Source organism: Cricetulus griseus, chromosome 8 (assembly GCF_003668045.3).
Source record: "Cricetulus griseus strain 17A/GY chromosome 8, alternate assembly CriGri-PICRH-1.0, whole genome shotgun sequence".
Classification (NCBI taxonomy): Eukaryota; Metazoa; Chordata; class Mammalia; order Rodentia; family Cricetidae; genus Cricetulus; species Cricetulus griseus.
The window spans coordinates 92,358,104-92,430,192 of NC_048601.1; the positions used below are offsets into that span (position 1 = coordinate 92,358,104).

General features: G+C 41.7%; 2 protein-coding genes across 4 annotated transcripts; both read right to left on the minus strand.

Moving 5' to 3' along the window:
* Positions 1-8,899: 8,899 nt before the first annotated feature.
* On the minus strand, positions 8,900-20,974 carry Nup42 (nucleoporin 42). Of its 2 annotated transcripts, XM_027429576.2 has the most exons (7): positions 20,742-20,974; positions 19,373-19,598; positions 17,803-17,897; positions 13,865-13,941; positions 13,166-13,252; positions 10,629-10,716; positions 8,900-9,941 (listed from the first exon to the last, which is right to left on the minus strand). In XM_027429576.2, exons 1-7 carry the CDS (start codon positions 20,884-20,886, stop codon positions 9,376-9,378), a joined length of 1,284 nt encoding a protein of 427 aa, XP_027285377.1. In that variant the 5' UTR covers positions 20,887-20,974; the 3' UTR covers positions 8,900-9,375. The 2 variants fall into 2 exon arrangements, with proteins under 2 accessions (XP_027285377.1, XP_035304529.1); XM_035448638.1 differs by lacking the exons at positions 13,865-13,941; positions 20,742-20,974 and having other exon boundaries at positions 19,373-19,401.
* A 1,913-nt stretch (positions 20,975-22,887) lies between these two features.
* On the minus strand, positions 22,888-59,787 carry Klhl7 (kelch like family member 7). Of its 2 annotated transcripts, XM_027429574.2 has the most exons (12): positions 59,440-59,787; positions 50,308-50,410; positions 49,102-49,195; positions 48,763-48,887; positions 43,844-44,019; positions 40,714-40,888; positions 37,929-38,071; positions 31,416-31,490; positions 29,319-29,559; positions 27,716-27,917; positions 25,181-25,278; positions 22,888-24,508 (listed from the first exon to the last, which is right to left on the minus strand). In XM_027429574.2, the coding sequence occupies exons 1-12, from the start codon at positions 59,557-59,559 to the stop codon at positions 24,225-24,227; spliced, it is 1,836 nt and encodes a 611-aa protein (XP_027285375.1). In that variant the 5' UTR covers positions 59,560-59,787; the 3' UTR covers positions 22,888-24,224. The 2 variants fall into 2 exon arrangements, with proteins under 2 accessions (XP_027285375.1, XP_027285376.1); XM_027429575.2 differs by lacking the exon at positions 31,416-31,490 and having other exon boundaries at positions 24,225-24,508; positions 59,440-59,786.
* Between the last annotated feature and the right edge of the window lie 12,302 nt (positions 59,788-72,089).

Genomic DNA, 72,089 nt, shown 5'->3' on the forward strand with positions numbered 1-72,089 from the left:
TCTAGAGCTGATTGTTTTATTGTCTGGATCCCACAAAGTGGGATGGTTATTCCCTAAGAATGAGGGAGGGCCACTTTCAATGGGAACTCACCTTTCAGCCAACAAATTATTGTCCTCTCTGTGCCAGGCTTTATGGCAGGTTGTGGTCAGATGTAGTGATGCCCGGGAGGCTGACCAGAGTATTGAGAGGAGGGGATAGATCAGACATTATATAAATGCTCAAACATCAATGTCATGAGCGTAAAAGACACACATGCCACGTGTAGGGAAACTTGGACTGCCTCTCTTGGCGCCCGCGCCTGCCTGCTCCCGAGGAGGATGCTCTGTGGTTGCTCAGCCTTGGACTCTTGACCAGGTTGAGCTCTGAAGCAACTCCTAGCCACAGCCAAATCCTGGGACTGGCACCACCTTAGCAAATGTTCCAGTGGCATTTTCCAAAGTCAAATCCTATAAGGTTGCAAGACCGCTGGTCCTCAGCACCAGCATTAAGTTGCATGTCTACATGGGAGGCAGTCAAAGGGGGCCATAGTGAGGACAAGGGAGAGGAGTAAGCAGGAAAGGTGTCAGAAGCCAGCCTTGGCGACCCCCCATGCCTAGCTAGCCGCCAGCTAGCCTAGCATCCCACCCCTCAGGTTCCGGGACCTGGCCTGAGAAGCAACTAACACCTTCCCCCATTTCCTTAGTTAGTGCTTGAGATAAACATAGGAGATTCCGGATACCTGGCCTGAGAAGCAACTAACACCTATCCCTTCCCCCACTTCCTTAACACAGGAGATTCTGGATACCTGTCTGAGAGCAATTAACATTCATTCCTCCTTTTTCTATAAAAACCCCTTGTAATAATCAATAAATGGGCCTTGACAAGAAAACCTGCTTGGTCCCGTTCTTTCTTTGCCGCCTATTATTTTCAGGCTGATCCACCTTGGACTCACGAATTACTGGAGCCCCTCGGGTCAGGGCAGAAAGGCTTTGAAGGGACTGGGGAGAACGCAGGAGATGCTGTAAAGAGGAGGTTTCTTTCTCATTTTGTAAATTTGTAAAAAAGTCAGTGACCACACAGACTTCCACACTGATGTCTGTTTATTTAAAAATGCTGAAACTTGGGGGTGGGGAGATGGCATAAAGGCCACCAGCACTGTTTTCTCTCACAGAAGATGGGTTCCCAGCACTCACATGGTGGCTCACAACCATCTGCAACTCTAGTACCAAGGGATCTGATGCCCTCTTCTGACTTCCGAAGCCACGAGGCATGCACGTGGTGAATATTTATATATGCAGAATGAACTTACACATACAAGATAAAAAATAAAAATATGCCTAAACCTGGAAACAATCCACTGCCAATCCAAAAAATGAGTAGTTAAAACTGTAGTCAGTCCATAAAATGTTACTACCAACTACTGACAGAGGAGCACAGGTGATCTTTACTCCAGCTACTCCAGGGGCTGGAGAGATGACTCAGCAATTGAGAGCATTGCTGCTCTTCCTGAGGACCCAGGTCCAATCCCCAACAATCATATGGCAACTCAGAACCATCCACAACTCCAGTCCCAGAGGATCTGATGCTTTCTGGTCTCCAATGGTACTGTATGCACTTAGTGCACAACCATACATACAGGCAAAAACCCATACATACAAATATATAATAAAAAATAACTAAAATGGAGCTCCCATGATTGTGGTGATACATTATTTATGATTTATTAAAGCCACCAGAGATCAAAATAGCAAAGCAGGCATATTAGTTAGCCATAGAAGACAAGTAGTAGTGGCACACACCTTTAATCCCAGGACTCAGGAGACAAAGGTAGATGTATCTCTCTGAGTTTAAGTCCAACCAGGGTCAGTCTAAAGAGAAAAGAGAGCTCATGCCTTTAATTGCAGGACTCAGGAGAGGTATTTAAGACAGGTACAGGTTCTCAGAGCTGGCATTCATTTTTCAGCCACATTGAGGATAGGAAGCATTCATTCTCCAGCCACACGGAGGAAAGGAAGGTTGGTTTGGTGAGAGCGCTCAGACAGGGTCCCCTTCAGCCTAAGGTAGAGGTAAGAGCTAGTGACTTGGCTGCTTTGCTCTTCTGATCTTCAGCTCGAAGCTTGAACCCCATTGTCTCTGGGCTCTTATTTTTCATGCTACAAGTGATGGCATAGCAGTGAAGAACATTTGTTGGGGCTGGAGAGATGGCTCAGCAGTTAAGAGCACTGACTGTTCTTCCCGAGGTCCTGAGTTCAATCCCCCACATGGTGGCTCACAACTGCCTTGAATGAGATCTGGTGCCCTCTGCCTGCATGCAGGCAGGAGACTGTATACATAATAAATAAAATCTTAAAAAAAAAAGAACATTTGTTGTTTTTGTAGAGGGCCTAGGACCAATTCCCAATACTCAAATGGTGGCTCACAATCATCTAACTACAGTTCCTGGGGGGCCTGATGCTCTCTTCTGACCTCTACAGGCACCAAGCACACGTTACACAAAACACATGTGATACACATACATATGTGGTATACAGGCAGGCAATACATACATAAAATTTAATAAAAAAATTAGAGTGACTCCATGTGAAAGTTGTTTCCTTACACTGAGCAAAGCGGCCCTATCTCTAGTGTCAGCAGCCACCCAGGCTGCAGAGCTCCTGGGGACACAATGGAAATGGCTCTGGTGGTGGTTTCATGTGCATGTGTCTCACCGTGTTTAAGTGTGAGCCCTGAAAGAAGCAGAATAAGAGTAGCTGGGACCATGAGGTTTGCACTGGTCTCTTCCTGGAAGGAGATTCTGCATCCAGAGTGAACATTCTGTGGAAGGCTTGGAGAGAGGGACTGCTGCTGACAGGGATTAGCAGCACGAGCAGAGGACGAGCTTGGATGAGATGACAGACCTCAGAAGGGAGATGGTGAGGCTGGGGAGGCGTGGAGGAAGCAGAGTCAAAGTTTCAGGGGTGATAAAAGAGCACCTGTTGATGGCTGTGGTCTGTACCCCAGTCAAAGAAGTATGTGAGGCTAGAGAGCAGAATCATCCCGGGTAGCCTTTCCCCACTCCCGACTTTTCCTCTCCCTGTGGTCTCGGCTTTGGCTAGTCAGAAGCTCTGCGCCACTTGGAAAGCTGGAGTTCCAGAAGTCAAGGCCTGCCACTATTTTCCCTGCCACACAGCTGCCTCAGGTGGCATCTCTCCCTAGGGAGCTTTGCCTCCCTGGCCTGTCTCATGAAATGCATCTCTGGTCTGGTGCCAGGCTTGCAGATTCAGTCGCATCAAACACTTTTGTAAAACTGGTCTGCAGAGCACAGACACAACCTCGGGGGCACTGGCAATGCTGTTTGGCAGTGCTCTTCTCTAGTTCGGATGTGCCCAGAACAGCGCCCATGCAGTGGGGCCACAGCACTGCTTAGCAGAGCCTTGGTGAGATGTCAGGCTTCATCAGTGTAAAGAAAGACTGGCTCACAGCTTCAGTTCTCAGCAATCATGAGGTGAGAGAGTGGCAGGGCAGCTCACACCTTGGCAGCTAGCAGGGAGGAGAGAGGAAGGGAGGGGAAGAGAAGGGGGGAAGAGGGAGAGAGGAAGAGACACAGACAGAGTACAAGCACTCTTTCTCCCTTTCTCCTCAAACCCCCACCCCCACTTAGTAAACCCTCTCTGAACAAGCCCTTGGGCACACCCAGAGGGGGGTTTATCTATCTCGGTGTCTTTCTTTTCTTTTCTTCCTTCCTTCCTTTCTTTTCTTTTGGGACAGTATTTCTCTGTGTAGCCCTGGCTGTCCTGGAACTCTCTATGCAGACCAGGCTGGCCTTAAACTCACAGAGATCTGCTTGCCTCTGCCTCCTGAGTGCTGGGATTCAAGGCTTGAACTACCACTGCCAGGCATCTAGGCATCTTTAAGTAAAATTAACCATCATACTGGTTCTGGGGCTCCTTGAAAGAGTGTTAAAAGAAACATGGTGGCAAGCGGGCATAGGGGCATACTCCTTTAAATGCAATACACTTGGGAGGCAGAGGCAAACAGATTGAGTTTGAGGCTAGCCTCTACATAGTGAATTCAGGGCAGTCAGAGCTACACAGTGAGACTTTGTGTCAAAAATAATTAATGAAAAATAAACTTGGCAGAGCACACCCTATACTTTCAAAGAAACATGGCGGATCAACCCCTGCCCTAGCTGCTTCCACCATAGCTGACTGAGTACCCTAGAGAAACAACTTAAGGGCTGTTTGGAACCCTGGCTTCAGCTCATGGCAGGAAGGACACAGTAGAACAGAGCCGTTTACACATGGCAGTCAACAAGCACATGCCCACCCCTACTGACATACTTCCCCCAGCTAGGCCTCAAGTTCCCACAATCTGGAACACCACCACCACTAGCTGGGGACCTAGAATTCTACCGCAGGGGCGGTGGGGACATTTCAAGCCCTGAACCCATAAATAGCCCTCTACCCGTGTGGTTCTTTTTGCTAAATAAATTAATTACAGCAAAGCCATTGGCACCCGCTCTTCTCTAATAACAGCGGCTTGTTTTCAAGACCTATATTGTGGGGAAGCAGAGGGCATTTAATAACAAAATTAGTAATTCACAATTTTTACTCAGCATTTTCAGTTATACTCCCAATGGTGTAAAGAACTATGTTCTAGAATCTGCCACTTCCATATTGTCGACCCGTAACTGGGGGTATGGTTAAATCAGTCAGTAATGGACAACAGCCATATAAATCTGTATGCTACTAACATGGAAAGTTCTTCAAGATGTTTTGTACGTAATAAGATACAAAATAGTATACCATTGCTCATTATTATAGTCATTAGGCTGTGTATAAAGAAGTAACATTGGAGTGATGTGTAGGTGGTGGTCTGAATGAGAACGGTCCCCCAGTAGGCTCAGAATGTTTGACTACTGGGTTCCCAGTGAGTGGAACTCTGAGGATTAGAACCATTAGGTGTGGCCTTGTTGGAGGAAGTGTGTCATTGTAGGTTGAATGCTGAGGTTTCAAAAATCCGGGTCAAACTCAATGTCTCTCTCTGCCGATGGGTCAGGATGTATGTGGCTCTCAGCTACTTCTCTAGCAGTCCCCTGCCTGTCCCATGCTCTCTGCCTTGCTGATAATGGAACTGTAAGCCAGCCCCAGTTAAATGCTTTCTTACTGAGTTGCCATGGTCATGGTGTCTCTTCACAGCAAAAGAACAGTAACTAAGACTGCCTCAGACCACTTAGGCTGGCCGGGCATTGTAGCACATGCTTGAGCCTCAACACTTGGGAGGCCGAGGTACGAGGACTGCAGGTTGAAAGTCAGCATGAGAGACACAGTGAGATTCTACCTCAAAACAAAATGGAACATTGAAGACAATGTTAGCCAGGAGGGTAGGGGACATCACTTCCCTGCAAGTTTCTGCCTGTCAGCTTTTCTATAAAGACCCAGTGTTATTTTCCTTATTAATGAAATTTGGACCATAAGTTTTTGTGCTGAACACTTATACTGTTTCAAATTTAGCCTTCCCATAATCACGGACATGGATGCTATTGGCTCTGGATAAGACTTACAGTTAGCTTGCTCCATCTCACCCAGCTGGTATAAAGACAAGGTAAAGATGACTCACCTCAAACCCTTTCTTCTGTCTCTTTGCTTAGAAGCTTGCTGCTGAGATGTGGACTAGCTAAGTGGTCCAGTACTGGCACTGGCCTCCACCCAGCATCACAGTCAACACCCCCACACCTGGCTGTGTGAGCCCCCTGCCCCCGAGACTCCATGGAGTCTTTGGCACTCTCATGTTCTCTTTCAGTGCCTTTGCATCTGAGCAAATGGGGTGGCGCTTTGGGGGGGAGTGCAGAGCTCCGCGTCTCCCGAGAGACCTGCACTACTTTGCATCTTAGGGTACTGATCTTCACCAATGGCACTGTTCTGGTGCAGTGAATTCTGGTGAGAGGAAAGCTGACGGAGCACATCCCAAAGCAATGCGTGTCCAGCAAATACTGACAAAACAGAGGAAGGACTCAAACCCAGGAGCAACCCCCAGTGGTGTGACAAGGAATCCAATCCAGTCTCTTGTTAGCTGATTGACCTCAGGTGGGCATTTAACGTCTCCAGATCTTGGTATTTTCATTTAGAAAATGCAGATCATGGTTACAGCACCTAGATCATAGGCAAGATGAAATTAGCCCACATATATAAAATAGGACACTGCCTGTTACAATACATATATATGTATGTGTACATATATGCATACACATACATATATATATGATCACATCCTGCATAGTAGTTAATAGAACCCTTTTTAGGCTGTTTACAGAATCTTTTCCAGTTATTTTGTTCTTACAGGTCACTTAAAAAAAGGCTATATTCCAATATATAAATTATCACTGATGTTTTAAACAGAACTGTCATTCTTTGGTGTAGCTAAATCATGTGCCTTTTAAAGCCAAGAGTTTACTCTGAGGCCATGCTGCCCTGGAACTGTGACCTCAAACTCAAGACAATCTGTTGTTCTCCTGACTGCCGGGATTGTAGACCACATCTGGCTTATATGCCTTTTAAACCTGTACTTACTTTCTTTTTGGGGGCCAGATGTCTTGTGTGCCAAGAACTGCTGAGGTAGTTCTTATACAGTTCAGCAGATGCCCAGCTCACGTCTCCTAATCAGTTCTCAGGGCACGCTTGAGTGAGTGAAGAAGCTGCTGCTGTGAAGGGAGTGAGTTGTTTGGGAGACTCATTAGTTGCTCAGCTCCCCTACAACTGCTTCTTGCTGACAGATGAGCACAAATGTGACACAAGCCCTTGCTTGTGTCTCTCTAGGGGTTAGTTAGGTCAGCTTTCTCTAGTCTACTTGAGTCTAGGAATTGTTTTTTTTTATTATTTTATTTATTTATTATGTATACAACATTATTCTGCTTCCATGTATATCTCCACACCCGAAGAGGGCACCAGATCTCATTACGGATGGTTGTGAGCCACCATGTGGTTGCTGGGAATTGAACTCAGGACCTCTGGAAGAACAACTGGTGCTCTTAACCTCTGAGCCATCTCTCCAGCCCCCCGGAGTCTAGGAATTCTTAAGTTGGCTAGCTCCTGACACCAGTGTCAGTGCACATGAATACAGTTTGGTTTTACACTGTGGGATATGCTGCTTTTAGTTTTAGATTTTTAGCTAACTCGTAGCATTTTTTGACTTTACACTATTTGGTAATTTTTTTTTCAATTAGGTGCAGGACCACAGAAACAGAGTCGAAATTAAAACAAGCTTACAAGTCAAATATTTGAAGTAGCTAAAAATGCTTCTAGATAGGCTTGTTTCCCAAACTTGCCTAGGGGATCACCTGGAATACTCAGTTTATTCCCAAGCCCTGGCCAGTGGAAAGGCCCCATAGCCTGGATATATCCTCTGGGTATAACAGACCCAAGGTGACCCAGGGTTTTTCATGTACATGATAAGCATGTGTGTGCACGGACATGCACATGCTTGTGGAGGCCAGAGGGCCACCTCTGGTGTTGGTCCTCAGGTGCCATCTACCCTGTTTTCTAAATGGGTAGCTTACTGGCCTGGAGCTCACCAAGAAGACTAGGCTAGCCCTAGCCCTAGGATTACAAAGGACTATGCCTGGCAGGTATATTGTTATTATAATCTGACAAACTTGAGACTAATGAGGTCCTCTGTGTATATCCTTAGAGCCTTAAAGACTTGGAGTTAACTGGAACCTAAGGAGCCAGTGATCAATTGTTAGGCTCAGAATGCACCCTTCCCATTCCTATGCTGAGACGTAATCGCCAGTGTGACTGTACTCAGGTGGCCCTAAGAAGACCCTTATGGATGGCCTTGAGAGGACAGGTTCACTCTGTGTAAGGACACAGCCTGCATCACTTCTCGGTTTCTCCCTCTGCCACATGGAGGGTACAGCAAGCCTCCTCCGAAGGACAGCAGGTACCGGCAGATACTGCATTTATACTTTAGAGTTCCAGTATGCGGAGCTCACGAGGAAAACTGACTAAGCATTCACCTACAAGCAGGTCTCATTTGAGGCCCTAAGGTTCACGGGGCAGAATGCCTAGGTTCTATTTGTTGGAACACAAGACCAAAGGAGGAACGCTTTATATTCTACTTGCCAATTACAAGGAGAGTTGTAAATATCAAGCATAAAATCAGACCCTGAGTATGAGTTTGGTTGCACGCGCTGATGCCCCTGAACAGTTAGATGGGAGTCACGCTGGTTAAAATGGACTAAAATCTGGATCCTCTGGGAACTCAATTTTTTGCATGCATGCATGAATATTTGGAGTGCCCACCTTTCACTAGGTAAGGTCTGATACATGCACGTGTATGTTTGTGCACAGGTATGTGCGGTCATCAAAGGCTGGGGTTGGGTGTCTATCCTTGTCATGCTCCACCCTTAGTTTTCACAGGGTTTTTAGAAATCACTGATCCAGCTAGAATGGTTGGTCAGCAAGTTCTGGGCATCCACCTGTCTCTGCCCTTCCAGTGTTGGTGTGATAGACTGATGCACTGCCACACCTACCTAATGGCTGGGGACCCAAACTCAGGTCCTCGCATGCATGCAGCAATTGCTTTACCCGTTCAGCTATCTCCTCAGCACCTTCCATGTTTCTCCCCCCATGTTAAAATATCAGGACCAGAGAGATAACTCAGAGGTTAGGACTGGGGTTTTAATTCCCAGTACCTACATGGTGGCTCACAATCTGTAACTCCAGTTCCAAGGACTCTTGACAACCTCTTCTGACCTCCACAGGCATCAGGCATGCAAGTGGTACACAGACATACATGCAGGCAAAACACCCATACACTGAATTTTAAGAGATTAGCGGTTGGGGGATATAGCTCAGTGGCATGCATAAGACACTGTACCTGGGTTTGACCTCCAGCATCCACTCTCCACATCCCTAGTAAGGGATGGATAGTAAGTCAGTATAGAATGAAAAAACTACTTTATTCAGTACACTATACTTTTCAGTTCCACTCATAATAGCAGTACAAAAGGTTTCCCTTGCTTACTGAGATTTTTGGCTGTGCTTTATTTAGCTAGGTTTTCAAAAAAAATGTTAACCTTGAAAATCCATCAAATTACTAAAAGCTTACATTCCTCATATATGCATATCAATCACCCAAGACAATCTTAAAATTCATATTTAGGGTTGGAGTAAGGCTCAGTGAGAACTTGCATGTGTAAGGGCCTAGTGATGCCCAGCACTAGAAAAACATTCTTTAAAAACCATTCAGATCTTTTTCTTGGAGGGTCTCACACAGACCTGGGTGGTTTATTACTTACTCTGTGCAGTCCAAGCTGGCCCTGAGTTTGTGGCATTCCTTCTCTCAGCCTCCCAGACTACAGGCACGCACCACAAGCCTGGCTAAAGCCGTTCTTTTCTGTATTTGAAACTGCCCTTTTATACAGTCAGAAGCTCCACAGGTGGTGGCTTCAATGGGATTTTTCCCAGAGTAAATTTCTGGGACTGAAACTGCTCCAGCTCCTCTTTAGTCAGCTGATCCCTGGGTGTGAACAGTACATTATTTGTGGCAGAGACGGGGAGGGAGGCCGACATGCTACTACCTCCAAACATGTCATTAGAAGGTTTGGCAAACACAGTCTGAGACTGTGGGCCAGGACTACCAAAACCAGGCACAGAACTGCCACTTCCGAAGGCAGGGGCCATTGCATGGCCAAAAGGACTCACTGCCAAGGAAGCTGGAAACCCTGAAAACCCAGGTGATCCAAAACTGGAAGTGTCAGGGCTCTTGAACGAAAACGAAGCAGCAGATGTGGCTTCAGGTTTCCTAAATCCAAAGGCTGGAGCGGAGGAAGCGATGGCAGAGCCAGCAGAGGGCCCAGCACCAAAGGCTGGGTGACTCCCAAACGCAGACGTGCTTCCAGACGGGGCAGTGGAAAATCCAGAGCTTGTTTTAAAACTAAAGTTCTGAACATTATTGCTGCTGCTGTTATTCACTGGAAAACCTACAAAAATAGATTACAGTCATAAATGTAGCCATGTTACTCCTTTCTCTTATTTCAGACATGTGTAGACACAGATCCCTGAGGCAGAGTGCTGCTATGAGGGTCAGGCTGGCCCTCAACTTTGTTTTTTTTTTTTTGTTATTATTATTATTTGTTTTTTCGAGACAGGATTTCTCTGTGTTCAGGGACTAGGGACTAGAAGAGTATGCCCTGCCCCTACAGTCGTGAACTTTTGATCTTCACTTCAACCTCTGAATGCTAGAATTATATGTACAGCACGTGTTCCATTGCCTATGAAGCTGAGAAAAGATTCCTAAAACGTTCTTCTGGAGCTGGGCATGGAGGTTCATTCACATCTGTGATCCCAGTTTTCTGGGGACAGAGGCAGGTGGATCACAAGCCAGCCGGGTTTACATGGTGAGTTCCAGGCAGGGTTACACAGTGAGACCATGTCTCAAAAACAGAAGTGCTTCTATTAGCTGAGCCATAGCATCTTTGACAGGACACCCCACTACACCTTACTCTGACCTGCCTTTCCCAAGCATTTGTTGAAGTAAGTTCTTCAAGGCTCCATAATGGAGGAATTTGTGAGAACTATTTAAAGTGGTGATTCAGGCTTTGTAAAGTTGAAACCTATAGAATCCCACTTTTCTGAGTCAGCAAAAGATGCCACACTCTGTCTCTTACCTGATGACCCAAATGTCCCTGATTGCTTACTTCCAAATCCAAACGCAGGGGGCACTGCTTGACTGGCTCCATCCTTTATATCAGACAGCTTTAAAAAAAAAATACAAATAGTACAGTGCTTGATGAGAAATTCTCATGTACTGTTGGTATACACTATATTTTAAAAATGTATTACTTAAATATGCATTTAAATATCTAGCATACAAAATGCCCATGTGATCATGAAAAGGATATAATACACTATAAAATGTACAACCAACTAATATGAACTTTTATATAAAAATGTATAGAAGTGAAAGATGGTATCTCTGGCTGAGCAATTTTGCACTTGTTAAATTTCTAAAATCAACACATATTATAATCAGAAAAGCATTCTTAAAAAACAAGATACATTGCATCCATATGTAAAAATTTCAAGAATAAATACAATTACCTTTTTAAGAAAGTAAACTTCAGTGTTTATAAGGTTAAACCTACATTTGTGAAGCACTCCAGATACAGACGAAAAGGCTACCAGGGCATGCCCAGTAGACCCAAAGGCTTCAATTCAAGTGCGGTCCCATGTCACACAAAGCTTACTACTACAACCCAGTAGACTGTCCTACGCTGCTGACAGATGCCCTCCAAGGAACCTTTCATTGGCTCCTTCCCTCCAAGACTTTTTTTGAGACAGGGTCTCACTATGCATCCTTGGCTGTCCTGGAACTCACAGGCCTTGAGGTCTTAGGTATCCACCTGCCTCTACTTCCTAAGTGCTGGGACGAAAAAGCTGGGACGCCTGGCTCCAAGACCTTCTTAATCAAACCAAGTAAGCTGAGCTTCATTCCCTTGCAAGTATCTTATCATGCTCACAAGAGCAGTGGTTCTCAACCTTCCTAATGCTGCCACCCTTCAATACATACAGTTCCTCAGGTTATTTCTGTTGCTGCTTCATGACTGTAACTTTGCTGCTGGTATGAGTCATACTGTAAGTATCTGATATGCAGCCTCTGTGAGGGGTCACATGACTCCAAAGGGGTTGAGAACCACTGACATAACTGCTTTATTATGACTATTACAATGACCCTGTACACATAACCAGCCCAATCAAAATCCAGAACATCACTATTACCCTGAGGGGCTCCTTATACTCTTCCCGGACAGACAACAATCCTTTCTTGACTTCCTGTCCCGCACAGTTGCTCATCACTACAGACAACCTGTGTCCCTTCCACAGTTTCATACGACAGATTCACAGAGGTCTTTTATTGTTGTTCTTTCCTTGCTTCTCTTTCTTGAAGTAATAGTCACCAACAGGAAAATAAGTGGCTAAACAATTTTAAGTCTATCCATACTCATGATAAAAGAATGAACAGTGATGATATGTGCTAAAGCCAGTCCAGGGTGGGTTATATCTCAGGTCAGCAGCAGACAGACCCTTTCCACATAAGCAAAGAGCTAGAAACACTCATCCCAGAGGATGAGACAGTTCCTTAGACTCAGTTACTGTTCTATGAGCTCTCATCAATGGAGATGGAGTCACTTCTCAGCTGGGGCCAGAATAGGCCTAAACCCCACTAAATTCAAACAACATTATACAACTGCAAGGCAGCATAAACACATCTTTAAGTATTTGAATTTGTAATTTTTAAAGATAGTCTTACCCCAGTTAAAAACCTTAGGCTAAAAATAGTTTTTACTTTTATTTATTTACAAGGTCTCTCTAAGCAGCCCTGGCTCTCTTGGATTTCAGGGGCGTTCACAGAGATCTGCCTACCTCTGTCTCTCTAGTGCTGGAACTAAGGGAGTATGCTACCACGTCTACCTAAAAATTGTTTTTAAAAAGCATAATTGTCCTTACTTTCCCGAGAAACAAGTAAGTTTTAGGGCTTCAACTACAAATGACCATGTGCAGAGGTAATTCTCCACAGATATTTTACCCTTTAAAATGATGCATCCTCCACCAAGAAGGTGGGATGGCTCAGAGGCTAAGAACACTGCCTGCTCTTCCAGAGGACCTGGGTTTGATTCCCAGCACCCACATGGCAGCTCTCAATTGTCTGTAACTCCAGTTCCTGGAGATCTGATACCCTCTTCTGACTTCCACTGGACCAGGCACATTGTATACACATATACATTCAGACAAAACACTCATATATATAAAATATTAAAAATTAAAAAATAGAGCAATAGAACCAGTGCACACCTTTAATCCCAGCACTTGAGGTAGGGGCAGAAGGATCTCTGTAAGTTCAAGGCCAATCTGGTCTTCACATTGAGATCCAGGCCAGCCAGATGAGACCCCATTTCAAGAAACAAACAAAAAGCAATAAAAAACTAGGCATGGTGGAAAATGTCTATAATCCCAGCAAGAAGGAAGGAAGCTGAGACAGGTAGCTTTGAGTTCAAGATCAGCCTGGGCTACATAGCAAGTTGCAGGACATTCTGGTCTAATTAGTGAGCTCTTAGTCTCAAAAAAAAAAAAAAAAAAAAAAAAAAAACCAACAACACAAAATACACAATAGATACTTCTTTGAAGAAAATTCTTCAATACTCACCAGAGCTCCTTTGGTTGACATATTTAAATTTTTCAGTTCATTAATCCTATTCTTCCACTGACTTACTAGCTGTTGAACAGAATTTAGCTGAAGAGAGAAGACAAAAAATAACTCAATATTGAATGCTTAACCCTGCTCGTGTTTGCCAGAGACACTCCTGCTCTAGCAGCCCCTTTCTGCTCTCTAAGTCCCTGTATCTTCATGGTTGAACCCTGGCAGTGCAGAAACGGAGCTGTCTGGGAAGGACAGGAGTTGTGTGCACTAGCATAGTCCTGGCTACAGACAACAGAAGTTACACAGCGTATTCTACTCACCCACCCATTCAGACTTTTTTCTTTTGAATGTCTACTTTTCAAAGGTGTGAATCTATTTAGCAGAACTGCCATTTCTGTCACTTTGCTTTTCTAGTATTCATCATGGGATCTGCACCTAACAGAAGCAATAATATTTTTCAAAAGACAGATGGTTTGAGTTCTAGGACTGGGTAATTTATAATAAAAGTATCCCGAATCCCTATCAATTCAGACAACTAAACAATTTTAAAGAAAACAGTCTAGAAAAAATAAAAAAGGCAATGGTCTATAAAAAATTAACAGTTCTCACCAAATGTGCCCAAACACAAGCAAGCCACTACAAACACAGAAAACAGTAATTGACAGCCAATTGCTACTGAGGTAGAGGAACAGGAAATGAACTTACATAGCTCTGTAAGTTATTGCTGGTTAAGAAGTTATGGTATTCAAGCCTCAACTCTTCTGGTGAAATGTCTGTGAAACCTAAGTGGGGAATCAGTTGGGATTTAAACAGTGAGTATTGCCGACTCTGTAGTAGGGCTGGCGTACTAGACAAGAAAACGAGCTAATGCTGGTTATCAGAGAAGCTTCAGGTCACAGGAAAAATTCAAAGCCTACACACTAATGCTTAAATTATTAAATCAGAAGAAAATACAGCATTTCATCTTTGAGTGAAGAAGAATTCTGTAAAGATAAAGGATGAAAGGAAAATGAAAGATCTGATTATATACATTTTCAAACTCTAGTCTAAAAAATGCTGTTAGGGCTGGGCGTTGGTGGCGCAAGCCTTTAATCCCAGCACTCAGGAGGCAGAGGCAGGCAGATTTCTGTGAGTTTGAGGCTACCCTGGTCTACAGAGCGAATTCCAGGACAGGCTCCAAAGCAATACAGAGAAACCCTGTCTTGAAAAACCAAAAAACAAACAAACAAAGAAAAAAAACCCACCCCCCCAAACGAACGAACAAACAAAACAAAGCAAATAAAACAAAACAACAACAACAAAAAACCCCAAAAAACAAACCCCAAACTGTTAGGTCTATAATAAACAGATTTAAAAGGCAAATGATAAATCAGTGCCACAGACCACCCCAGTTGGGTATGGGGGTCCCTGGGACAAGGGTCCTTGAAGGCTACATGGGTAAGGATTCGGAGGTGATGAAGGGACCAGCTCCCCATTTCGGCAGCCATAACTGAACAAGCTGAACACGTGCTTGTCTGACCATGTCTTAGTCATTAAGGTCAGATGCCTGCCCCTTTCGGCAGCCATAAAAGCCTAGCACGTGCTTGTCTGACCTTGCCTTGGTCACTAGGAGGCCAGATTTGCCTGCCTCGTGGCAAGGAACCAATCAGAAGTTAGCTGGTGATGTTATGCTTTACAGCTCTGGGTGTGCTTTACAGACAAGTGCACAGCAATGACGTGCAGAGCATAGCAATTGCCCTGGGAGGGCCTATGGGCCATAACAACCAGTTGACCAATCAACACAGGGCAAACCCTCCAAGCCTGGAGGCACACCAATCCTGAGCCTGTGCGTACCCCTAGACGCTCCCATTACGCTGCCCTATAAGATCTCTATGCCGTAGCTTTGCTGCATCTTTCCTAGCCATCCGCCATGGTGGATGGATGAAAGACCCGAGCTAACATGGGGTGAGCTAGTTAAATAACTGCAATAAAACCTCATGCTGTTTGCATTAAGCGTTTGACCCCGCCTGGTGATTGGTGTCGTTGCGGTCCTGGACTGAGATCTTGGGGGCCTGAGCTTCCGGAGTCTTTCAGTGACAAACAGAAACAAACACAGAGGCAGTTTGAATCTGAGTGTATTATGCATCTCTCAAGCAAGGATTTTTATGCATAATGAAACAGGCATTAAAATTCTTAGAAGATATGTTTAGTGGAGCAATCACGGATAGGACAGATAACATCCTGTCATTTGGCACAGTAAAGAGCAAAATCATCCAAGGCTAACGGCATATTTCCAAGATCAGGTTAATACATTTTTATGGTCAGTTATTGTTTAACACCTAGTACCTAACTTTTGTGAATCTTCAAGGTGTAAACTGAACTGTTTTAAATCTTTTTATTTAAGGCTTTCTTTACCATACACCTAAGACCACTTCCAATGACACACATACAGCCATATGAAATTTTATTGTTAGGGAAGTTTTTATTATAATACTATTTGCAATTTTGTAAATGATTTACAAAATAAAGCACTGGTTTTCTTGGAGATAAGGTCATGGCTAGTAACCCTATCTCTAGGGATAGTTTCTTATCCATTTTTCTGGCTTAAAATCTCAGCCTAGGTTATCAGGAACATCTTGTAACTATACAAAGAGAATAGAAGATAAAAGAGATAAACTGCCATGAGAACTATGGCTCAATATTTTGTTCTAGCCAAGAGTTCCACAACCGGTTCCTTTCAAGTTTTCACCTAAGTCTATGGGACTTGTCACACAGATTCTACTGGGGTTGGTGTGGCAACAGTTAACATTTTTTTTTTTAAGATTTAATTATCTATTTATTTATACAGTGTTCTGTATGCACGTATCCCCGAAGGCCAAAGAGGGAATCAGATCTGGGATTTTTCTGTATTTAAAATATCAAAATCTGGTTCAAAACAGAACTCAAATTTGACCAATTCTGTCTCCACTGCCAACAGCTCTAACCTGTCACCAGCAATCACTTCCTAACTCATTTCCCTGCCTCTTGACTTGTTCCTGTTCCTCAATCTCCCTCCTGTGCACTGAGTGAGCTTTTTTCTAAGCAGCCCACCTCCTGCTTAAGCTCTTCAAAGGTGTACATCCAATGTAATTAGATCCCATACCATGTGGGCCTAGGCTACCGCCCTGCTTTATGCTATATTATTTCTGTTATTTCCTTTCCTCAGTGATTTGGGTTCATGGTTCTCACTCAAGGCCTTTGCACTAGCTATCATAATTTCTAGACATGGTTTTCCCAAATAACAGAAACCTTCTCTTCACTCAGGGCTTAGCTCTAACAGTGTTTCTTAAGCATGTGCAACTTTCCTGTCCACCTCAAGTACTCCATTGTCTCAAGCCGTGATCTGAATCACAGAACAAAGAAAATTACTTGGATAACTACTTTCTCAGGTTTGGGAAGGGTGGTATGTGATGCTAATCAACTTGACACTCTTGGGAAGAATCCTCAGTTAAGGACAGGCCTGTGGGTATGTCTGTAGGCATTTTCTTTTTTCTTTTCTTTTTGGTTTTTCCAGACAGGGTTTCTCTGTGTAGCTTTGGAGCCTATCCTGGAACTTGCTCTGTAGACCAGGCTGGCTTCGAACTCACAGAGATCCACCTGCTCCTGCCTCCAGGTGCTGGGATTAAGGCATGTGCCACCAACGCCCGGCTTAGAAACCATCATTATCTTAAGTGATCAAGTTCAGTTTCTCATTTTCTTTCCTCCAGAACAGAAGCTTCCTGAGAGGAACCCTGAGGTTCCCTCACATGCACATCAGGGAACCCCGCTCACAGACATCAGCGAGTAGGACGATTGAAACTCAGTAAATAATTTGTAAATGAATAGAAGTAATCAAGTCGAGAATGAGGTGAGGGTGAGGTACATGGCATTCCTAGAATTCTGGAACACTGACTTTAAGGGCTCCTGGTTGTGTCAAGCCTGTTGTTTCCTCAATACGATAAAGACTCAGGATCTCCCAGAGCAGGCTTGGGAAAACTCAGTACCCAAGTTTGAGAGAGGTCGTAGGGAACATGGAAAAAAAAAAAAGAAAATGGAAAGAAAGGAGTATTCTAAAGAAATACTACCCCTGTAGCTCCTCATCTTCATACTATCCAGGGGCGTCTCAGCAGGCTTTATGAAACACTCTTGGAAGGGAATAAGGACAAATGGAACCAGGCCCTGGAGGCTGTAATGGCGGGCGAGCGGCTTGTGAACCTCCTGGTTGCTGTGGTAGCTAGGAGGTTCTGAGGTTTCACAGAGGGAACCAATTCAGCAGAGCTTCTTCCTTGACTGCCGGAATTGGAACTGTGGTGGGTCCTGATTTTACTATTCTTTCTTGAGAATAATACAACAGAAAAGAACTACATTCTCCACTCTCAGTCTCTGAATTACGTTCAGTTGGAATACTTTAAACAAAGACCAAATTCTAGCTATTCCTAAGTTTGGAGTAAATTTATTTAGCATGGTCTTAGTTCTAGAAAGTAGTCCCTTTAGAATCTATTTTAAAAACACATACATGCACTGGGCGGGCTCTAGAGCCTAGTGGTAGAGCTTTTGACTTTCATGTATGAAGGCCTGGGTTTGATCCTCAGCACTCAACAAAAAACAACAAGCCAACAACCCAACCAAACATGCTTCCCAGTTACCTGAAATGTTAGGCTTCTTTTTCACTGGCGAAAAAACAGAAAACATCCATTGCCCCGATGATTCCCAAATCTCTACATCTTTAACAATTCCTTCCCTGAAAGAAAATGAAAATAAATAACAATGGAAGAGTAATGGATATTTTCTCTTGTTTGTTAAAATTTGTTATTTATGAAGCTGAATGACTAAACATTTAAATTCTAGTAAATAAATATATAAACTTATGTATTTTCTATACCAGAAGTTCACAGAAATCCAAATTATAACCTGAGTGTGGTGGAGCACAGCAATTCCAGCACCAGGATTGGCCGAGGAGGATTCTGAGGGCTTGCAGGGTATCACACAGAGTTTAAGGCCAATCAGCACATTGAGAGCTTGTTTCCTTTTTTTTCTTTTTAAAGATTTTATTTATTTATTATGTATACAACATTCTGCTTCCATGTATATCTGCACACCAGAAGAGGGCACAAGATTTTATAATCGATGGTTGTGAGCCACCATGTGGTTGCTGGGAATTGAACTCAGGACCTCTGGAAGAGCAGTCGGTGCTCTTAACCGCTGAGTCATCTCTCCAGCCCCGAGAACTTGCTTCTAAAACAACACCTTGTATTTTGTAGTTATAAATAATCTATAATAAGTAATAGTGTTGCTTTCTAATTCACAGAATGCCTAATAATAGTTAAGAATAATCTGAAATATAATATTTTTTAAAGAACTAAATACAACACAGTATCAGAAATACAATTTTAAAGTATTAAAATTTTTTTTTTATGTGCATTGGTGTTTTGCCTACACGTATGTCTGTGTGAAGGTGTCAGATCGTGGAGTTACAGACAGTTGTGAGCTGCCATGTGGGTGCTGGGAATTGAACCCAGGCCCTCTGGAGGAACAGTTAATTCTCTTAACCTGTGACCTCCCCCGCAACCTCACCAGCCCCCAGGTCCATGCACTGAACAGTTAATCTGAAACAAAGCTGTGGATGGAGTTGGCTCTAAATTAAAGTTTCTTTCCATCTAGAATATGACCATTAGTAAACTGATAGGTGTCACAAAGAATATGTTATTACAGTTAGAATCACAATAAACACAACTTTGCTTTCTTTACACACACACACTTGATGCTTGATCAATACACTTGAAAATTTAGGTTCGATATTCAGCAGCTGGGCGTTCTGGAGGCACAGATAATAAGATCTCTGTGAGTTCTGAGCCAGTCAGGGCTACACAAGGAGACCCTGTCTTAAAACAAAATATCCCCTTCTCCCCACCAAAAACCAAAATAAACAAACAAACAAAAACCAAAAACTGAAAATCCACTATTTATGGAACTTCAAATAGGGTAACTGAAATAAAGGATTTACAAAGAAAGTAAGTGCTATTATCAGTATCTACAGGATTACAGTTGTTCTGAGTTACCCAGCACTCTAAAGACTGCAGAGGACAATGACTAACCTTTGAAAAAATAGTTCTGCTTACTCTGATTTTCAAAATTAGTCTTTTTCAAAGAAAACACTAAGTGCTTCTGGAACAACCAAGCAACTGGGTAGTGACTTTCTACAAAACTTTAACTTACAGAAGTTTCTTTTCATCTTTCTGCTCATCAGAGACAGGTGAAGCAAAAGGATTTTGAGGCGGCGATCCAAAGCCTCTGCTCGTGGAAGGCCCAGAGTCAAAAGAGCCGAAAAATGGTTTGTCTTGATCTCTGCTGCCACCCCATGGTGTAGACTTGGAGAAGCTGGATGGCTGGATGACATTGGAGTATCTCTGGCTGTTGGCATTCCACCCACGCCTGTTACTTCCTAAATAATAAAGAAAATTAGAGTCCCAAAACTGGTAACTTTTTCAAATCTTGGAAATCCCCACTATATTTTATCTCATTATGTCCAGAAATTATACAAAGACTAATAAAGTGCTATTTTCTACCACTTTTAAATGACAATACCTTTATGATTTGTTTGTTACATGTTCTAACAAATCATGTAATATTCTAATTGCATTTAAAAAATGAGATTAAGGCCAGGTGTGTTAGTGTATGACTCTATTCACAGCACTGTGGAGGAGTGACAGGCAGATCTCTATGAGTTCTAGACCAGCCAGGGCTACATAGTGAGGCCCTATCTCAAACAAACAAACCAAACCAAAAACCCAAAACCAAACCAAACCAAACCGAACAACAAATAACAAAAATGAGACCAATAGGCTGGAGAGAGGCTCAGCAGTTAAGAGCACTGGCTTTCAGAGGACCTGTGTTCATTTCCCAGCACCCACATGGCAGCTCACAACTGTCTGTAATTCAGATTCCAGGGATCTGAGTTTGTTTGTTTGAGACAGGGCCTCACTATGTAGCCCTGGCTGGTCTAGAACTCAGAGACCTGCCTGTCACGCCTCCACAGTGCTGTGATTAGAGTCATACACTAACACACCTGGCCTCATAGAGATACACATGTAGGCAAAATACCAATGTACATAAAATAAAAAAAAATTTAAAAATAAGATCAAGAGGATTAGAAATCCATAGGAAAATAAAGATATATGCTGAGTTCAGCTTTCATAAATCTACTAAACAGGCTTTTAAAACCTTGTGTGGTGCGGCTGGTTTAATGCCTGGTTCCTTGAATACTCTTTCCTGTACGTTCTTAGCCCAGCGTCCCACCCTACCAACGAAAGCCCACATTTTAAGAGGATGCGATCAAGGACAAGGGAGGGGGAAGCAGGGCCAGAGGTCCGGACGGACCCACGCGAATTCTCCCAATCACTGCCCGGCGTCAACAAAGTGGTTTTGGTAAGATGTGCTCCTAATTGAAAGCGCAGTGTTGGCCCTGGCGCCCAGGTGCAAAGCCCGGGCTGTCTGGTGAGCCGAAAGGACTACCCGGGCGGGGCTGGGACGCGTCCTCATGCCCGGACCCTGGCCCGGACCCCGGCTCGCTCTCCGGGACGGTCACCTGAGGGCGCCGCCTGCGGCTGCTGCTGCTGCTGCTGCAGTGGCGGCTGCCGGGCTCCGCCCGCGCCCCGCGTGCCGGGATGCTCGTTCCAGCAGCGGTCTCCGAAGCGGCACCGGCCTTGAAGGAAAAACTGGCAAATGGTCATTGCAGCGCCGGCCCAGCTCCCGGTCGGTCTTCAGGTCGGTAGGGACAGCCCAGTTTCCAGCAGCCCAAGCCCCGTCGCCAATGTGACGTCATCCCCCCGCGTCCGGAGGTTCTGTGATCCGGCTCCGGTGCGGTGAGAGGCGTGGACTTCAGCCAATGGGATTTGAGAAGAGCAGACCCGTCCCGCCCAGGGGCGCTGAGCCTGGGAACAGGGCCCTCATCTGGAGGGGACCAGATGTCGCCGACAACCACCAAGGCTCTAGTTGTCTACAGTTTGCGAGGCCCAGTCGTTCTTAACATTTATTTAGACAAGAAAAGGTAAACAAGAGAGCGACTCAGAGAAAGTCAGCTGTCACTAGGAAACAGGGTGCACCCCAGGCGAAAAGCATTGTAATAAATAGCTCCTTAGCTGGTAATGTCTTCTTTCTGCACACTGAGAAATCTTGTTCGTAAAATTTCATGTAAATATTGCCTTTTGAAATTTTATCAAAAGAATTAAGGTTGTCTGGAAAACTGGCACAGAAGCAGCGCACTTTTTTCTCAGATACACAGCTTCAGATAGGGATTTTTGTAAACATTCCATTTCTTCCTCCTCCGACTCCCCCCCCCCCCTTTTTTTGAGATAGTCTTACTATGTAGCCCTGGCTGGCCTTGAAAACAGAGACCCACCTATTGGCTTCTAAGTGCTATAAACACACACACACACACACACACACACACACACACACACACACACACACACACACACACACACACACGGCACATTCCATGTATTCGCAGTTCTCAAACAGGATCCTGTATAAGTATACTATATAAGTGTGGTGATAGCTTGCTTGTACAAATAAAGCCTTTCTGAAGGTCAGAGACTGGAGCTTGTCACTAGCTAACCATAGAGGTCTGGAGGTCTGTACAGACAGACAGGAAATGAGATAGCTGGACAGAAACAAGATGTAGCAGGGAGAGAAGCTGAGATGCCGAGGTAAAGTGTGGTGGTAGCTTGCTCCTTCTTAAAGAAAAATGGAAGTGCTCTTGGAAATTAAAATTGGATAGTGGGGACAAACTGAGTTGGAGACAGCTCAGGGACTCCTAAGTACATCTTTAGTCTCATTTTACATCTTAGTTATGCCAGAGGATGGAAAGATGTCAAGCAAAATTCTAATCAGTAAGCGTAACACTTGTGATGGTTAATCTTGTCGAGTTGATTACATTTAGTATCACCATAGACACACATCTCTGGACTTCCAAGATGTTATATTTAAAATCCCCACAGATTTACCTCTGGGCATGTCTTTGAGGATGCTTCCAGTAACGTTTTACTGAGGAGAAGACACTGGGAGTGTGGGCTGCACCATTGATGGCATATATAAAAAGACATATTCAAGTTGAGCATCTATTGCTGCTTCCAGACTGCAAAAGCAAAGTGACCAGCTGCTTAATGTTCTTGCTGAAACCCTTTCCAGTGATGGCCTGTATCCTTAAACTGTGAGCTAGGGTCAACCCATTTCCTGAGGTTGCTTTTGTCAGGTTTTGTCACAGAAATAGGAAGAGTAGGAACACATTCTACACAGTTCTCCATGTAGGTGTAACCCAGGCTGGTCTCAAAGTCATCCTCCTGCCTTAACCTCCCAGGGTGTGAACTACCACCTGCTTCAAACTACTTTTAATCTCTGCCCCCCCCCAATTAGTTTATGTTTAAAAGGAGGGAGACTAGGAAGATCAAAGTGAAATCTTAAAAATCTTTAGAGGAAACTTAAGGTATTAAAAAGGATCAGTCAAGTGTTGTTAAATGCTGCAAACCATGAATTACCCTTTCATGTTACCAGTTTACTGAGGTTTTAGTGAGAACTGGTTTGGTGTCACATTGGATGGAGTAAATTGGATTTTCTTAAATCTTTGGTATAGGCTAAGATTATCAGTCTTAAAGTGCCCCCCCAAATATCTCCTTTCCCTTGGTAAATACAGTAAGCTTTTTCCCCTAATACACACAAGGCAAAAAAGAATATAGGCTCAGTTGAATAACTTTATTAAGTGGTACATTTTATTTTGATAAGGGCATATTAAAAGTTAATGACTCAAAAGTTTTCATGACATTGTCAGGTTTTAAAAACTAGACCACAAAGCCACAATTACTGTTTATAGTTATATAACAATTTTTGGCTACTAAACATTCATATTCAAATTGTAATTTTTGAAAACTTAATCATATATTATCAAAATAGGCCACTTCCAAAGACAGAACACCAATAAACCCAGGATCTACTGAAATAAAAGCAAAGTACTTTGCAGTAAAGTAATGAAATAAGACTTCTTATACAAAGTAATTTGTACATAAGTAATTTGAATCCGGTTTACTTTTACCCACCATCCTGGCTTTGGACATTGTGTACAATAGGCATGGGGAGGAGGCACATTCTTACTAGGATATGTGGCTAACCACTGTATTCTGATTGGCTTTCACAATAAGGACTGATCGTGCAGAGAACTTTTTACATTGCTGAGGAAAACTAAATAAATTAATGATGAGTGCTAAGAATATTCTACATGAAAATATGGACTATTTCATTTAATTGGACTGAATATATTCCATGAATAATTTGATATGGTGTTAAATCCCCAAATGTGTGAAAAAAAATGTACCCCTTGAGCTGTTCTTGTTTACTTTAGAATGGAATAGTTTGGCACTAAGTGAAATAAATGAAGACAAGCAAAATACGTAATACTACATACAGTTACTTTATCAGACTTTGCCATCTTGAAATATAATCCATACTACTACTTAGTGTTGACCAAACAGAAACAAACAGACTAACTACACAGCACTTACACAATATGAAAATAGAATCTAAAGCTAAGCTGGGCTACTTCTCTGATGAGCATGCCCCACTCTGTCAGAATCAGTTATACATTTGAAATCTTTTTTTTTCTTTTTTTTCTTTTTTTTTTTGGTTTTTCGAGACAGGGTTTCTCTGTATTGTTTTGGAGCCTGTCCTGGAACTCGCTCTGTAGACCAGGCTGGCCTGGAACTCACAGAGATCCATCCTGCCTCTGCCTCCCAAGTGCTGGGATTAAAGGCGTGCGCCACCAACGCCCGGCTACATTTGAAAATCTTATTTTCAAGAAATGCTTATAACTTTCAAGTTTTCTGGCTGATAGCTTCTTGGTTATATGGCCAGCTAAAATATGGTCTTTGAATTAAGTAATCAAATCCAGATGAAATAAACTTGTATTTTATTGGAATCTTACTTATCAAAATACCAGACCAGAACTTCACAACCAAACTAATGGAACAAACCATTGGTGGCCAGATTTTTGAGTCTCAGATGAGTCAGGTCCACTCAATCATGTTTCAAGGGTCTCTTCATTTGCTCCACAAGTATCAACAACACAAATTAGACAACTTGTGACTGGGAAAGCACGGACTTTGGAATTGGCAATCCATTTGTCCGTTTCTGTGTTATATTCAAGGATGTGCCCTAATCTACCTACACCTTGAAAACCTGCCAGCACATAGATGATAGAGCCAACTGCTGCACACTTCACCGTTACACCCCTCCACGGCATCGGGGACACCATCTTCCACTCATTTAATTTAATGTCGTAATATTCCACATTGTCCAGACCACCTTCAAAAGAACAAAGTATGAGAACTGAATCAATTGCTCTTGGATCTCTCCATAGTTAACTTTCATAATCATTTTTTTCCTACAAAGTTAAAAGTTAAAGGGTGAAAAGGAAAACAAAAAAAGAAGCATTTCCTACAAATGTTCTATCCTGGAAAAGAAAATGAAAAAGTACCAGAGATTTGCTTTCTCATTTGCTTTGATTATAAATTATTCCAAATATTCTTCTTTCTATTAACATTTTATGGAGAGTACCAGTGGGTAAGAGAAATTATTTCTTTGTTTTACTTAACATATAAGATAAGCTGATAAAATGAAATACTATCTCTAGATTCAGTTCACATTTCTAAATCATTATTGGCATTACTTAAGAAGATAGAAAGATCAAAGAGTAAAAAGATACTTTCATGTAGTGTTTAAAATGTTGAAAAGCTAGTAAGGATTTTTTTTAACATTCACATTTCTCAACTGTTGAGTACTCCTTAGGCAGATGGGAAAGCGGCCCTGAGCATATGGAAAGGACCAGCTTGTTTGAGATGGTACAATGACTGCTTGACATTTCATTAGCACATGTCAGAGCTAAGACTTAGTGCTCTGTATAGCAATGATTCAATTTTAGGAAATGCTCCAGTAATTCAAGAACTTGAAGTTGAAGAGTGAGTTAACATCATATACCTAAACCATTCTGGCCGCCCACAGCAAATATCTTGTCCTTTACAAACACCAGTCCATGATTCTTCCTGGGCTCAATCATTGAACACAGCTCAGTCCATCTGGGGAAAAAAAGTTTTTAGTGTGTTTATTTACAAGAAGTAAAACGATTCCAATGGGACAGGCCTGTTATCCTAAACAAATGTTCATTAACTACCGTGTCTCATACATAAGATGTCTGGAAGGCTAGAAAACAGTTTTGGATAATGTTTTTATAGGTAGGGTAAATTGGGGATTTAAACCTTTAATAAGATATATAAGAAATGCAAGGGAACAATGTCTTTTGAAAAAATCCATTTCCCAGTTTCCAGTAATTTTTGAAACAGCAACAAAGAATGAGGAAGAATATAAAGCTTCAATTATATCCCTGTCCCCTTATCTCTTTGAGATAGGGCCTCTCTATGTAGCCAGGGAACTAGAACTTGCCATGTAGGTGATCGTGGCTGTGAGTTTGTGATGACCCTCCTATCACCTCTGCCTCTCAAGTGCCAGGATTACAGACCCAAGCCACTATGCTCAGCTACATGTGGTTCTAAATATTTATGCATAAGTAAAAGAAAAACTCATAATAAACCTCATACAATGAATAAGTTAGTATTTTGAGGGGTTTGAGATAGTTTTGCTATCTAGACCTTGGTGACCTGAAGCTTGCACATGTAGCCCATGTGCAAGCCCATTAACTCTCAGTAATTTTTCTGCTCCAGTGCCCCCCAAATTCAGATTATAGGCTTGTACCATCATACTTGGTGTTTTTATTGTTTACATGTGTTTTTTGTTTTTGTTTTACTATTTTATTTTAGAGACAGGCTCACTGTGCAGCTCAGGCCTTCCTCAAACTGAGAACTTCCTAGTTTATGTTCCCAAACTGTTGGGGACTATAGGTGTGTGTTACCACCTCGCCATCACCTATAAATATACAGTAAGAACTTCAGTTAGTCTGGTACACACACACACACACACACACACACACACACACACACACACACACAGAGAGAGAGAGAGAGAGAGAGAGAGAGAGAGAGAGAGAGAACAAGCATGCATGAGTGCCATCTGTGGGTCTGAGTAACTTACTACCTTACAGCCACTACTCAGTGAAACTGACAATGCCAATATAGACACCGTGATTAAGTACACTAACATGGGTAGCATTATCATACACATAACTAACACAGACTACTGAGGTGGTTACTTCTTTCTGATAGCAGTTTCTTTTGTGTACACACACATAGCTAACACTTGTGACTCTTAGGGTGCTAATGGTGCACAGGTGATCTTTCAACAGGTAACACTACAAGGCTTCAAACAACAGGAAAACTTTTTAAGATGGTTTTTTAAACTTTAAAAAAAAAACTGGATAATTTTATGACATATTCAGCGCCTTATGATCAACTGGAATATTAGCAATTTTTCTGTTGTCTGGTATTGATGTTTATTGTTTGGCTTAAAAACGGCTTCATATCTACCAACCACTACAGAGGCCATAATGGCCTTGTTTTTTCAAGAAACACACGCACATTTTATAAATACTGTTTTTAAAATTGAAAGCAGTAGCACAAAGAGACCACAGTTCCCAGTGTTACATGTATTTTGAGCATAGGATTTCTAGGAGGTAAGGTAGAAGGCTGTAAAGGTTGCGCCCCTGACTGTGGTTTAGGACAAAGGGAAGGAGATGAACAAGCTCAGCTGGCAGATGAAAGGACAAGAACACGCAACTCCCACCATGGCCTGGGGCAAGCACAGGTTTGAAAAGCATCAGACTGCAATTCATTTGAGCCTAAGAGATTTCTTTAGTAAAAAATAAATTTCAAGGCAAGTGGTTTTTTGGTGCTATTTCTTGGTGATGAATTGAACAAAAACTGAGAGTAAAAAACTACAACTGCACTTTTATTTGGGAAAGTTTTATCATGTCTTTAAAAATCATTTAAAAATAGGAAGTACAAACAAATGAATAATACTTTATAATGAAAAATTTCCCTCGTTTTTTTGTTTTGTTTTTCCAGACAAGGACTCTTGTTGTACCTCTGTCTGGCCTCGAACTCATGGCCATTCTCCTGCCTCAGTCTTCTCAGTGCGGGGAGTATAGGCGTGCACTGCCTTACTCAGCTCAACATTTTGCCTTTCAAAGAAGCTGTTTGCTTCCCACGAGTTAATATTATTAACAAATACTAATTTAGATGCATTTCGAGAGAGATGAACCCCAAGACACACCTAGGGGAATGCTTAATGCCAAGAACCAATTTGTACTATTGCCACTAAGGACAAACATTTAATTCTAACTTTTCTCTCCGTTCCCCCTACATTTAGGAGTCCGATGGACCAATCATTCATATGTTCGACAAGGTCAAGTTATTTCCTAAGGTCTCAGGCTATTCAAGTGTATGTATATTCTTAAAACAAGAATTACATTTCTGTTGGGTTCCTTCTACCTTTTGGTATCTTCATCCAGTGACCTTATGGAATATAGTAACACTGACAGAATCATTTAAAATAGATACATACGTCTCTGTGGCAGGATCATAGACTTCACAGGAACTAAGCACTCTCCCAGAAACATTGTTGCCTAAGCTTCCACCACAAACATAGATGAGACCATTGGCCTCCACCATCCCATGGCTGCAGCGCTGAGTCAGCATGCTGGGCTTCGTGTGCCAACTTTCAGTTCTTGTATCATAGCACTCAAATAAGTATAGAGCTGAGTTTCCTGTAAAAGAAAAGGACTCAAATGAAGAAGCCGAGGGCTGTGAATGGGAGGCCAGCCTGGAGTATATAGTGGGAGCCTGTTTTAACACCCTCCCTGGAAAAGAAACGGTCCTACAATCTAGTCATCTTGGCTTGGCATGGGTTTGCAGTGAAGTGACTGCAGAGCTAAATGAAGAGAGGGAAGACTTTAGGTGTGGAGAGATAATTTCTCTACTTGCCACAATAACTTAAGAATATTGTAAGGACCTTGGAAAACATTAAAACAAAAGAAGAGATTAGTAATTAAATTTTAGGAAAAGAAATTGAATTGATTTCAAAAGAACCATTATATAGTCTTCAAAGCTAGTTGTGCATGATAAGAATTACCTAAGTTTGAAATGCAAAGTTTTTAAAAATTAATTTATTTTATGTTCATTGGTGTTTTGCCTTAATGTATGTCTGTGTGAGGGTGTTGGATTCCCTGGAACTAGAGTTATAGACTGGTGTGAGCTGTTATGTGGGAGCTGGGGATTGAACCCAGGTCCTCTGGAGGAGCGGCCAGCACTCTTAACTGCTGAGCCATCTCTCCAGCCTTCAAATGTAAAGTTTTAAAAACACACCTACACTTCTTAAATATGAAGATCTGGCAAACTAAGGTATTAATGTGTATTTCTGTCTGGTACACTAATTATGCATTAAGAGCAAAACATATATTCACTAAGTTTTACAACTTTTACATACTGTAGGAGCTCAGTAACATTTTGTAAATAATCCCATTAAAGGGGTAAGTAGTTTGTTGTTATTTTGTTTGTTTTTTTCGAGACAGGGTTTCTCTGTGTAGCTTTGCCTGTCCTGGAACTCGCTCTGTAGACCAAGTGCTAGTTGGCAGCATTTTCATTTTACTTGTAGATAATTGTTTTGGGTAGGTAATGTTATTTCCTTTGAAGTTTTCAGAGTTTTACTTACTCACTGATCCAGTAGGAACATATTACTTGTAGTCTGGGTTATCTTTGTTTCCTTTGTATCATAAGAATGCATGCTCTTGTTTTTCTTCTTTCTAATTTTTGAGTTAAAACCTTATTTTATAGCCCAGGGTGATCTTGAAATCATCACCTGTCTGCCTCAGCCTTCTGAGTAATAGGATCACATATACCACCAATTTAATAATGGTTTTCATTTGCTTTAAGAAAATACAAGGAGCGGGTTGGTTAGCTGGCTGGCTGGCTGGTGTGGAGACTGGGTCTCATGCACACAGGCTCCCTTCCCACTTGCTGTGTAGCTGTGGATAGATAATCTTGCACTTCTGATCTTCCAACTCCACTTTCCAAGTGCTGTGGACACAAGGAAGTGTCCTGGCAATACGAATGCCAGGATACTTGGATTAACATACTTCTGTTAAACAAAAATATCAACAGCGTCTTACCTACTTCTGAACCTCCAGATGTATAAATCTTGCCCTCTGCAGCACAGGCAGCCAGGCTGTCTCGAGGTGTTGGCGGGCCCAGTTTGGAATACCAGCTGTCCTTCACAACATTGTAGCAATCCATTCGCTTTATGGGGAAAAGCTGAGAACCACCCAAAATGTACACTACATTGTCCCAAAACACACATGCTGCATCTCTCCGTTTCTCAAAGGGGCATCGGATGTCTGTCCAGCTGTAATCCTGAAACAAGACAGGCCAGGAAGCTTTCAGAAACGGAACCCAACACGGCAAAACACAGATAGATAATACAAAGAACATGGGCATGTTTATCTGCTAGGCTGGACATATAAAATGTTTGCCTTGAGACTATCACTCAGTTTAAACTGTTGGTAGCTGAGGCAGAAGGCAAGAGGAATGGACACAAATGAATGTTCCATGGCTTTGAAATAAACATATCTAGGTAGATCACTACTATGCTGTCTTCTATTCCCTGTCATTGAAGTTTGAAGATTATAATGCTAAAATATGTAAAATAATAGCTATTTTTAAGAATATTTATTTTATTTTTTTTAAAAGATTTTATTGTGTATACAGAGCTCATTCAAGGTGGCTGTGAGCCACCATGTGGTTGCTGGGAACTGAACTCAGGACTGCTGGAAGAACAGTCAGTGCTCTTAGCCGCTAAGACAATCTCTCCAGTCCCTCTTTTTAACTATGTGTAACTGTTTGTCTCTCTATGTGGGTGTTTACATGTTGAGTGCTGATTCTCTAGACCATACTATGGGCTTCAAGCAGCTGTTCTCTGCAATCATTAGAACTGACCACAGTGCCAATCTGCTTCCTAGCTGCCTTTTCTTTTTTGGTTCCCCCCGCCCCAGACAGGGTTTCTCTGTGTAGTTTTGGAGCCTATCCTGGCACTTGCTCTGGAGACTAGGCTGGCCTCGAACTCACAGAGATTTGCCTGCTTCTGCCTCCTGAGTGCTGGGATTAAAGGCATGTGCCACCAATGCCCAGCCTCTTTTTTGAGATTTTTGAGACAGGGTTTCTCTGTGTAGTCCTGGCTGCCCTGGAACTTGCTCTGTAGACCAGGCTGGCCTGGAACTCAAGAGTGCTGGGATTAAAGGCATGCATGACCACTGCCAGACAAAAGATGCTTTTGTTTTGTTTTGTTTTTTTTTGTATGTGTTTTTTTCTTTTAATTTATTATTATTACTCCAATTGTAACAGAAGACTAACCAGCTTGAAATCTATTTAACTATTACGTATAAATAAACTTATCTACCAACAAGTAGACTTCAAATATGAACAATAATTGTTGTATGGAAATTTAACTTACCCTTCAAGCTTCATGATTTCAAAAACCAACAATGATACAATTGACAGCATATAAAAGAGACAGAACCAAAATGGGAGAAGCTAACATGTCACTTAGTAGGAAGAGTTACAGTGACCACTTCGGTAAACCCAGGAGGAGGGTAGACATGCATTTTAAGTTTCTTTTTCTTTTCTTTTTTTTTAAGATTTATATATTGTGTACACAGTATTCTGCCTGCATGTATGTCTGCAGGCCAGAAGAGGGCACCAGATTTCACTATAGATGGTTGTGAGCCACCATGTGGTTGCTGGGAATTGAACTCAGGACCTTTGGAAGAGCAGGCAGTTCTCTTAACCACTGAGCCATCTCTCCAGCCCCCTCCCCCCCTCACTTTAAGTTTCTATGGACACGAAAACTATTTTTTTTTTTTTTTACATGAAAGGAGATTGAAGGTGGTGTCCTGAATAAAATTTTGGTATCATTTTTACTCCAGAGTCTCAATTTAACTGTAATAAAATTTTACTGGAAGATGGCAACATATTCCACTGTGCACTGTCTGCATCTGCTTTCATTCAAAGAAACTATATGGCCCACAACACCTAAGGTACCAACGATATGTCCCTTTACCAGCTCTTTTCCTGGTCCAGGGAAGTCATCTCTGGCCAGTGTTCACCCCTCTCCTACCTAGTGATAACTTACAGGATGTTTTATTTTTCCTCTTTAGCATATATTAAATGTAGAAACCAATGGGCTTCCTTGTGCCATTTTCACACTGGCTTACAATGCTCGTCATTTTCTTCATGTTCCCACTGCTCCTTGTCTTCTCTTCCCTCGTCCTTTGGGTCCTTCTTCTCTTCTAATTTCATATCATTAAAAAAAAAAGTCTACATATGAGAAAACACACAATACTTGTCCAAGCCTGGTTTATCGTTTTCTATGTTTTGTGGCATCCAAGGATGCTCCTACCCACGTACCATGTATGTGCATGGGGAATGTCCCCAAAGGTACAGCATATTGACACCTGGTTCCTGCTGCTATACAAAATAGCTGAAAATGATCAGGATGAGGCATGAATCCAAACAATTCCCAAGCTTACTGAGCAAAGCACTGTGTGTAAATGTTACCACTGAGGTCCCTATAAGAACATCAAACTAATATTTATATCTTGTTAGCATCTGTTGTGTCAAATGTTCATTAGATTAGAATATACCTTAAGAATAGAAGGGCTCATCTCCTAGGAAAGAAAGTGCATTTGCAGGGACTTGTAACTCTTAATGATAAACACTTTTTTTAAAATAAGGAAAGCAGAGCATTAATTACTCAGGTTTTTATTTATTCATTAGAGAAAACTGTATACTACAAAACAAAAGTAATTACCGTATATTCTACAGGGAGTAGTTCTTTAAAGGTAATCTATTTGATTCTCATATATTGTACAAATTCAGAGAAACACAATTTAATAAACTACATTAACTCAGTCAATCTCAGGTCTCAAAGTGGCTCTTCACACAATTTACTGAAAGCTATATGGGAAATTCTCTGTAAAAGCATTTATCCCTAGGCTTTCTGTGTCCATTGGGTAAGACTAACACTTCAAAATGATGTTACGTTTATCTTGTAGTGTGTTTGTCTACCAGTAGGTATGCTTGTTACTTCAGCTCCAGGGGATCTGTAATGGTTATTCTTGGTCATCAATTTGACCACATTTGGAATTAACTAAAATCCAAGTGGCTAGATACACCTGTGAGGAATTTTGTTTGTTTTGTTTTGTTTTTTGAGACAGGGTTTCTCTCTGCAACAGCTCTGGCTGTCCTGGAACTCACTCTGTAGACCAGACTGGCCTCGAACTCACTGAGATCTGCCTGCCTCTGTCTCCCGAGTGTTGGGATTAAAGGTGTGTGCCAACACCATCGGCTGAGGAAATTTTCTTTAATTTGAAGTGGGAAAACCCACTTTTAAACCAGATCTTCAGAGGTTGGAAGATCCACCTTTTATCTGGGCTATACCTTCTGCTGGCAGCCTATATAATGGACATAGACCAAGGAAACTTCCTCTCTTTGCTTGCTTGCTCTTGCTGGCTAGTTTGGTCCTTCACTGGCAGTAGAGCCTACTTCTTTAGGATTCTGGTGTAATCTGAAGGCTAGCTGAGACATCCAGCCTTATGGACTGAACAATTACTGGATTCTTGGACCTTCCATTGGTAAACAGCAGTTGTTGGGCTAGCTGGACTACAGTTTGTAAATCATTCTAACAAATCCTCTACGCTATTCTCTTTCTCTGTTCTGTGTCTCTAGAGCAGTGCTTGTTAACCAGTGTGTCATGTCCCCTTTTTGGGGGTCGAACAACCCTTTCATAGGGGTCACCCAAGACAAGAAAACACATATTTACATTACAATTCACAACAGTATCAAAATTACCATTATGAAGAAACAACAAAAATATTTTTATGATTGGGGGTCACCAAAACATGAGAACTGTACATTAAAGGGTTGTAGCATTAGGAAGATTTAGAACCAGTAATCTAGAGACCCTGACCAACACAGATTTTGGTACCAAGAGTGAGGTAACCTAATACAGTATCTGACACCCTCTTTTGACCTCCATGAGAAACTGGACTCATGTGAACCCTAACTCCCACCCCCACACACGCTCATGCTCCTAATTAAAAATAAATCTTAACATGTATCTCGGGAGTTTCCTACATTCTATATTTAAAAATGAAAATAGGGGGCTGGAGAGATGGCTCAGAGGTTAAAAGCAATGACTGCTCTTCCAGAGATCCTGAGTTCAATTCCTAGCAACCACCAGGTGGCTCACAACCATCTATAATGAGATCTGGTGCCCTCTTCTGGCCTGCAGGCATACATGCAGACAGAATATTATATATGTAATAAAATCTTTAAAAAAAAATAAAAATGAAAATAATTCGAAGGGTCAAGATGCTTGTCAAAGTTGAAGACCTGCGTTCAATCCTGGAGATCTATAATTTATGCTGTTTCCTTAAAAACTTCCAAGTTTTCTTAGTTTTGAATCAAGATCTTGCTATGTTGTAGAGTCACATCTCAAACTCATGGTCTCAAGCACATAATACCATGCCTGGCTCTTGTTCTTGTAACATATTTAATAATAGTTCATTTTAAACTCAATTGTTATTGTATATGATAGACACTATGTTTAATAACCATTAGCTACATATGGTATTGTAATGTTGTCATCTTTTAGGAAGTTAGTCAAAATGTCCTTTGTGAATGTTTCTACTAAGAATGCAAAATACTCGTTTCAGCTGCCATTAGTGCCTTACAGTTCAACCTATTTAAAAAGACCTGTGTGAGCTGGCAGTGGTGGCGCACACCGTAGTCCCAGCACTCGGGAGACAGAGGCAGGTGGATCTCTGTGAGTTTGAGGCCAGCCTGGTCTACAGAGCAAGTTCCAGGACAGCCTCCAAAGCTACAAAGACACCCTGTCTCAAAACAAAACAAAACAAAACAAAACAAGACCTGTTTGAAGCCTGGTAGTGGTGGCACATGCCTTTAATCCAAGCACTTAGGAGGCAGAGACAATCTGATATCTAGGAGTTCAAGGCCAGCATGGTTTCCAGATTGAATCCCAGAACAACCAAGGCTACACAGAGAAATCTTGTCTCTGGAAAACAAGAACAAAAAAATCAAAACCAAACCAAACCAAACCAAAACCCAAAACTTTAAATCAGTTTTAAGTTTTATTGTGCATGTCATTGCAAAGTTATGTGTTTAGGTGCTGAGAAGAAAATAGGAAAACTAGGACAGGAGAGATGGCTTACTGGTTAAGAACACTGGCTGCTCTTTCATAGGACCTGGGTTCAATTCCCAGCACCCACATGGTAGCTCACAACTGTCTGTAACTCTAGTTTCAGGGGACCCAACACCCATAGCAAAACACCAATGCACATAAAAATAATAATAAAAAATAAAATATATTAAAAAATAAAATAGGAATAAGAAAGGGTATGAAGAGCAAGGTGTAAGTATGCATGACTGATCCTGACAGCACAGATCCATTCCCAAGAGAATGCTGGGCACCAAAGACACTCCACATGGACTTTATTTTCTTCGTGACAAACCTGCCTATTGGGCAAAGAACTGCCCTGGCCTCCACTGCTGACAGAAAGCACGCTGTCCCATCAGGACAAGCAAAATACAAGGAAAAGTGACTGCTGAACCTTGCCAAGACAGGGTAGGACAGTCTTTTGAATTTTCCTGCTTCTGAAAATGGTCTCTCAGATATTCTAAGCATATAGCCAATACTGGTTGCCCCAACGTTGCAGAAAGACTTTGGGTGACTGTCCAGGCAGCTAGCTGTATCTGTCTTTTCTTGCATCTTTTGGAAGTCCTTTGCTTGTACTTCCTGCTTATCCAGGTAATATTATTTTCCTTCTAAGGTCTTTGATGGGGTTGAAGACTAGATAGTCGCAATTACTATCCTCTCGATCAGCTGTGGCATGTTAGGTACAAGACTTAGACAACACGACAGCTATTGGAGTAATCTCTGTAATCTGCCAATTAACCCATGGTCTCGACATTTAGTATGTTTTTCTTGCTTGATGTTGTCCTTGTTGGTTGCAGTTCCATTTTTATTTATGATATTAGCCTTTCCCTTTCCTGGACAATACTTGATAATTGTTCTTTTATTTTCGAGACTGGGTTTCTCTAGAGCTTTGGAACCTGTCCTGGAACTCACTCTGTAGACCAGGCTGGCCTCGAACTCAGAGACCAGTTTTTCAAGATGAGGTTTTACAACAGAAAAGACAGGAGCTAGCTCTTCGAAAAAACAAAACAAAACAAAAAAACTGTAAATAATACTATAAATAGATTCTAATAGTGCTTAGCTTCAGGGAATAAGAAATAACAGATGGAATGACAATTTTTAAATAACTAGGTAATTCTTCCTATTTGAATTCTCAACACTAGAAGTCTAAAAATTTGTGGATGAGTACAAAAGAAGGCAATTAAGAATGGGTCATTTTAAAGAACAAAGCAAAGCATCAAGTGAGAATTCTGAAGTTACAGTCTCAGTACCAGGGCTGTGCAGAATATCCATCTTTTTCTAACTGTCCAATAAAAAAACACCATCAAGGAAAGTGTTAGATTTATGGGCTAAAAGTGTCAGCTATCCCATTTGTCTTATTCTAGCAATGGTCCTCCTTGTCTCCCAAATGATTCTTCTGGCCCATCATATACACCAAAATATCCCTTTATTTGTTTGTCTGTTTTCTGCCAGAATTTGGTTTGATGATGATCATGATGATTTTCCAAGACAGAGTTTTTCTGTGTAAGTCTTGGCTGTCCTGGAACTTGCTTTGTAGACCAGAATGGTCTTGAAGTCACTGAGCTTTGCCTGCCTCTGCCTCCCAAGTGCTGGGATTAAAGACTTGTGCCACCACCACCTGGCCTATTTTTTTTTTTTTTCTGCCTAAATAAACATCACAGCTAGGTTTTAAGAGTGAACTATGATTACCACCAGAAAGCTGTAGTTTGTAAAAAGTATAATTTAAACTGCTAGGATTTCAGTTTATGCTTTCCTTTCTTCACTCAAAAGGATCCTGAAAATTTAAAAAAACAAATTATTACTTAAATTTCAACGGGCTGGTATGAAATGGGTATGTATGTGTGACTAGTCTTTTAAACACACTAAGAAAATTGTGTTTATTGGCTTGTACTATACAGGCCATGATTCTCATAATAGCCATCTGTTTTCTAATGTGAAAGAAACCATATGTAAACCTGTATTTTGAGGTTGGAGGGATGGTTCAGCGGTTATTTCTGGGTGACAACACTCCAACAGGGGCTAAATATGATAGTGAATGTGATCCTTTTCTTGGGGAGGTATTTTTGGTATCTGTAAGCATATCATTACTTTTTGGGTTATGGCATTAAATGTCCTCAGAAGAAGCTGTTGGAGAGTTTCACTACAAAATAGAAGAGGAACCAGCAATAATGGTAACTCCAGCTATCACTGAAGCAGGGCCAGGTATGGTCTTAACCGGACCAGATTGATATAAGCTGTAAATCTGGCATATAGCTAAATGCTGACTAAGGCTATCTACCTACTAGAGGGAATTTCTTGTCAACTGCCAAAAACGATGTCATGACTTGACCTCCAGATTCTCTTGACTCTTAACTCCACACCATAATATAAACTTTAGGGAATCTGGACTAGCTCATCTTTACAAAGGTGGTCACAGGCAGTGTTGTTGATGCCCACAATGATGAGCAGTTCTGGAGAACAAGACAGTAAAGAATCCTCAATGTCTTAGTGAAAACAGAAGATGAGTTAGGTAAGAATACAGTGTTGGTTATTGTAATGGCCCTACTTGTCCACTGTCTCCATGGGTCTTAGAGCAGAGGTTGGAAAACAACGGCCCAAAGGCCAAATCTAGTCCATCATTTGTTTTTGTAAATAACATTTTATGGATAAAACTATGCCTACTTATTTATATACAGTTTATGGCTATTTATCTTCTAAAACAACATAATTGAGAATATGCAAAGATGACAATATTTTCTCTGGTCGTTTTACATAAGTCCACCAACCCCCTGGTCTATAGAATGCTGGAATACGCAGGACAGATTAATGCCCCAGCTCCTCCTACATATCAGGCAGGATAGATCTGGCTGTTCCTTTTAAACTCCAGAGCAGAAAACCCTCTTCTAATAAGTGAACAAGTTATGGTAGTACAGCCCAGCAGCTCAGGTCACCCGGTGTTTCTGGAGCAACTGATGCTTCTTTTATATGGCTTCAGCAATGTCCCAATATGATCACAGTGCACATCTGGGATTACGGAGCAAATAAAGCAACTTTCGATGACTCATAATTTATTCCTCCATTTGGTATTAAATGTACTGGAAAACAGACTAAAAGTGCTAATTGTTTCTAGATAGTTTGGAATCTATCTTTGTTTCTTTGTGACTACATTTTTTAAAATTGTCTAGAATGACAATGTATTATAATTACCAAAGAAAGAAAACACATCTAGCCTAAGAGGCTGGTTTTCACTGAAGATAATCATCTAATAAAAGCAAGAACATTAGAATGAGTACATGGACTTGAAACAAAGAATGAACTTTGTTTCTTCTGTAGTGGTTCCTTTTAAGGCACTCCAGAGAAGTTATAGGCGACATCTGAAATCTAATTCTCAATTTTCTTACCCTACAAAACAACAATAACCACGCAATCAATCACTACTTACCACATGAGATATGCTAGTGTCTATACGTGCTCAGTCCCTTCAAAATAAAAATTGGAAATAGTTAGTTACCTTTGGGTTAAAATATCTACAGGACTGTGGTTGGGAGCCTCCAAACAGAGCTATGCGGTAATCGTGTTTCTTTCTTCTAGGCCTTGTGCCACCTGCAAGTTCTTCTCGATCTTCAGGAGACAGTAGATGGTACCTCATTCCACCTGCACAAAATACATGGTAACTCTTCAAGACTTTCAGGTACTAAGCCAATCCTTTGAAAAGTAAAGTAGGGACTGGAAAGATGGTTCAGAGGTAACAGCATTGACTGTTCTTTCAGAGGTCCTGAGTTTAATTCCCAGCAATTACACGGTAGCTCACAACCACCTATAATAAGACCAGATGCCGTCTTCTGGTGTGCAGGCAAACATGCAGACAGAACACTGTATAAATAATAAATCTTAAAAAAAAAGTGAAGTAGTCCCTTTTTTACCCTCTATAACTTAAAATTATTATTATTATTATTATTATTATTATTATTATTATTAGTTCCCTTCTAGTGTTCTAGGAAGAAAGAGGAAAGAAGCAGAATAAATGTCTAAGAATCCTCATCAGTCAATATGGCTAAGACTATGTCACCCACTCACTACATACCAGTGAATGAGCTGGTTACTCAAGAGTAGCTGTCGAAATAATAATTACTGAAATTTAGATCTCTTAAACCCAGTGATCTCAATCTTTTTTTCATGAAATAAGATCTCACATGTAACACAGGAAGCTGTCCTTTAACTAGTAACCCTCTTGCATCAGTTACTTAATGTTGAGATAACAAATGTGCGCCATTACCATCAGCTCTCTGTTTTAACTGTGTATTAGAATCACACAAGAAATTTCTATTTATACCAGTTCCTACTGCAGACCAATTAAAATCTCTAGTGCAGGCACCCAGTACTGGTGTGTTCAAGGGCCCCATCTTGTTATGTAAATGTGGTTCAAATAACAGCAGCTTCAGAAGCCGGAACTTTGCTAGAAATGCTGAAACTCACTATGAAAAAGCTACCAACCAAAGCATCACCTGTGTACTTACCAATTCCAAGTTAACTCAGATGTACATAAAACTTTGAGAAGGACTATCTTAGATCAAATGCAATGAGGATTCCAAACTATTACAGATCTTTCTAAATTTGGTTTGATTCACATAATCAAAAACTGTTTAAGATATTATTTTAGGGGCTGGAGAGATGGCTCAGAAGTTAAGAGCACTGGCTGCTCTTCTAGAGGTCATGAGTTCAATTCCTAGCAACCACATGATGGCTCACAACCATCTATAATGAAATCTGGTGCCCTCTTCCCTCTTCTGAAATGCAGGCAAATGTGCAAGTAGAACATTGTATACACAATAAATAAATAAAATCTTAAAAAAAAAAGAGAACACTGACTGTTCTTCTAGAGGACCTGAGTTCAATTCTCAGCACCCACATGGAAGCTCACAACTGTCCGTAATACCCTCACACAGGCAAAACACCAATGCACATAAAAAAATAAATTAAAAAAGATATTATTTTAAATTAGCATGGGAAAAATGGATTGTCTATTAATGTTATACAATACAGGGCAAAAAACTGTATTTCCTACCTCATATTTTCTTCTCAACAAAAATTGGAATTTGAAAAAAAAAAAATCTCACAAATGTTGGAAGGGAAAAGTCGCAAACTAGGAAAATATTATATAAAATTAAATTACAAAGCTATCCTATTAGTAAGATTAAGTCCAGCAATTTCACCAAAAAGTAGATAAAGTACCTAGATACAGTTCACAAAAAATAAACACACAATTTTTTTTTTTTTTTTTTGCTTTATCAAGACAGAAGGTTTCTCTGTGGCTTTGGAGCCTATCCTGGAACTAGCTCTTGTAGACCAGGCTGGCTTCAAACTCACAGAGATCCACCTACCTCTGCCTCCCAAGTGCTGGGACTAAAGGCCTGTACCACTACCTCCCAACCAAACACAATTCTTAAACATATAAAACATGCTTGACTATTTACCACACTTTTTCATTCAGATTTGCTGATATCAAACAATTGAGCACAGGGCTATGACAGCCCAAACTAAGTGCCCGCCCACTCCACACACAGTTCCATTTGTTAGTCTCCTAAGGACTTGCTCTTTATTGACTCATGGGCAAAACTACAAACTCAAGAACACTCAAAAGATAATATAGAGAACCTAGTGAAATAAACATGAGATTTATCAAATCTCCAAGTATTTATCAATTATCAGGACCCCTTTAGAAGAAAGGGGAGTCAAGAATGACAGGCCACACCTGCAACCTCAGCACTCAGGAGAGGGAAGGCTGGAGATTTTGAGTTTCAAGCCAACCTGGGCTTCACAGTGAGAGAAACTTTGTCTCAAAACAAACAAAAACAAAAGAGAGGAAAGAAAACCTTGTACTCAGAAGAGAACAGATGGAAAAGACACTCCAGGGGTGGTAAAGTCAAGTCCCAGGACAAGAAATGTACATCAGGTTCAATTGACAGGGCCAGCAGCCATGGAATAGGCAGAAGGAAAGCACTGGACTCGGCATTTTAAAGAAAGAGAAGCAACGGGGTAACTTCACAATTTTATGAAGCAGCATTTTATGAAAGTGTTTAGACTTCTGGGTTGAGAAAATAAAAGATAAAAATCAGCATATGATTAAACTCCAGGCAAATAAGGAAAATCTATTTACAAAAAAGAGATGTCAAGATGGGACACTACTTGGTTAAGTAAAATAAAAAGGGAACACTGAGTCTGATCCACTGAACAGGTTTTAGTCCATTGTGGCCATGTGATACAAACATAAATAAATGGGTATGAAGGCAACTTACTTATCACCATTTTAAGGCATTCCGGATTGTCTTGAATAAGTGGTTCAGCTTGTACTGTTTTACTTAGGAAATTCTTCGATATAAGAGGAAATCTGACTTTAGCAAGGATATCAACCATAAATGGCTGGCGATTAGGCTCATCGTATTTTAACCACCTCACTGCAGCGTCATAAACCTAAAGTGGAAAAACAGATCAGTAAAGTTCTGAGATGGCAGCAACATTCCAAACATCTGTTTTCACTCTCACACTGAACAGGGGACAATTACTCATCCTCGGTATTGTCCAAATACTTGTCTGCATTCCTTAATACCTCAGACCCTTTACACACCGCATTAGTGAGCCTTATAGGCAGTATGTTTGCTATAACTAACTACTAATACACACAGTGATAAGATTAGGGGGCTGGAGAGATGGTTCAGCTCTTAAGAGCACATACTGCTCTTCTCAATGGCCTGAGTTTGGTTCTTGCACCCATGTCACACTAGTCACAATGGTCTAACTCCAGCCCCAGGGAGCCAATGCCTCTGGCTTCTAAGGGCACTTGTACATAAGTGCACATATCCACACACATACACATGTAATTAAAAATAATAAAAACAGAGTTCTGTAAAAAGACGTGTGTGTGTGTGTGTGTGTGTGTGTGTGTGTGTGTGTGTGTGTGTGTTCTTAAAACAAAAACCACAGCTTCCTTTTCAGAAGCAGTCATGATACTGAAAGAAGTCTATTGGCCAGTGATAGCCCCAACATATGCCCAGGACCAGCAACACAGGTTTCCCAAGAGGTCTTCCATTCCAGGAGATATAAGAATCATTTATTTTAACCTTGTATTTCTACACTGTGAACCAACAGACTTACCTGCTTCTAGAAGATTTAAGATATGCAATTCATTATTTAATAAAATAAAAGGTATTTGTAAGAAATTGCTTTCAAAAACTGATACTGTAGCATTCATTTAACTACACTGAATAAGTCCAAGTTCACTAATATAAGCTAATTTATAAAGCACTAAATAGCATCAACAACTTATTCTATATATATACTCATACTCATCTACTACACATATGTTTGAGCTAGTTAATCAATTAAGGAACAGGAACTTTAAAGAGAGGCTTTTTATTTTACAACATATTTGGATTGCCTTTTGGTCTTTTGGCTAAGATCAAGTACTGAACAGATTGAGATTTAGTATTCTCTGTACCCAGTCACTGCAGTAGGGAGCATCTATTATAATCATGAGTTAATATTTCTGTTAATACCATACTATTTTAATATTTTTTGGTGTTTACCTAGTATTATTTTCCTTCCCATCACCCCATAAAGGAGACCACATTGTATTAACTCAATAAGTCACCTAAGGATGTTTTTTTAAGACTGTGTGGGAAGCTTCTCAGACTTTCCTTTCTTACAACCTTAATAGTTCTGAACTCTGGTCAGGTAAACTGTCCTCAATTTCAGTTTGTTTGCCCTCTTGTGTTATGTTTTTTGGGGAGGGTGACCACAGTGATTGCCTTAGGTTTCTATTGCTGTGATAAAACACCATGACCACCAAAAGCTTATTGGCTTGTTCCTCCTGGCTTGCTTAGTTTGCTTATACATACCAGGACCATCTGCCTAGAGGTTGCACCCCCCAGGGAGCTGGACCTTCCTGTACCAATCATTAATCAAGAAAATGTCCCATAGACCTGCCTACAGGCCAGTCTGATAAAGACAATTATTTTCCCAAGTAAGATTCCCCTTTCCAGATGTGTCTAGATTTGTGTCAAGTTGACAAAACCCAGCCAAACCAGTGATGATTTACTGTTTTATTACATCAAGTAGGCATGTACTCAACAGACATCACTGACAACCAACAGCAGGCAGGATCCGTCAGGTTTTCCACTCCTCTTCTTTGCCTGCATACAGGTCAGTTAATTTTGATGACAGAACTGATGTGGGGTTTCCCCCCGTTTATTTATTGATTTGTAGTTTATGTGCACTGGTATTTTGCCTGCATGTATGTCTGTGTGAGGGTGTCAGATCCTCAGGAACAGGAGTTGCCGACAGTTGTGAGCTACCATGCAGGTGCTGGGAATTGAACCCAGGTCCTCTGGAAGAGCAGCCAGTGCTTTTAACCACTGAGCCATCTCTCCAGTCCTGAGAACTGATGTTTTCATCTTCATTTTGTTTCTCTTGAGATAGGGTCACAGTACATACTAACTGATTTCAACATCTTGGGCTCAAGTAATTCTTCTACTTTAGCCTCTGAGGTAACTAACTGAACTTTGTGCTGTGCCTGACATGTAGCACTGTTTTTTGTTTTTTCTTTTCTTTTTATCTAGTCAAATCCTTCAACTTAAAAATTCTGTTATAAACAACACAGAGCAAAAGTAACATGGCTTAGTGCAATCTTTTTTATTTTTTTAAAGAAAAATAGCAACTCAACATATGATATCAGTATACTCATTTTGTATTGCAGTGATAACAAATTACTATAAACTCTATAAGGACCGAGTGTGTCTATTATGGTCTATTATGGTCACACAACCTGCTCCTAAATACCTTTGTCGAATTTACACACCTAACACTTAAACTGATGATTCTAGAAAACAGAATGAAAACCAAGTCATGCTGGGCTAAAATCAAGGTCCCACAAGGACTTCCCGGAGGCCTCATAGGTCAAATTATTTCCTGACCATTTCCAGTCTCTTATCACCTATGTGTAGTGTGGGTCTCCTCCACTTCCAAAGCAGCAATGATTGGTCAACTCTTTTGCACACTGCACCCTCTTCAACAATTAAGAACCCTTATGATTATAAAATTATAATTATAATCTACCCATCCCCTCATGCTCATCTTGGTCACATGCTTTAACCTCCCTACTACATGTAAGGTAACATAAGTTCAGGAAATCTTTTGGGGGAGGCACTGCTGTGCCTAACATGGTACCCAATGTTTTATCTCTACCATGCAGTTTGTAGTTCAAATAGTCATGACTCTTCCAATGAAAAAGGCTTTGTAATAATGTATTATTATAAGAATACATTCTCTCCTAATAGGAGAATTTTGTTGTCATATATTAAAACATCATGTAGAAAAAATTGGTAAAGAATTTTTTTTATCAATGAATATCCAGTAAGACAATATAGTTACCTGGTCCTCTGCTCTCACAGTCAGAGTGTCCTGGCTAAGAAGCTGGGTTACTCGTTTGACATCAAGTTGTAGAAATTCATCAGTTTTGTAAACTTCGGTAAAATGCTGGTGAATAAAGTCATCTGCTGTTGCTTTCAGTTCAGGACAGTCCAGACACTCTGCAAGCACACTTATACCTACACACACAGAAAAAAACCCAAAAAACCAGAAGACACTGCTTTTAGAAACACTACATGTTTCCCCCAGAACTTGAATAGATAAGGCAGAAAAATCTCAAATTTATGTCTAATTTGGACTATAGAATAATAGCCTGATTAAAAAAGCACTAAGTAAAACCAAAGTTATATGTACATTTGTACATGCACATACACTTTTTCTTTGTTCAAAGTTGGCATTATGGGAATCCTATTTCTGGAAGTTTCTACCCTTTTCTTACTGATCTCAAATTTAAATAATAAAATTAATCTCCACGTCAGTGTGCACACTAGCACTAACTCACAAAGATATCACAGCTGGGACCTTTCCAGCTATCTGAGGTTAGTGGCTTCAGGCTCTCTGCTTCTGAAGACAGCTTGGTCTTGCCTTTTGCTTTCCCAGCTACAGATCCAATCCTGATGCTGTTCTTTGAGCTTTTCTTTTTAACCAAACTTTGAAAGGTTTTCTTACCTCTTTGAGCAGGATGCTTAAATCAAGAAAGACTGAAAATAAATTTCTTTCCAAAAAAATGCTTCAGTTATATTCCAAAGATTCTGATTTATTGTGTTATTATCATGGATTTTTTTTTTGTTGTTGTTTTGGTTTTTTGAGACAGGGTTTCTCTGTGTAGCTTTGGAGCCTATCCTGGCACTCGCTCGGGAGACCAGGCTGGCCTCAAACTCACAGAGCTCCGCCTGCCTCTGCCTCCCGAGTGCTGTGACTAAAGGCATGTGCCACCAATGGCCAACATTATGTTTTTTTTTAATAGCCTGTAATTAGGTCTTTAATACTTTACGATTTTCTTTTAAATTATTCAGTTAAATTTCCAAGTGTTAAAAATGGTGCTGGAGGATACCCTTCTGAAGCTGGTCTCTTGCCTTCCTGCACTGCTGTTGGGGGGTCAGGCCCTGTGCTTCTTTCCTTTTAGGGGCTCTATGTTTTCTGTTGCTGGTGATCAGTATTTGTAAATACTCCAAGGGAATAAACTTGCACTCATTCTCTGATCACAGTATAAAACATTCTGTGAAAGCTATCTAAACAAGCTGGTTATTCAAATCCTACTTTTTCTAATCCTGATTTTTGCAGTATGAGCAATTTTATGAGTTATATATCACAGCCTCTCAAATTCCCTTTCTGTTTAAAACAACAGAAGTCAGGGGCTGGAGAGATGGCTCAGCAGTTAATAGCACTGGCTGCTCTTCCAGATGTCCCGAGTTCAATTCCCAGCAACTACAAGGTGGCTCACAGCCAAGATCTGGTGCCCTCTTCTGGCCTGCAGACATACTTTCAGGCAGAACACTATATACATAATAAACCTTAAAAAACAAAACAAAACAAAAACCCCAAAGTCATCTTTTTTTTCTGGGCATAGTAGCCCATGCCTTTAATCCCAGCCTTTAGGAGGCAGAAGCGGTGAATTTCTGTAAGTTCAAGACAAGCTCTGGTATTAAGTTTACAGGCCAGTCAAGACTACAGATCCTGTCTCAAAAACAAAACAGCTCACTTTGCCATCACTAAAAAAACTAGCTAGGATATTCTTATTGATGGTGCTCTCACGATCCAATAATCTCTCAATGGTTGGAGACTACATCTTTAAACATAGAAGTCATTTTGTGGGACCCTTCATAATAGGATAGAAATAGTAGTTTGTTTTGGTAACCTATCTCTTATCTCTAAACTTTTATGATAATTTTTTGATTGTAAGTACATGTAACAAAATCTACCACCAGTCACGTTTAGTACACTCATGTCATCCTGGCATTATCTAGCTCCAGAACATTTTCATCACCTCAAATCTAAGATCTTGACATTTAAAGAGTAAAAAAAAAAAAAAAAGAAAGAAAGAAAAAGAAAGAATCACTACAATATGTCTAAGGAATGTCTTAGTTCATGAGTCAGACTTTGTACTCAGTCTGAAATGGTCTTTAAGGTCCAAATGACTTTTCCTTTGCAGTTTGTTGACATTTTTTGCTTCTTTTCATTGCTCCCAGAGTCCTGCTTCAAATTAGTGCCGTGTTTCTTCCTTTAATGGTGACCTTTCAGTAATGGCTTCCTTTTACTTGTAGTATTATATCATGAGATAGTCCCCCCTTGATCTTTAGTTTGAATTTTAGGGGGCATCTACTTTACTGTTCAATTTGATTAAATGTCAAGACTGGAAAACCATAGGGTTTTTGCCCCTTCAAACATCTTTTCTGTTTTATTACTACACTACTACTACTATTATTATTATTACTTTGGTTTTTCAAGACAGGGTTTCTCTTTATAGCCTTTACTATCCTGGAACTCACTCTGGAGACCAGGCTGGCCTCAAACTCAGAGATCCACCTGCCTCTGCCTCCTGAGAGCTGGGATTAAAGGTGTACATGCCACCACCACCCACCTTGTCTTTTCTATTTATAATTTTCTTTTTATTCCTTACATTAAATCCCCCCCAGCTGTTCATTTTGGCTGTTTAGTGTGATTTTTCTGTTTCTAACACTACTAGGTTGCCTTGAATTTTGTATGATGTGCATGATCTCTTATTTTGAGATCAGTCTCACTATGTAGCCCTGAGTGGCCTGCACTACCTACAGTCTCACTATGTAGCCCTGAGTGGCCTGCACTACCTATAGAAACAAAACTGGTCTTGAACCTGCCTCTGCCTCTCAGTACTGGATTATAGATGTGCATCACCATGTTTGACTGAATTTTGCCCAATTCAATCAGTTGCCATTGGTTGGTTCCTATAGCGCTTGTGGAAGTTAGATTGGCAAGATATTTTGAGCAGCAGAGAAGCAAAAGGAAATCTTGGCAGGAATTCTCTAGCTGGCTGGCAGTGACAACTATGCTCAGATACACACAGAAAGCAGGCAGAAGCAGGTCCTCTCAACCTACCTTTACCAAGTAACCGAGGGACTGTAAATGGCTCAGAGCCACAGTCCCTTTTTTTGAGACAAGATCTCATTCTGTAGCCCAGGCTGGCCTTGAAGTAGGAGCAATCTTCCCACTTCAGCCATCACGCCTAGTTGAAGTCACTGTCTTTGTCCCAGGCTTAGGCTCAGAATCAGGCTCCTTTCTCTTTCAGCTTTGTTACTCCTACCCCCACCCCAAGAGAAGTAAAAGGCTAGATAAGTAGAACTGTAAACTACAGTACAGAAACGGAATCTCAGTCCAGAGGGTCCCAGATACATAGATGGATAACAAGCTGTATTTATTTCCTAATATAGGGTCTTACCATGTGGACCTTTGGCTAACAAAGAAATCCCATCATTATGTTTATTCCACAGCTATTGGTCCTCCTACTCCACCAACTGCAGGTCCTTTGCTGGAAACCAGAGCAGCCTCATCTTTATTTCTATTGCCTGATTCTTATTCTTTTTTTTTGCAATTATCCTGTTTCCTTTCTGACAGCCTTCCAAGTTTTTTCCTCCCTAGGCTCACAGTATATGTGCCAGAAGGAGTACAAAGTGCCCTGAGGGAAAACAGTACAGGAAATATTGGGACAGAAGAGGTCCAAGCATCTCCAGAAACCCTCAGCGCCAGCCTTCACTTTCTGTCATCAGCATCCCCATCTTTCCCTTGAGTCAGAAATCTTAGTGTTGACTAGGTTTCAAGGTCCTGTTTCCTTGATCCTATTTTTTTTTCCATGCTGTCCTGGGCCTCAGCCTTCTCTTTCCCTAAAGCCTATGACTTACATATGGGTAGGAAAATGTAATTGCAGAGAGCTGAGTACTTGTCTGCTAGCAGTAAGGATCATCTCACAGTAAGATGCGTACTATACTGAGAAATATCTGAATTACTTTCTCCGCTTCTTTTGAGGACAAATGCTTACTTGAGCAATAGCTTCAAATGAAGCTCTATAGCAGTATCTTCACTTATGATTTGTTTCCTAGTGCAAAACCTAATTGACAATGGAGAGACAGCTTAATGCACTAAACAAGCATCAGATTAGTAAACTTCATTTCCAGTTCACTCATGGAGTGACCACATGACTTGACGGACGTTTTAAACACCACCTCAGTTTTCTTAGCACATCATGAGTCCTAGAAGACAAACGTTCATGTGTTTTTCATGTAAAACTACTATGAACAACCCTGAATGGTGGCCCACGAGTTTAATCCCAGCACTCAGGAGGCAGAGAAATCCCAGCACTCAGGAGGCAGAGACACGGAGATCTCTGTGAGTCTGAGGCCAGTCTGGTCTACAAAGCTACACAGAGAAACACTGTCTCAAAAAAACATAAAATAGAATATAAAGTTAAAACTACTATGAACAAATTGATGGAGTCCTTGCTGCTTGTCTTTGGTGAATGAAAGCCATTATAAAAGGCACATTACTGGTGCTCGTGGTGGTAGCACATACCTTTAGTTTCAAGACCGGGGAGGCAGAGGCAGGTGGATCTCTGAGTTCGAGGCTGGCCTGGTCTACACAGTGAGTTCCAGGACAGCCAGAGCTGTTACAGAATGAAATCCTGTCTTGAAAAAACAAAATAAAAAAGAAACCAAAAGTCATATTACATTTTAGAAAGTAGTGACATAGTATTTATTGAGCTTATTGCTACTTAGGCTATTATGTACTTCTTTATTAAGTTTCTTTTAAATTTTATTACTAAAAATGTTTCAAAAGACAGTATCTTTAAGGTTAAATGAAGATTCTTACCATTATGGCTTTTTCTTTATTTAAATACACAATGAGGATTTTTTTTTTGGTGAAAAAAGAGCCAGGAGCCTGGTATTTCTTACCAAGACAATTTGATGCGTCCACCTGTTCCTTCAAAAAATCAACACACATTTTCTTCACAGGTTCAATCTGGTACTGATTTGCTGCATCTAACAATGACTGGACATTGTTGCTATTCACAGAAATTCTGTAAGTTAAAGGGAATATTAATTTCACACAGTGTTTATTACTTAAATAATATTACTACAGAATATACTCTCCTACAACATAGGGTCCTCCCAACTCCCCCATTACAGTTTTTTGTTCTAAGGAATCAGGAACAAACCAATTTATTACAACAATGCTTTTCTGTGGCAGACCCCAATTTTACTCCCCAAACAGAATGGCTCTTCTTAACTCACCTAGCAGTATAAGCAAATTCCACCAGTTGCTCAATAATATCAGGCTCAGCATCTTTGAGTTCTACTTCAAAGGACTTAGATTCAAGCATGTTGGCTGAAAGAAGAGAAGAAACATAAATAACCACCAGCAGGACCACAGGGTTAAGTAAGAAACTGACACATTCATTCCAGGCTGCATTAAACACAGAAGACACTAGGACAGATACCCCTGGAAGGAAATAAATGCAAATTAACTCTCCATGTTAGCGGTACCCCTTGAATTAATCAAAGAGAAAGACATAAAATTAGATTTTTTTTTTCTTCCAAGCTCTAAAATAATTCAGTGTCACTCTTCTTCAAATCCTCAGAGGTAGGTAGGACACCAAAGACAAAACTTGAGGGAGATATGTTATTTAACTTGACTAAGATCACAGAACAAGAGAGAGATGCCATGATGTATGCCTGTAATCTCAGCACTTGGGAGGCAGAGGTAAGAGGATCACTCAAACTTCCAGACCTGCCCTGGCTAGATGGCAAGCTCCTGACTTAAGAGGCAGTAAAACAAACCTCATAAAACAATACTAAGAGCCAGGCAGTGTTGGCGCACACCTTTAATCCCAGCACTTGGGAGGCAGAGGCAGGTGGATCTCTGTGAGTTCGAGGCCAGCCTGGTCTACACATAATGCATTCCAGGACAACCTCTAAAGCAATATAGAGAAAACCTGTCTGGAAAAAAACAAAACAACAAAAACAAAAACAAAAACAAAACAAAACAAAAAAACAATACTAAGTAGTATAATCAGAACTTGGTTCCAGGTCTCAGCTAAAAATAAAGGATTCTTTCCACTACAGTGTGACTCATTTTCTCCCTTTCTTCCTGCTCCCTGTTCAGTCCTTTCGAGGCATAAACTTGCTAGATATAATGTCAAGAGCTGTATCTGTAACCCCATCTGTCTACCTCAGGTGAAGAAAACAAGCCCTGGACATTCAGGCAGAAACTAACTTTACCATCAAAGACACTGGGCCTTAGGGCTAATGAAAGAACATTGACCCTTTGAGCCTCACCACATCCGACCAATGCCATTTTCCTTATTGTTGTATAGTCTTAAGTTCTAAAGAGCCTTAAAAACTAAAAAATTAGTTTAGACTCTACCTAATTCTCATAGAAAAAGCAAAGCAAAACAAAACAAAAAACCCAGTAACAGGTTTTACCTGAAAAATACTCACTTGTGAACATTAAGTTAAAAAAGTGACTGGCTGCAGCAAGGACAACACGGTGAGCAGGAATCTTTCTTTCCTGGACCATGAGGATCACGTCACACAATGTTCTCTAGTGAAAAGGAGAAAAGCATTTAAAAAAGAGCTCACTGGCTCAGCAATGTTAAGCAGGAACCACCCGAATGCTGTAATGCCTCTATTTTCTACTTAAATCCTCTTTCCACACACACTTTTAGAACACATTTAGCAATGACTTACAAAGTTGCTGTCAGATAATATCAAAATTTGGTGCTATACTCCCAGCAGTCAAGAGGAAAATTAATTAGCCTAACAATCATTAAAAGCAAGTCTCCTGAGCTTCGTGTGATGGCCCACAGCTGTTAAGAGGCTGAAGCTAACAAATTTGAAGCCAGTCTGGGCTGCATAGGGAGATCCTATGTAGCTTTCACCCTCAAAAGAAAATGTCTACCAAGCCTTCAGGGAAGTCAAAACATTTTTCCTAGTATGAACTCGAAGGCTTTTATTGTGAGCTTCTTGTAGGGGAGGGGATTAAATGATGTGATAGCATATGTAAACCATAGTTTTTAACACTGTAGTCTGTATTTGATTTTCCTAAACCATCAGTGCTTATAAAATCCAGAGTACATAGCACATTGCCCATAAAGCAGCAGTCACAGTTCTGATGGGAAACAGGATTCGGAACGCAGAGTGGATGAACTAACTAACTAACTGTCCTGCAGACAGTCATCTTTCCTTACACAGCTCTCCTCACAAGCCCCCTGCTGACAGAGAGCTGGAGGGCGCCCATGTCTGTGCTCTGGGCTGCTAAAAGGAGGTAGGCCAACAATAACTTAGATTGCTGGAGAGAAGAAGAAAGGCACACTGGAAAATGTCAAGGGTTGTCATCTTACAGACGGATGACGCTTAAAGTATGGGGGGTCATCAAATAATGTATTTACAATGAAGTTCTCATTGTAATGAAGAGCTCACAGAAAATTTGTTGCCTACCATGTCAACCTAACCACTGGGAGTATAAGGCAAGCAGGGCATTCTGAGTGGTTTTTTGTTTGTTTTTTAAGTTTGAAATTTTATGTGTATGGGTGTTTACTTGTCTGTGTACCACATGGCACCTGAGCAGTTCAGATGAGGATGTCAATTCCCTGGGATTGGGATGCTTTAGAGATATGAACCATCTTTCCAGCCCAATATTGAGTGGTTTTTAAATCTTGTTACAAATCTTTAATAGTTTAGTAGCTTAGCAGATACAGTTTTTGCTAAATGACAAATATTTTACTAATATAGTTTTGAGAACTTGACATTTCCTACTATGTATTTAGTGTGTGTGTGCACACATGCAGTTGTGTGAATCAATGTCTGTGTACAGAGGCCAGAGAAGGATAACAGTTGTCTTCCTCCTTCACTTTCTACCCAATTTTTCTGAGACAGTTTCTCGATAGCCTAAAGCTTGCTGTTTTCATTGGGCGGGTGGGCGGGCTGGCTGACTAGCGAGCAAGCTCTCAGGACCTGCCTCTCTCCACCCTCTGCTGGGGTTACAGATACATTTGACCATGCCTGGCTTTTCTGTGGGTCCTAGAAATTTGAAATCAGGTCCTCTTGCTTTCACAGCAGATGCTTTTACCCATTAAACCATCCCCCCAATACTACTTTATTCTGTGAATAAAAACTCAAGGAAGATAATAATGCTGAGGAAAAAAGAAATGATCCCCCCCCAAAAGTAGCCTGAAAAAAAAAATTCTATTTTACAGATTATTTCAAGATTCGTTAGTAAGTTTTGTGGACCAGTGCTTACAATCATATGCAGATTGGTAGCCCCTAAAGCTATTGATGGTTCATATCCGATCATACGTGGGAAAGGTCATACGTGGGAAAGGTGTAGGACAGGCACAGTCCTCAGGCGATTTGCCATATACCATACCAAAAATACAAAGTAGCAAACCAAACCAGTGAGTAACATTTAGTTACATCACCAAAATGAGGTCATTACACTGACTGGAAGCAATGAGTGGACAGGAAGGAAGACAGGAAGTAAAGAGGAAAACACAACATGAAGCAAATCCATGCATCAGATAACAGAGCTCCCTCTCACAAAGGATGGATCTCTGTTAGCTGATGGCATTTTCCAAACAACCGGGGTAACCCAAAATATAGAAAAACATTTCCACAAAAAAGGAATTCTGGACACCACTGTCAGACATGTAGGGGTAAAGCGGGAGAAGCCATTAGTTTCCAGTGGCACATTTATTTAACCGTACCATAAAGAACTGGATGTATGAAAAGGAGATGGGTAATGTGAATTCCTATCTGATACTAGCAATTAATGAAGAAGTATATCCACAGACAGAGACCAGAGACTCAAGTCTGGAGAACATGATAGCCCTTAGTGAGCTGAAGAGAGAAATGTAAAACAAAAACAAACTAAAAAACTCAACAAAGCAACAGCAAACCCCACTAACATTTGACAATACATACTGACTGGTTAAATTTAAGAAAAAAAAAAAACTATCTCATAATTTCTTCTGTTCACTGCCTCCCATATTAGCTATATTTCTGCATTTATTCTTCTCAGCTTTTGGATCGTTTAGTCTTTCACAAGCAGCACGGATTGTTGTGTGGCTGCTATGGTTTGAGTCCTCCCCTCAAAGCTCACATTGCATTTTAATTGCTATTCTGATTGGTAGTATTGAGAGGGTACCTTTGACAACAGGGAAAACAGCCATGGTGGTTCCACAGGGGGCATGGTCTGTGGAGCTGTTGTGCAGTAAACAGCTGCCCGGGAAGGATATTATCTGCAGGATCACAATTCAGACTCATTCCCTGCAGAACACAAACTATTAGGAAAACACTGAAAATGTTCCTAAGATGGCTAGGCAGACCACTTGGGTACAGTTTATAGCCACTCTTTTAGAGCAAGCATGTCAAGCAAAGTATCAGTGCTTACGAAAGATGTGCAGCCTGATGAAGACAAACTCAAAGGGATTAGGACTCTGGGTACAGATCTACCAACACAGACAATATCTGCTAAAAATGGAGATAAAACCCATGTTCCCAAAAGGGCGATGATGCTCACTGCTAGTTTACAGGCAACACTACAGGGTGGGGCTAGGTTTGATATTAATATTCAAACAAGTTCAATGAAGAAAAATGCCAAGCCTTTAAGTTTCTAAGGCAGAATAAAAGAGGCTCTCAGAGGAAGGCATGAAGCGCTTCTGACCATGGGGAGAGGAGAAAAGCTCAGCTGGAGACTAAAGCAGGATGGAATCAGGAGGAGAAAGCCAGGGCAGCCGGATGCCAAAATCCCACCAAATGCAAACCTTGTTGTCTGAAATTAAACTAGATACTGAGATGTAATGACATCAACAACAATAAAAACTTGGCCGTGAAACTATATTTTAACACTTCATCTGACCTATGATATGACTATGCTTGTCAAAATAAATTGTTGCCTTAGTTACTTAGTTACTGTTCTAAGTTATTGGTCTATACTATAACCAAAGCATTTACTGGGAGCTTGCTTACAGTTTCAGAGGATTAGTCTTTTAGTTCTTTAGGTTACACCCATTCCAACAAAGCCATACTTCTTAATCCTTTCCAAATAGTTCCACTAACTGGGCACCCAAATATTCAAACATAGGAGCCTATGGGGACCATTCTCTTGCAAACGTTACGGTTCTGGTGGAAGCTCCACCTCAATCCCACTCCCCCATTTCTCTCTCCCTAAACACCGCCCATTCCAGAAAGCCCACCGTCGGCAGCCTAGTTACCGTGGTACAGCAGTATTCATGCCAACACTGACTGGACCATGCAGGTTCTATGAGGACGGGAAGGTGCTGTGGGGGGAGGGGCATGAGAGAATCTGAAGGAGTTGGAGGGGGAGAGTGAAGAGTGGATTTCATCAAAAATAAAATGTGCTCGTGTAAAAAAATCTTAAAAAAAAAACAACCCCACAACACAGTAATCTATACTCAAACAGCATACTGAAGAATCATAGTCATTTTAGCCAGCAAGCCTATCTAATTCTCACAGAGGCTTTGTGCTTCTCTCACAGAACTCAATAAGAGGTTTAACATAAGGTTTTAAATGGTCATTATACTTGAATTCATTTCATAGGAGAAAAATGAAAGCTATACTGATATTCTCAAGACACGCCCCTCAAAATATTAAGAAACACATGGATGTTATTAACATAAAAAGGTACAGCAACTGCGTATGAATAACAGTGATTGTGATCCAGACTTGTAGTGCTTCTCATTCTATCAGTTAATAAAATCAATCCAAACAAAAGGTTGAGAAATAAATGAAGTGGCAATCTAATTAAATAAGATGCCACTATTCACTTATTAGAAGAGCTAAAATAACAAACACCAACAATACCAAGCAGCCAGAAGTATAAATTTGGTGCAATCATGTTGGGAAACTTGAGAGCCATGTGTTAAAACTGAACGTGTGATGCTCTCTATAACAACTCAGTAACTCTCCTCCCTGACATTTACCAATACAAACACAAACATACACACACCATAAGACTTATAAAAATGTTCAAAGCTGTTTTTTAAAATAGTTTTTACTTATTCTTGAGAACGTTATGCAATGTGTTTTTGATGTTATTCTTCCCCTAACTCCTCCCAGGCCCTTCCTCCTCTCTAACTTTATGTTCTTTCTCTAAATGTCCTAGAAAAAGGTTTCTTTTGCTTTTCTTTCTTATTTGCAGGCCTAGGGTTCACTATGTAGACCAGGGTGGCCCAAAATTCATATAGATCTACTTGCCTCCGTCTCTGCCTCCTGAGTGCTAGGATTAAAGATGTAGGCTGCCATGTTCCACTAGTAGCATTATTCTTAAAAACACAAAAATAGAAATAACTCAAGTGTGCATAAAACCACATCAGATAGATCATGATATATTTTATAATGAAGAAATACTACATTCCATAATGAATTAGCTAGTACTACATACTAAAATACAGATAAACCCACTAATGTTGGTTTTAAGAACCTGAAGTACAATGCTGAGGCACAGCTCACTGAGGCACAGCTCACTGAGGTTATAGTACTTGCCAGCATGTACGAGGCCCTGAGTTTAATCCCTGGCAATGTAGGAAAAAAAGGTGGGGGAAACAAAATAAACCCAAGTACACATGATGTAATGTCTAACATTTATAAAAATAAACTCAATAATTTTATTTATAAAAAATAAACTGGTAAGAAAATGGTAGTTATGGAGAAAACGATTGAGAAGGCACAAGAAACCTTTTTTTTTTTTTGTACTGGTCACATTTTAGTTCTATTGCTAGCAATGTATTCACTTTATAGTTACCAAGTTTCAGACTTATGAATCTTACACTTTATCTTACTTTTAAAACAAGAGGTAAGAAACGACCAGATGATGGAGGAAAGGCACAAAAAGCTAAGACTGTTGGCTTTGCAAAATGCTACTTCTATGGTTTGTCTGTAGTAAAACTCATGTTGAAACTTATACCCTGGCAATTAAAAATGGGACAAAGGTGGGGCTAGGTAATAAGGGCTCCATCCTCATGAAAACAATGTGGTTCTTACGAGTGACGTAGGAGCTAGAGAGATGGCTCAGTGGTCAGGAGCACATCTTGCTCTCGCAGGGGACCTGAATTTGGTTCTTGGCACTCACGTTGATAGCTCACAAATGCCTTTAGCTTCAGGTCCAGGGCATCTGATACCCCTGAAGGCACCTGCACTCATGTGCACTATGTATACGTATACAACACTCTAAAAATAAGTCTTTAATAAGAGTAACTTAGTTATATGACTGCATTGTTATGAAGTATGCCTCTCACTTCCCACTTCCCGCCATAGCATGCTTGTTTCTGCACAAAGCTGATTCATTTCTGATTTTCATGGTGCAGTGTATGGGCTCCATCTGAAATTGAACAGATATTGGTAATGTCTTGGACCTCCAGAATTGGAAACTAAATAATCCTGTCTTCTTCATAAATCACTACTCTTTGGGTATTTTGTTATAGCAACAAAATGGACTCATATAGCAGTACATAAAAGAAATTATCTAAATTGTGCTACCTAAATCCATAGAACAAATTATCAGTAGAGTAGGGCTGGAATTGAGGTATATTAATCTCAGAATATTCTGAAATCCTTGAAAGAATGTTTCTGAGTGTATGCAGAGGGTCCTTGTCATTCAAGCACTCATTATCTCCATCTGCAATGAAATGAGGTTTAAAAGGAAACAAAATATAACACAAATTTGAGATTTAACATATTTACCAAAGAACAGGCACACTTATAAAACTGGTCCTCAAGCAAATGTTCCTTTTCCGGCTTCTGCTTCCGCCTCTCCCCATCAACTGTCCTTGTCAGTCATTCTTAGTTAAATCTTTACTGTGTTAAGTGCAACATTATATGATAAACTATAAAATGAAACTATGTATCTTAAAAAAAATGTGGTGGTCTGAATAAAAATGGCCCCCATAGGCCCCTAGCACAACTAGGAGGTGTGGCCTTGTTTCCAACAAGTGTGTTACTGCGGGGTGGATGGATTTTCAGGTTTCAAATGCTCAAGCCAAGCCCAGTATCTTTTTCTCTTCCTGCTGCCTGGGTTTTCCGTAGAACTCTCAGCTCCTTCTCCAACTTGTGTGCGGTCATGCTTCCCCAATGACAGGAATCATTTAAACCCCTTGAATCTTTAGTCAGCCCCAATTAAATGTTTTTCTTTATAAAAGTTCCCTTGGACATGGTGTCTCTTCACGGCAATAGATCCATCCCTAAGACAAAAGTTGTAGCAGGGAGTGGGATATTGCGTGACAGAGCCCAATGTGCTTTTGTTTGGAGAAATGTGGACTTTGGATTAGGAGAGTAGCTGAATGCTTTGAGTAGGATTTAATGAGTCACACCAGTAGGAGGATAGAAGACAGTGATGCTGAGGGTGATTTAAACTGTGGGGAACTCTGCTCAAGAGGCTTCAGAGGAGAATATTCATATGTGGCCTGGAGACCATTCTTGTGATATTTTGGTGAAGAATGTGGCTGCTTTCTGCCATTGTCCATAAAGTATGCCTGAGGATAACTAAAAAGTTATTAACAGCTTTGGCAGAGATTTCAAAATACCCTAGTATTGATTGTGTTGTGTGGTTATTAGTGGCCAGTTTTTTTGCAGATCTATAACGAAAAGGAGGAAGCTGAGCAATTTAAACTACAAAAATGTACAGTTTGAGGAAAAAAGGGACACCACGAACTGTAATGGACCTTGTACTCAAGGAGACAAAAATTAAAAGAAAAGCCTGATCCTAAATGGAATAAAGGTGGTAGTGATCTCAAGACAGAATTTCACCCAACTAAGCTTCCAACCTAAAGTGAAAAGGAATTAAAGATTAGGAACAGGCTTGGTGGTATATATCTTTAACCCAGCACTCAGGAGGCAGATGCGGGCAGATCTAAGTTTAAGGCCAGCCTGACCTACAGAGGAAATCCCAGGCTTAGACGGTGAAAGAAACCATGGAAAACAGAAATCTGGTGAACAAGGGGACCATGTTCCAGCCCCAGCAAGTACCAGAACTTGGCATAAAACCCTAAGACAAAGATACAGGAATCCATTAAGGTGATTACAGGAGTCTGTAATAGCCCAACAAAACTAAACAAACAATGCAACTCAATCACAACGATACTATGCATCTTTTAAAAATGCAGGAATCCACCAAGTTGCTAGAGGAGAATGAAATTCACCCAAGTCAATTATAAAGAAAAATCCGGCAGATTAAATTAGCTACAATAGAAGGGTCAGATCTCTGGGTGCTCACCAAGTATCCACATTCCTCTTTGCACTCAGTAGCATAAACTTGATTTTTCGGTAACTCTAATTTAGTAACTGTGTTTCTATTTTAGCAATAAAACAAACAGATGTCACAGTAATCTAAGGCTAAGTCTTAAAAAAAATGCATCTATTTTAAAATCAAGGAGCTAAACATCCAGGCACAATCTTCTCAAGTGTAACATCTGATGTTGCAGCCTATCTATTTAAGGAATGAGGTAATGCTTTACAACGCTGCAGTCCACGGATGACAAGGTTTGGGGCAGCAGAGTATTCGACAGTGAGTTTAAACAACACGTTTAAGCACCAGTGAGCTCGATCTAATCACCATTACAGGCACACATCAAAGAGTATCTGCATCAGTACTGCAGGCCACAAGAGAGGGTACAAGAAGACAAGACCATGAGAGGAGGGACACATTAAATAACGAATCCAGCCATTCACAGCTATCTCACCAGCACGAAGGCCAGGAGAGATCATCTACGCGTTCAAGAGAGCACAGGATCTCCTGCACCAGAGTGTGCTGTGCCAGTTGGTGAACAAAAGACAAGATTGCGCTCGCTTGGGGAAATCAGGAGTTGGTATCTTCCTAAACAGACCTCACATTCTTGCGCTGCCCATAGCCACAGCAAAAGCGCCGCCACAAAGGCGAATTAGGTTCATTTTTTCCTTACTACTCGAGCTTACGTTGGGGTGCTTCGTCCTCGTGAAAAAAAAAAAAAAAAAAAAACACAAAACCAGAATCGGCGTCTACAAACTGACCGATGCCTAGAACCTGCTTGCACGTATGCATGTGTGTCGTCTACCGTGTGCACAGCTCACGGGACCACAAAGCAGCCAAGGGGCGTTCCCGCGCTGACGGCTCTGTCCATCAGCGGCTTTCATCGAGCGGACAAACAGAAACCTGTCTGCCGCCGCCGCCGTTAAGGCACGCTCCTCCTCACGAGCCCCTCTCGCCTCACGAATACACCGCGTATCAAGGGCAGAACAAAGAGACACACGTTTCCTCCGCGGCGGCGGCGCCCAGCGCCCTCAGAAAACGGTTCTTTACCGGCATCGGGCTGGCCCGGAATCGGCAGGTGCGGCCGATCTGTCGAGGAAGCGCCGCCCGGGGTGACAAAACCGCGACCCGGGGGGGGGGGGGGGACTCGGGCTCCCCGAGAACCGGAGCAGACCGGTTACACAACGGCCCCAGAGGCCCACCGCTCGCCCGCCCTCCCGCCGCCGCCTCCGGAGTCCCCGCCGAGTGGGCCTCGGAAGCCCCGTGGATGGCAGGCCCGCGGCCGAGCAGCAGGCCCGGCGGGGTCCCGCGCCCCGCGCCGCCCGCCGCACCTGCTTCCTCATGGTGTTCATGACGCCCATGAAGCCCGCGAGCAGCTTGGCCTCCTCGCGGGCGGCGAGTTTCTTCTCCGTCTTCTTCTTGCTGCTCTTCTCCACGCCCGAGGTGGCCATCCTCCTCCTCCTGCCCTCCGCGGCCCGGCGGCGAGGGTTCGCCCGCCACGCGCGGCGATCGGGAGCGCGGCGAGGGCTGCAGAGCACGGGGGGCTGGGGGGCCGCCGAGGGAGGCCGAGGGCGACGGCGGCGAGGGGGATGCGGATCCTCGGATAACCGCAGACCAGGTGGAGACGGCTGAGCCACGGTTGCGAGCAGAGCGAGCCGCGGGCATGCGCACTGGGCCGGGGCTGGGGACCCGACGCTTAGAGGCAGGGGGCGGGGCGAGCGAGCGAGCGGGGAGGGCGCGTCGGAGGCGTCAGAGCCTCGCGACACTCCCAGCGGCTGGCTGCCTGCGTCGTGTCGTGTCGTGTGTCGTGTCGCGCCCGGCGGTGGCGGTGGGCAGCGGCCTTCTCCAAGGTCACGCGTGCCCTGCCCCTGCCAAAGGCAGAGAGTCCCCGGGTTTAGATGTCGTGATGGTCTGGTTGGCATGGTTGTTGTGTGACAGACGTACTGAAACGTCTGCCCGTGTGTGTGTGTGTGTGTGTGTGTGTGTGTGTGTGTGTGTGTGTGTGTGTAATCCTGTGTGTGTAAGCGTGTGTGTGTGTGAGAGAGTGTGTGTGTCTGTGTATGTGTGTGTAAGCGTGTGTGTGTAAGCCTGTGTGTGTGTAAGCGTGTGTGTGTAAGCGTGCGTGTGTGTAAGCGCGCGTGTGTGTAAGCGTGTGTGTGTGTGTAAGCGCGCGTGTGTGTAAGCGTGTGTGTAAGCGTGTATGTGTGTGTAAGCGTGTGTGTGTGTGTGTAAGCATGTATGTGTGTGTAAGCGTGTATGTGTGTGTAAGCGTGTATGTGTGTGTAAGCGTGTGTGTGTGTGTGTAAGCGTGTGTAAGCGCGCGCGTGTGTGTATGCGTGTGTGTGTAAGCGTGTGTGTAAGCGTGTGTGTGTAAGCGTGTGTAAGCGTGTGTGTAAGCGTGTGTGTGTGTGTGTGTAAGCGTGTGTAAGCGTGTATGTGTGTGTGTAAGCGTGTGTGTGTGTGTGTGTGTAAGCGTGCGTGTGTGTATGTGTGTGTGTGCGTGTGTGTATGTGTGTGTGTGTGTGCGTGTGTGTATGTGTGTGTGTGTAAGCGTGTGTGTATGTGTGTAAGCGTGTGTGTGTGTAAGCTCCCTGAGAACCGGGTCACTGCAGCATCCCGGGTGGCATATGGAAGGGGGCGGGGGGGGGGGGGGAGACTATGAAATGATGAAAGAAAACTGCCTCCTGCAAGGCTAAAGCCTACTTACCCCGAGCACAAGAATTACTTGCTTGGGAGTCAGAAAGCAAGAGCAGAATCCTATAGATGTCTCCTCAGCATGACATGCCCGCCCACCCGCCCAATAGGCTGTTTACCTGGGCGGCCCAGGCAGGTGGATCTCCACGGGTCTCTGAGTTGCTTGTGGGCCAATAACCACAGGTGCATCCTGTTTTCTAGTCTGTGAGTTGCTTGTGGGCCAACAACCACAAGTGCATCCTGTTTCCTAGTCCTGGCTTACAGTCCGGGCCTTGCCCCACTGGCATCAACCACGCCTGGGGTTTCCCCACTGTGCTGTAAGTCTGTATATGAGGCTGCAATAAAGAGTCGGACACACACACACTCAGCACAAACGTCTTGTCTTTCATGTAAATCTCCAGGCTTTCGCCGGATACATTAGACTTGTTTGTGGCGCAGGCACCACAAGTCTCTGTGAGAAACCCTGTCTGGAAAAACAAAACAAATAAACCAGAGCTCAAGCGTCAGTTCCAGAAGGCTTCAAGTTAGGCTTCCAAGGGAGCTCTGCTGGAACGCAGAGGTCAACCCTAGAACTCGTGGAAACATGTTTCATATAACTAGAGTTTTTTATTCTGTTGTTTAGGGATACACAGGATTATCTGAAAGCACTATGTCCAATAATAAAAGCTTTCTATATAGCCTCTCAGTTTTCTACCTAGATGTATAAAGGACTAGATGTAAGCGTTGCCGCTCAGATGGAAAGGTATCCTGGCAGTCCAGAGCCAAGGAATACCACAATCACTGTAGCTTACCGCTCTGCTTCAGGGAAAGGTTTCCTCAGTGTAACAACTCTGCTCCTGCAAGGGAGGGTTTCCCCAGAGAAGGTGTTACACCTCGGTTCCCTTCCGGAGTTAGAGCTCTGTTCAGTTCCCCCAGAGTGTACCAACTCTGCTCTGCTCTGCTCTGCTCTGCTCTGACTTCTGCAAAAGTTGTTTACATCTGGACTCTAGTCTGGTGAAAATTTCACACTCACAACAAACCTCACTCAAGGTTTATTGGGAAGGAAAAATCCAAGAGGGTGACTGCCTCTGGGTGGATTTTTGTAGCCTGATTCTGGGGCAAGCTCAGGGATTGGTGGGATTTTAAGCCCTGGGCCTAGGGTCAAGCCAGGGTCAGAGTGTTTTTCCTCAGCCCAGGCCTCAGGTCTAGCCAGGGGCAGCATGTTTTCTCCTCCGCCCTTTTCGCCCTCACTAGACAGAGAAGTTGTATACATAAAGCAATAACCACTTAAAAGAAAATAAATTATTCTAAGTCATATAGAAGCAGCTATGGCCTAAAAGCAGGGATTCAACTTATCCTGGTTAATATGTTCCACTATGTAATCTCAAGAGAGATTACATAGGGCTGGAGAGATGGCTCAGCGGTTAAGAGCACTGACTGTTCTTCCAGAGGTCCTGAGTTCAATTCCCAGCAACCACATGGTGGCTCACGACCACCTTGAATGAGATCTGGTGCCCTCTGCTGGCATGCAGGCAGGAAACTGTATACAAATAAATAAAATCTTAAAAAAAAAAAAAAGAGATTACATAAATGAACAAAGGCAAGTAAAAAAAATAAGGCCTTTACCAAGCACACTGGTGGGAGCCTCAGGTGGATGGGCTACAGCACAAGGGAAAATTCCTTGTGCCCTTGAATAGGTTTTAGACTTCCTTTTTCCCAATGATCCCCTCCCACCCCACCCCCAGTAATGAGTGTGGGTGTTTGCTTGATTCTGTGTGCCTTTTGAGTGCAGTGCCCATGAAGGCCAGAAGAGAGCACCGGATTCTCTAGGACTGAAGTTACAGCGGGTTGTGAGCCTCTGCTTGGGTGCTGGAAATTGAACCCAACTCCTCTGGAAGAGCAGCCAGTTCTCTTAAGCACTAAGCCATCTCTCCAGCCCCATTTCAGCATTCCTTTTTTATTATTTAAAATAATGTTAAAACTTAAAGATATTCATCTGCTTTTAAGTCCTTTCTCCAAAACAAAACAAAAATTCAATACTGTAACAAAATCCCCAAAACCAAGAAAACAAAACAACACCCCAAAAGAAAATCAAACAAACACCAACTGTTACCAAATAAAAGCACACACATAAAACTGTGGAGTTCATTATATGTTGGTTAACTACTCCTGACCATGAGGCCTACACTGGAGTGACTGAAGTACCTAGTGTCACTCCATTGGAGACAACTGACTTGTCTTTTCCCAGAAAGTATACATGACAGTTCGGTTCTTAACCTTTACCCTACTGGCTCAGTTTCCGTTCATTCATTTTTTAAAAAAATAACACAATAAAATATAGTAAGATAAAGTGTATCACATCCAAGTAGACAGGACAAACCAACGGAAGGAAAGAGCTCACGATAAGGCACAAACAAGCATCAGAGACCCACTTGTTGGCACACTCAGGAGTCCCATAAAAACACTAAACTGGAAGTCATAATATACACACAGAGAACCTAGTGCAGATGCATGCAGGCCCTGTGCACGGTGCTTCAGTCGCTGGGGATTCGTACGAGCATTGCTCATATTGATTTAGAAGGCCTTGATTTCTTGGTGGTTCTCCGTCCCCGCTGCCTCTTACACTATTTCTACTTCCTTTAAAATCGTTTGTGCTTGCTTCTGCTTTGCTTCAGCTCTCCTGGCTATTAAAATATACCCAAGTAAATATACAATCATCTGACTAGTAATTCTTTGTCTCCTATCTCTAACTATATACATTTTTACTCTCAAGGTTAACTCACTTCTCTTTATCTGGCTAGTTTTCCTGGCATTACCATTTATAACCAACCCATTTGAATGAAAACACACATTTATAAACAATATTTGGGAGTGTGGGTGTCGTTCTCTCCAAACTGCTTCCTGCTGATTGGGGGCACTGGAATACCATGGGGACCCTAAGAAAACAGACCCTGACTGGAGTGGTCTGCAAGGCTGCCTTGTCCCCGCTGTTTTAGATGCTGGATCACCTGGGACACTGTTTCAGGGGGTCTTGCTTCATCAAACCATATTAGTCTGGAAGGAATCCATAGCTTTTCATTTTCTGTGGAAACACAAGCAGAAATTCTTTTCCCAAGTAACCTGTCCTTATACTTAAATTTTAAGTCAAAGTATTTTTGAAATATAGAAGTTGAATTAATCCAGCAGCATTTATAATCAAGCGTATTTTAGCAGTTATTCTTTCCTTGGCAATTGAACAATTAGAAGACAGCACAATAGCATACAGCATCCAGACTCTGTGTATTTTCCTTTTTTGTTATTCTATTTTTTTACTTCTCATTTTCTATTTTTCTATTTTTTTTTATACTTTCCATTTTCTTTTTGAGACAGCGCTTCTCTGTTTCCAATTCAGCTCTCTCAGGAGTTGAGGCACCCTCATAAATCCTTACTTGCTGGCCAGCCTTCTGAGGGCGATCTCTCAGGGTCCCCTTTCTTTCCCGATCTCGGTGGAATCCCCACTTGTGGTGTCCATGCCATGACTAAGTCCGAGTATTGGGCGAAAGCCTGGAGATTTAGCTGGCCACTCGTGCTAGGTGCGTCTGTTTCTCTATTGCAGGGAGAGAGCAGCCTTATATACACTTACAGCACAGTGGCAAAGCCCCAGGTGAAAGAGCTCATGTTTTCTCAGGTGTGGTTGATGCCAGTGAGCAAGGCCGGGGCTGTAAGCCAGGACAAGGAAACAGGATGCACCTGTGGTTATTTGGCTGACAAGCAACTCATAGAGACCCTGTGGGGACTGGGACCCAACATACTTCTTCTTCTGCAGATTCTCTGAGCTCTGAGGGAAGGATTTTCCATTTAGGGCTGAGTCTCTCACTCTCATTGTAATGTCTGCCTGTGGGTCTCTATGTTAGTTCCCATCTGCTGCAGGAGGAAGCTTCTCTGATGACGGCTGAACAAGACACTGATCTATGAGCATAGCAGAATGTCATTAGGAGTCATTTTATCCCTACACTTTCTTTTTTAAGACTAGTATTATTTGGTTTTTTCACTGTGCTAACTAGCCTCTGGTTCTTGGCCATCCAAACAGTGTGGAGTATGAGTTCCATCCTGTGGAGTGAGCCTTAAGTCAAATCAGTTGTTGGTTACTCCACAAATTTTGTGCCACTATTGCCCTATCATATCTTGTGGGCAGTACACCATTGTAGATAAAGGGTTTGTGGCTGGTTTGGTGTTTATATTTCTCTTTTGGTAACATGCAGAGTACCTTCCTGTACCAAAGACACTAGAACATAGGAGTGAAGGCTTTATATAGGCACCAGCTAGATAGTTTCATTTTCAATGAGTTGTATAAGTGTTGTCTTCAGCAATGGGGTCTTTCTGTCAGTTTGTGGAGAGCAGCCTATAGTCTTGGCAACAGCCTGAGTTGACTGGGGATTCCAGTGGGGCCCCTTTCACCAACAGATCCATTAGATATAACCCAGTCCTGTTCTGGGAGCTTAATTTGGTGAGAAGAGATGGCCAGCTGGAATTCTTTGCCCCCCATTATTTGGTGATTTCTTTTAGATTGACTTTATATATGTGTATATTTTAAGAAGTTTTGGCATTCTTAATGTTAGGAAGATGGAAGCCAAGAGGTCTGCTAAGCTTATATTCTGAGAAGTGTATCTACTAGTTGTGAGACTGTTAGGTCAGAAGCAAACATTGAGGTAAATGGTTACTAAGGGATCTAAAACAAGCCCAAGATGATTTTGGCCCCTTTTACATCATTCCATCTCTCCACACACACAGTTTTCAAGTGAGTCAAGCAGCCTGCATCATCCTTAGTGCAGATGCTGCTTCTTCAAAGAACTTTGGTTCACACTATGAAGCATTATGCTTTCTCTTGATTAGTACAAACAATAGGGTAATAGGGAACACAGCATGTAAGGATCTGTTTTTACATACCACAAAGATGTGTGTTTCTGTTTACTATTTTAACTAGTTGATAATTTGAGGACTTAAAAAGTGGGGTTTTAGCAGTAGAAATTACTTAATAAAATTGAAATGAGAAAAAAAGTTGTGTATTTTGTTAGATGAAACAGAATGCTGGGGAATGAAAGCCAAATTAATTCTAAGCCTTTGGAAATGCCAAGAATCCATGATTCAAAGTCAGAAGTAAAGGTAATATGATAGAAGGCTGTTTCTAACAAGGCAGAAAGAAACAAGAAACAAAGCACATATGAATCCCTCCCCCCATCAAGACCCGTTTTTCAGAAGTTGCTCTTTACTTCTGTCTACTACTAATAAAATTATTACTACTAATAAAATCTACTTTTTGGGGACAGCAAGATGTGTCAGTAGTTAAAGATGCTTACCACAAAGAGAGATGATCTGAATTTTATCCCTGAAACCTGCTTAGTGGAAAGAAACACACAGGCATGTCTATCTGTCTATCTCTCACTCTATCTATCTGTGGTGGTTTGAACAGGAGTGCCCCCCATTGGCTTGGTCATCAGGGAATGGTGCTATTTGACAGGGATTAGGAAGTGTGGCCTTGTTGGAGTAGGTGTGGCCTTGTTAGAGGAAGTGCATCACTGTTGGTAGGCTTTGGGGTTTCAAATGCTCAAGAATGGCCCAGTGTCTCTCTCCTTCCTGCTGCCTGTGGATCCAGGCGTAGAACTCTCAGTTACTATGACTGTTTACATACTGCCATGCTGGCCACTATGCTCCCTGCCATAAGGATAACAGACTATACCTCTGAAACTATGCAAGCCCCAATTTAATGCTTTCCTTTATAAGAGTGGCCCTGGTTATAGTGTCTCTTCACAGCAATAGAACAGTGACTAAGACACTATTTGTATACATCTATTTATCATCTATCTATCTATCTATCTATCTATCAACTATCAATTAAAAGTCAACTCACATCAATGTTAGAAACACACAAAACCTTTCTTAAAGGTCACACATGAAAGGACGTTTGCAAAAAATACTGACCATATAAAAATTCGGATACAAGTTACTGTAATCAACACAAAAACTTTCATGGTCTGTGTCTCCTTTATGTCCTGTGAATTTCAGCTCTGGCTGACCCAAGGTCAATAAGATGTTCACAGCCTGCAGTCCAGTAGAATCTACTGAAAAGAGGCTTAAAACAACAACAAAAAGAAAAACAAAACACTGGATAACCAATTTGTTCACTTATCAGGTACCCATATACCCTTAATAAAATCATACAAAGGACTGTCCCTAATGGGGTTCAAGGGACCATTGTAGGTGACAGTCTGCCAACTTTTCATTCGCCACCTTGAAATAAAGCTCTTTTTGCATTACTCTTCCTTTCAACTCATTGCACCTTACCACTCGATGGTGGAACAGCTCTTTAACATATTACAAATTTAAAACACTGAGGTTCGTGGAAGGAGTTCATATAGAACAAAGATTATATAGCCCAGACATTAAGTGTTGTCTGGATATAAAATCAAGCGCCTACATATTTCTAATTGCACAACACTGGAAAATTTAACCGCTCCTGTCTGGGTTACCATATCTGTTAAGGTGGAACTTTGATATAAACCTGGCAAGAGGATTTATAAAAAAAAAATGCTTAGATTGGTATCAGCACAAAGTGCTCAGTACTACTTTGTGGAGTTACTATTAGAGTATTTAGGCAATAATTTCCCCAAATGTGTCCCCCAAGATTCTAATCTCATAAACCCTCCCCTTTTCCCCTGCTTCTAGAGTTGACTTCCTGGGAACACAGCTGCAGAACAGGTGTCCAGAGGAGCCGGGCCAACCTGGCTTTGCCCTTCCTGCTTGTAGTTCTCACAGGAATGATACAATGCAGCATCTGGGTACAGAGAAGTAACGTTTACAACAATCCTGGCTTTGTCCTCATCGCTCCCAGACAGGGTGTCACACAGGCTTGATCCCCATCATCCCAGCAGTGTGCAGGGCACAAACCCTAGAGCAGAGTGTGTTCATGGTCTCTCCACCATAGTAGCATATTGGGCAGGAACGATGAGATCCCATCTGCTTTCCTGAGCCTTGGAGGAGCCATGGCTCTTAGGCTAGGGTTTGGTTACCTGTCTGTGAGTAATAAGTCTGCTTTGTCTGGCCTCTTGCATGAATATTGTCTCACTATATTAATGCAAAGGATAGCCTTTGTGACAACTTTGGGAAGTATCAGAAAGTAACTTTCTTGGGGAAAATCCTACATATATTTATATTTCAGGTTTAAAGGTTGATGGTACCTATTGTTTGAACCTATTTGACTTTGTTGTAGTCTACTGCCTTTTGAAATGTCAGCTCAGCTGGTCCCCATTTTTCCATGAATTACCCACCCCTGTATCCACTTGTGTGGATTGATGAAGCTGTTTTGACCTGTGGGGCTTGACATCTACCAGCCTCAGCTGTTGGATCAAGGTTGGAAGCCAAAGAAAGCCAACTGGCAAACTTGGGTATGTGGCATCAAATGTTCTGTGGACCCTGGATAGAGGAATCTTGGTAATACGCTGTTTTGCAATTCACCCTGGAGGGAAACAAGAGGCTCAGCCACTCTTGTCTGGACCATGTATATAAATAAGCACAGAAAGGCAACCTGTAGAGACCGCAGATAGGAGAACAAAACCCAGCTCAAACCCCAGAAGTCAGAGGAGACATTAGGTAGTGGGTGGAATTTGCTGTGAGGTTAACTAAGCTTAAAATTCATTGTCTCTAGCTTGAGAAGATCTATTTTCGAGGTTGTAGGTCTAGCAATGTGTTCACATGATCATTTGGTTTTGTAAAATTATTAAAATATCTTAATTATAATAGTTTGAACATTGTCTCATTCCACTAATTTCCTCTCTAACACACTTCTTACTTTCAGGATGTGTTGAAGAGGCCGTGGGTATTTTGGGAAACTAAGGAACAATAAAGTGGAGAATACATTTTGTTGGTGCCCAGAGCACACTGAGGTCCATGTAAGCTCTTTTCAGTCCTCCTAATTAGGAATCTCATTGGGATTATTCTTATGCCAACTGCCCACCTTGTTATGTAATCCAAAGGTATGGGGGATGTCCTTCTGTATGCTGTGAATATATGTTTCTCTTATTGGTTGATGAATAAATACTGATTGGCCAGTAGCCAGGCAGGAAGATAAGAAAAGGAAAAGGCTGGGAAGAGCAACACAGAGAGTCTCCAGAGAGATGCCATGTAGCCACCAAAGGAATAGCATTATGGTAAGCCACAGCCTTGAGGCAATAATAGAATTATTAGAAATTAAAATTAGAATTAATAGAAATGGGTTAATAATTGAGAGAGATAGACAATAAGAAGCCTGAGCCATCAACCAAACAGTTTATAATTAATATAAACCTATGTATGTTTATTTGGGGCTAAACAGCTGCAGCAGGTGGAGCAGAAAATCCATCTTCAATTTTACCACAATGCCTGGAAGTACTCACTGGAGGAAGCTTGAAACAAGTTTGGTTGGCTAAACCAGAACCTGTTGTGTGGTAAATTCCTCAAATCATAATATGTAGAAACTACAAGGCAGATATTTGGCACTCTAGCCAAGAGTGGAGGAAATAAAGTTGTCACGTTTATATTTTAAAATACACACAGCACATGAATCATAAGGATGACCTCAACTTCCAGAATGGCAGAGCAGGGCCTTTGCAAAAGCCTGACTCCATGATACCAACAAGAACACTGGAAAATTGTCAAAATTAACTTTTTAGAATGCTAGAAATTCACTAAAGGCTTATAGCCACCAGGCTTATTCAAGAAAAATGGTTTAATCTCTGTAAGAACAATAAAATATGATATTTAAACTTTGTCTGTCCCTCAAATGATGGGAGCCTTAAAAACCAATAAAAAAAATATGGTAGCAGTGCCATCTCTAGCCCAGAAGCCAGAACAGGTTAAGAGCCCTGCTCTAAAGCTAAAGCCAGTTTCTGAAGAACATTCAGGATTGGACCTGCCTATTAGCTTGTCTAAAAGTCTCCATTTCAGGGCTTGTCTTTAGTTGACCTAATTTAGAGCTTGCTTTGTGCAAATAACCCTGTCAGCAAGGCATCTCATAGAAATAAGTGGCATTCTCTTTTGAACTGTTGGTCAGGTCTATCTAGGAGACTCTCAAAACATAAGCCTGTTGCTGTTGTCCTTGATGACCCCCTCTCCTAGAGGTAGAAGGGAAGTCCCTATTGCTGAAGACACCTTACACTTCAGAAACAGAGCCCAGAGGCCCTTGAGCTGGAACTAACCTGACTGCCCCATCCCTGAAGAGGAGCCTTCATTGAACCAGAAGGCGCTATGCAAGCTTCCAAAAAGGGGAGAAAAGCAACAGTCCTACCCAGCTATGATACCTCTGAACCATGTCAATGACCAGCATGGCACAATAGTCCTTTGAGTGCACACATACCTTTGTAGTAACCAACTACTTTCTAATTGAACTTGGTACCTGCTCAACAAAGGGGATACCATGCCTGGTAATGGAAACCTGGCTAACCCACTACTCAGTGCTAATGAATCCATGGTTATTGGAGGAGAGTCTATAACTGCTATTTTACTAAACCAGTATAATCCCTAATAATCTATACACATCTGGCTTATCCATAGGTAAGCATAGTCTTAAGACTCATCCATGAAACTTCTCTTTGCAACAAATGGAGACCACTACAGAAAACCACAACCAATCAATATACAGACTTGTGGAGCCCAGTCCCAATGGCTACATCTCCAAAACACTCATGTATCTGAGGTTCAGAGAACATTGTGGAAAATTGTAAAAGCTAGAGAACCAGGAACTTTTCTGAGATTGTGTCTCCTAATAGCATTAGAAGCTTTACCCATAAAGTCTCAAAAACATGATTGTCCAAATGTGAGTTAAACAAGGATGACACCAATGAACATTGCAAAGTTGGCCTCAACCCTACACAAAACTACAGGCAACCTAGAAAGCTGGAGTATGAGAGGTGGTCCTCCCTAGGGAAAAGCACAATAGTTTTTTTGTCCAGTGTCAAATGGTCATCCCTGAAAACATATATACAAGCAACATTTATATGGACTCAACAAGTTATACTTAGGAGTATATATGTATATACAAATACATATTTGTGTGCCATCAGAGAAAAAATAAAGAAAAAATAAAGCCACAGTAAGTGTCTTGGTTAGGGTTTCTATTACTGAGATGGAACACCATAACCAAAAGGCAAGCTGGGGAGGAAAGGGTTTATTTGGCTTACACATCAGCATTACTGTTCATCACTGAAGGAAGTCAAGGACAGGAAATCATGGCAGGATCCTGCAGGCATGAGCTGATGCAGAGGCCGTAAAGGAGAGCTGCTTACGGGCTTGCTTCCCATAGTTTGTTCAACCTGGTTTCTTATAGAGCCCAGAACACCAGCCTAGGGATGGCACCACCCAAAATGGACTGGACCCTCCCACATTGATTGCTAAATGGGAACATGCCTTACATCTAGATCTCAAGGAGGCATTTCCTCAGCTGAGGCTCCTTCCTCTGATGACTCTATAGCTGTGTCAAGTTGACGCACAAAACCACCCACTGCAGTAAGATAACACTTCATATCCCTCAAATTTTCCTATCTTTGAAAGACTGACCACATCAGGTGTTGGTGAAGTTGTGGAAGAGCTCAACTTGTATACTGTGTGGCACAGTGAAACACATCGCCTGTCTTGGAAAACAGTTTGGCCATTGCTTAAAGCTGACTGTTGACTTGCTATATGAACTGGCCATTCTACTTCTAGATGTTTATCCTAAGGAAATGAAGACACATGTACTAATGAAGACTTATATGAAGATAATCAAACTTTTATTTAAAATAGCCTGAAGGGGCTGGAGATATGGCTTAGTGGTTAAGAGCACGGACTGCTCTTCCAGAGGACCCAGGTTCAGCTCCTAGCACCTATATGGCAGCATACAACTCTCTGTAACTTTAGTTTCAGGGAACCCAAAATTTCCCACAGCAAAACACTGAAACACATTTTTAAAAAAGAAGAAGAAAGAAAAGAAAATAGCATAAAATTGAAAGCAATTCAATGTCCACCAGGTGAATGGATTAAGCAAAATGATACATCCATGCAATGGAAATGCAGGTTGAGCATATCTTAATCTAAAAATCTGAAACACAAGCTTCTACAATATCCAAAACTCTTTGAGAACTAACATGACACAATATGGTTTATATTAGGAGTGTCTGATTTTTTGGCTTCTCTGGACCACATTGGATGAAAAAGAATTGTCTTGAGCTACATATAAAATACCTTGAAACTGCCAGGTGGTGGTGGTGCACCCCTTTAATCCTAGCACTTGGGAGACAGAGGCAGGTGGATATTTGTGAGT

Bases quoted from the DNA above. Each gene is read 5' to 3' on its own strand.
- Klhl7 (XM_027429574.2), bottom strand. From the start codon at position 59,559: ATGGCCACCTCGGGCGTGGAGAAGAGCAGCAAGAAGAAGACGGAGAAG. The intron at 48,888-49,101 runs GTGAGTTAAGAA...TTTAACTTACAG, and splicing joins GAATTTGCTTATACTGCTAG to AATTTCTGTGAATAGCAACA. The intron at 31,491-37,928 runs GTAACTAACTAT...ATATGAAATTAG, and splicing joins GTAGATATTTTAACCCAAAG to AAGAGAAGAAGGACCCAAAG.
- Nup42 (XM_027429576.2), bottom strand. From the start codon at position 20,886: ATGACCATTTGCCAGTTTTTCCTTCAAGGCCGGTGCCGCTTCGGAGAC. The intron at 19,599-20,741 runs GTGACCGTCCCG...TTTATTATTTAG, and splicing joins GCCGCAGGCGGCGCCCTCAG to GAAGTAACAGGCGTGGGTGG. The intron at 13,942-17,802 runs GTAACTGGGAAG...TTCCCCACTTAG, and splicing joins AAAGAAGCCTAACATTTCAG to GTTTCACAGACATTTCACCA.